This window comes from Benincasa hispida, chromosome 5, assembly GCF_027475165.1.
Source record: "Benincasa hispida cultivar pf3 chromosome 5, pf3_genome.v1.1, whole genome shotgun sequence".
Lineage (NCBI taxonomy): Eukaryota > Viridiplantae > Streptophyta > Magnoliopsida > Cucurbitales > Cucurbitaceae > Benincasa > Benincasa hispida.
The window spans coordinates 49,136,825-49,208,913 of NC_143482.1; the positions used below are offsets into that span (position 1 = coordinate 49,136,825).

Genomic DNA, 72,089 nt, shown 5'->3' on the forward strand with positions numbered 1-72,089 from the left:
GCCTATTCAATCCATAAATGGACTGATTAAGCTTGCAAATCATTTGCTCTTGACCTTGTTTAATGAATTCTTCTTATTGCTGCATGTAAATGGTCTTTTCAAGATTACCATTCAAAAAGGCAGTTTTGACGTCCATTTACCATATCTCATAGTCATAATATGTAGCAATGGACAATAGAATCCGGATAGACTTATGGCGACAGATGAGAAAGTTTCTACATAGTCCACTTTCTCAACCTAGGTATAATACTTTGCCACCAGTCTAGCCTGAAAAGTCTGATCCTTACCATCTACGCCCATTTTCCTCTTGTAGATCCATTTTCAACCTATAGGTTTTACCTCATCGGGTTAATTTATAAGATCCCAGACAGAATTGAAGTACATGGACTCCATTTCTAGATCCATGACTTTAACCCATTCATCTTTGTCCACATCATTCATTGCCTAATTATAGGTCAATGGATCCTCAACATTATCATATGGTATGATGGCTTGGGCTTGTGACCCACATAGCGCAGGTTGGTTCATAGCCCTCTCACTACATCGAGGCAATCTCAACTCTTAAGATGGATGCGCTTGACTAAATGAACTAACATCAACAATTCTTATTGATGTACTATCCTTTTCAACAACTCTTGTTGAAATTTCAATAGTTCCATTGGATAGCTCATTTAACACGACTTTACTGCACGGCTTATGCTCCCTTTTGTTGTCTTTTTTTTTAAAATGTAGCATTTTTCGATACAAATATTTTATTTTCTTTAGGATCAAAGAAGTAACTTCCTCTTGTTTCCTTAGGGTAGCCTACAAATAAGCATAATTTGAACATAATTCCAATTTCTTTGGATTTGCTCAAGCACATGTGTTGGACAATTCCAAATCCTGAAGTGTTGTAAACTATCGTTACGAACTCTACAAAATTCCAAAGGAGTTTCAGAACTACTTTTGGATGGAACATTGTTCAAAATATACAGTGCAGTCATTACTCATAACCCTAAAACGAGTCAGGTAACCAAGCATAACTCATCATAAACCGAAAGATGTTCAATAGAGTTCTATTTCTCCTTTCTGATATATCATTTTGCTGAGGTGTACCGAGTGATGAGAGTTGGGATGTGATTCCATGTGCTATCAAATAGTTATGGAATCTTAAATCCATATACTCTCCACCTCGATCTGATCGAAGTATTTTAATGGCTTTACCTAATGAATTCTCTATTGGGATTCGTGTCCTAATTCTCTCGGAGTCTCGTAGTTTGTAAACTTTGTACACATTGTTATTAATAAAATAAGAGTTATTTTATTTGCATTTACTCATATCCAATAACACAAAGATCTGTGGATATTGTATGTAAACTTAAGCATGTATATGAGATATACAAGTGGATCGTGCCTTACGTAATAACCTAAAAAGGTCTATAATATAAGGATAAAGGAGGGATACCTTATCTTGGTGACACTACGGATACAGCCCACTTTGTAGAGGTTTACAAGTGTTGTGAACTACTACAGATGGTCTGATCCTGACCATTCATGTGGAGACATGCGAGTGGAGGTGTCCTATACAAAGAGTTTGTATAAGACCGAACCACGAAATGATTAGTCTCTTTATATAATGTCGTTGATACTTGAGACTTATATCTCACTTAAATGACCATAGGTGGCATGACCTTAATCCTGAGTGTTTTGTGAACTCCTGCCTATGAGGGCGATCCTTTGATTAGTATGGGTGAGAGTGGCCAGATTGCCAACTCAACAAGCCTACCTTTTTAGGGATTGTCTGATTGGGGAGCTGGGAACTCAGTTACACAAGACGGAATTCACTCCTTCCCCAAAGCAATGGTAAGTAGATTGATTGCTCCCTTAAGGGTTGATTCAGGGTCGTGGACATAGTGACCACATCCTCCCTTTGGAAGAAAGGATACAGTCATAGTAGGACTATGACTTATTGTTCATTAGAGGAATTAGTGGTACTTAAGGAGTTAGATGTAACTACAGGGGCAAAATGGTAAATCGGCCTAGCTATACTTCTGAGCAATCTGTGAAAAGTTTATCGTACTGTAGGTTGGTTAATATGGACATAGAAATATATCTATATTGAGAAGAGTGTAGCTGTCGATCTTTAGTGGAGTGTCTGGCAATTAACAGATGGTGGATCCCGTGACTAAAGAGTTTAGTCAGTTATTCACATACCATTGAAGCTTCAAGCTACAGGTTCATAAGGTTCCCTTGGTAGCTCAATGGATTCAAGTTGAGAATCATTTCTTGGAGTTAGTTTGAAGTGTTCAAATTAACATGAGGAAATTCAATTATATATGATATAATTTGTGTGATATATGAGATACATCAAATGGAAGATTAATGTAAATATGATTTACATTAAGTACTATAAAATAGAAAAAGAAATATGGTTTGTATGTTTCATGAGATGAAATATTAAAACTATAGGTTATAAATATAATATGGTAAGTTGGTGTTATAAATATAATATGGTAAGTTGGTTATCATATTTATTTATAATATATTAATTATATGATAATTAATTTCTTTTTCTCTAATAACCGATTGAGTGGAAGGTTATTGGTGGTTTTATGGTAACCATGAGATAAAAAGGAAAATGGTTTTCCTAAATTTGGTAGTTGCCTCATTCGGAAAGTAATTCATAGATTAAACTATCAAGTGAAAGTGTTTCACTAAGCGATAGTGTTCAGAGACTAAACGATCGTGCAGCTTTCACTATACGATAGTCTTTCAACTGATCATAGCTAAATGATCGCATGGCTAAATCAATATGGTAGGCTGCCATTTATTAGACGATCGGGCACATCATCTATATAATAGACGCTTCTTATCTCCCACTTGCTCGATCGTCTACATGATCGTTGTCCTCTAGTCTCTTCCTCAAGCCAAGATCATACAGAGCCCACAACTCCTGGATTCTCACACCAAGAATACGAAGGTAACCATTGTGGTGTTGTCCCCACTCACTTCATGAATTGAGTGTGACTCAATTGGTTTTGTGGAGGCCATTTGTTGTGTTCATGCTAGTGATCGTGTTGTTCCGGTCGTTTCGAGAGTTGCTATTCTTGGATGCATTGAATATTGATCGAGGGAGTTTGAAGAATGTTTCTTCAAAGGTATGCATACTTTATCCCTTGATACTCTTGTTAGCATGCTGTAATTTCTTGTTGTGCATGACCTGTTAGTTTCTGTTCTTGTACTGTAATTGTTTATGTTCAATTCGAATGGAAATTGGAACGATCTTTCCGCTGCTCATAGAAATCCTCATGTTTTATTTCCTTCAATTGGTATCAGAGCCAGATTGATCTGATATTCCAAATCTCATTTCGTTTTTTAACTTCTTTTACAGTCGTGGTGGGTTTTAAGGTTTCTGCATTATGTTTAAGAGTTAAATGCATTTGTGGATGTGTTGATGAATGTTTATGGGAGAATTGCCTCTGTTTAAAGCTTTCTTAAAGATTACAAAGTGTTATTTGTCAGGGTCCCTGCATTTTTAGGCATAATTAACATGCAATCGAGTTTGTAATTCAAAGTGTTTGAGTTTGTTGAGTCGTTCATGATGAAGATTCGAAGCATGAAGATGCAGTTCTCAGGAAGGAAGAAGACCAAAGGTCGGTAGTATCGTGTAGCCTAAGGTAAACGATCATTGAGATTTGGCTAAACAATCGTGTAGAAAAGTTCTGCGCGATTGTGTAGTATTTATTAAACGATCGTTAATGCTAAACGATGGGGTAAAGTGTTTTCTCTATCGCGTAGCATTGTTTGCTCTATCGCGTAGCGTTGGTTGCTTGATCGCATGGATGCTGGAGGTAACGATCGCGTAGAGAATTTGATGCTCATCATTTAATAAAAGGCGCGCGCACTAATTAACATGCGTTTTTTGCCATAATTAACATGCAATCGAGTCTATAATTCAAAGTGTTTGAGTTTGTTGAGTCGTTCATGATGAAGTTTTGAAGCAAGAAGACGCGTTGCTTCACCCAGACGGTTCAAGACCTAGTTTGCCTGTTTGAACTGGAGAATCTTTGTGCTTTGTAATAGTTAGCTTTGTTTTTTGAGGATTTGAGGCTAATTATCCCGGTTCATCAACTTTTATTTAATATATATGAGATGTATGTTGTTTATATGCCATAGTGTATGACATATAGTTTTAAAACCCACCTTAGGTTATGCAATTATCCATGCATCATATATTATAAGTGTTATAATATAGTCTTTGGTATCATGAAATTACAAGAGAGCATGTGCATGCATCATGAAATATAAGAGTTATATTTATGCATGCAGTAAGCATTTTCATGCATCATCTTTCTATTATAAGAGTTAAAGTATAAGGGTGTATGAAAGCATGTTTGGTTGGTTCATTGCTTGGTTGTATAAGTGTTATATACAAGTAGCAATGAATGAACAATGCATGGAGCATGACACTTAGGCTAATTTATAAGTGTTATGAATGCCTTGTATTTGTAGCTTCGCATTGTGTTGGTTTTAGTTGTTTCCTGTTATAAGCATTATAATGGAAATAGAACTAAAATCGATAAGAAAAAGTTGCATGCGAGCTTAGGCAATCTCATGTTTTAAAAGGGTTTTAAAATTAGATCGAGATAGACCTAAGTTCAAGGTTTTAATGGGATTAGCGACCTAAGTTTAATCTTTTAAATCGGTTTAATAGGATTAAATTGATTAGCATAAAAGATTAAATTTGTATTAAATCTATCTGTAAGGGACCTTTTGTTTAAGGCGGGTTCTGTCTAGGTTGGGGTACTTAAGCTGATGGAAACGAAACACCCGTATCTGGGAACCTACCTAGAATGCAAGCATGCAATAGTTGATCAAAGACTTCATTAAAGAGTTTAATGAATGATGATCAAAAGTTGTTCAACTTTCCACGGTAAAAGTTACTCTTGGGAAAACCTAAAAAGTCACTTAGTTAAAATTCTTAGTCGTGTTTTTTCTAAGTAAACTAAACCCTAGGTTATAAAATACTCAGTGGGAGGAAAAGATATATATGATATGTCAATGATTCCACTCACGTTTCTCCCTGAATGTTCATGTCATGAGATTCATGCTTAGCCTCGTGGTGCCCTGGGAGCATCCCCCTTCGGATGGTGTTTGCATCAGTCAATATCAAGGTGGACGGAGAGAGTGTTTATAGTAAGTGAGTGAAGGGTGTGTGTCAACATGTCCTATGGTCTTCTTCAGTGGTTCGCACCATGAGATCATTTTTGCACTCCCTCGTGGCGCCCTGGGAGTGTCCCCCTCCGGATGGGTTTTGTGCAGTTGATCAATAACAAGGTGAACTCTAGAAATGGATAGGTTCACTTTATTTTTTTCCCCAATCGGATTTTTTCCCCTTCGGATTGGCTACTTGGAGCAGAACTCTAGGGCCTAAAATGATGGGTCACACTTACGGGAAATTATTAAGTAAGTTAATAATATCTTGACCAACTCAATGATGGCTAGTCATTATAGGAGCAAGAGTTGTTCTGGTATTAATGGCTGGTTGAGAATGTCTCAATGCAAAGGAAGGATAAATTGACCACCCTTCGATGACTTTTGTCCTAAACCTTTGAAGCGTCATTGTGAAACTAGATGTCACACGGGGTTCATTTCAGTTTTGCTAAACCATATTGGATGTTGTTTTTTCAAACGAGCATTTGCTAAAACCTAATGTAGGTTAATGTGTTTTTTTTTTTTTTTTAGCAACATAAATGATTTTCCATTAGTTGCCTCTAGTTTGACCGATTACATATAGTGAAAAAAGTCTGTTAAAATATATTTCGTGGTAAATGACCTCGAGTTTTTCATGGTTAAGGAATGTCCTCAAGTCTCGACCCTTGATGACCGCGAAGTGTTCGTAATGCATATGAGTTTTGGATGAAGGCTAATTCATTGGCCCGACTTCACATATTGGCTAGCATACCTGATGTTTTGGCCAAAAGGGTTGAGAACATGGTCATTGCACGTGAGATCATGGACTCGTTGCAAGAATTGTTTGAACATTAGTTCTCACTTTTCGAGCACAAAGGGATGAATGACAAAGAAACCAGTAGTGTTAGTTCCCAAGATAACCTCCAATTAGAGAAAGCAAGTGTTGCTAACTCTGGAAAAGTTCATCGACGAGAAGTGTTCTCTGAAATGAAACTTGGAGCTTATTTAGGTTCTGATACTGGTCCTACTACTCTTCAAAAGAGGAGGAAGTCTAAAGGCAATAAATGTGATTTATTTGTGTTGGAGACATGTTTGGTAGAAAATGATGATTCTGCCTAGATAATTGATTTGGGTGCTACTAACCATGCTAGTTCTTCCTACCAAGGATTTATTCCTGGTAAACATTGTCAGAGGGAGAGTTGACTCTTCAAGTCGGTACTAGTGAGGTTGTTTCAGTTGTTGCTGTAGGCAGACTAAAGTTATTTTTGGACAAGAAACGTTATCTTTACTGGATAATGTTTTTGTAGTTCCTCATATCAAGAGGAACTTAATCTCGGTTTCTTGTCTCATTGAACAAGATTATACTGTCTCATTTTCTGAGAATAAAGTGTTTATTTTCCAGAATGGTATGGAGATTGGTTTTGGTTTAGTGGAAAATAACTTATATGTGCTAAGGTCGTTAGTCATAAAAGCCTTGCTTAATACTGAAATGTTTAGTACAACGACAATAGCTAAAAGACCAAAAGTTTCTCCTAAAGAAAACGACCATCTTTGGCATCTAAGGTTAGGTCACGTCAACCTTAATAGAATTGAGCAGTTGGTGAAATGTGGACTTTTAAAAAGTTTAGAAGAAAACTCCTTGTCGGTGTGTGAATCATGCCTTGAAGGCAAGATGACCAAACAACCTTTTACTGGAAAAGATTATAAAGCCAAGGAAGCCTTGAAGCTTGTACATTCAAACCTCTATGGTCCGATCAGTGTTAGAGCTCAAGGTGGGTATAAATATTTCATCTCTTTCATAGATGATTATTCAAGGTACGGGTATCTATACCTAATGCAACGTAAGTCGGAAGCCCTTGACAAGTTCAAGAAGTATAAGACTGAAGTGGAAAACTTGTTAGGTAAAAATATAAAAAAAAAAAAAAAAAAAAAAAAAACACTACGATTTGATCGTGGTGGAGAGTATATGGACCTCGAATTCCATAACTATATGACAGAACATGGAATCACATCCCAACCCCCAACCCTAGGCACACCTCAGCAGAATGGTATATCAGAAAGGAGAAACAAAACCCTGTTGGACATGGTTCGATCTATGATGAGTTATGCTCATCTTCCAAACTCGTTTTGGGGTTTTGCAATGGAGACTGCATGTTACATTTTGAACAACGTACCCTCGAAAAGTGTTTTTGAAACACCTTTTAAGTTGTGGAGAGGCCGTAAAGGTAGTTTACACCACTTCAGGATTTGGGGATGTCCGGACCACATACCTGTGGCTAACCCAAAGAAGTTGGAACCGCGTTCAAAAGTTCGCCTCTTTGTAGGCTACCCTAGGGAAACGAGGGGTGGATACTTCTATGGTCTAAGTGAGAACAAAGTGTTTGTGTCGACAAATGCTATCTTCTTGGAAGAAAATGGTGACGTGAATTTAGCCATCAAAGACTTGATGACTAAAATTATGGTGAACGCAATATGCGATGCATGTCTTAAGGTATGTGTTTATTATCATGCATCGGTGGTCATGCGTTGGAATGAAAATATGTGCTACTCTTATATGCGATGACCATGCATTCCTATCACAAGTTTTCTTGCGCTCATGCCAAGTATAACACAAACACAAGTTTCTCGGGTGATCTGAGGTCGAACTTAGGGACTTATATCTAGATGTATACGGTGATGTGTTTGCGGCGGATGAATAAAAGAATGATGGAGGGTATAAGCTACAAACTACTCCTACTCCTAACTAATAGACAAAGCATTGGAAGTATGAATGAGAGGTAGAGACACGGCAACTGTTGATGCGTAGTAAAATGCATGGAAAATAGATAAAATGTGAAGATGTCTTCATCGCAACCCTAGGCTTGACCGCAAGGGCAACCACAGCCAATGCAAGCTATGCAATCATGCTACACACACTTGAGCCTATTTCTAGGACGCATGCGATGTATATGCGACGTGTCAAGAGGATTTATTTCTAAGTCTCTATTCCTGCTCATGTGCTTCCACACATAAACAAGATGACCGCATACCACCGTATCCTACTTCTGGATGCATGCAATATCCTCTCCGTAGGGTGCATACGCTGTGTAATAGCAAAAAGAGCTTATCTCTAAGTTCCCCATTCTTGCTTATGCGTTCCAATCCGCTCTCTTGAGTCTTAGATTTGGTTTTTAGACTACTCTCCCAAGAATGCCTAAATGATGAATGATTCGCTCATAAGACAAGGTAACCGCATAAACTTGGCTGACGTAAGATTATTCCTATATCTAGTGAACACTTGCTTACATTGCTTAATGCGACCAACCACCTACCCTCTCGGGCACTTAGTTGTTGCTGACTTTACTCATAGACAAGCATTGCGTCACCCTATAGATGGCGTTACTACAACTTCACACTAAGAAAATAAGGTTTTCTCACAACACTCACGCAACGCACACCTCCCGACGGTTTGCTACATGCTTCATATTCCTATGCCGCATGATTAAGTATGCGATATTCTAGCAATCTCACTAAATGATGCAATGAATGTTAAAAATGCTAAGTAAAGGAAGATGGAGATGGAATCGAAGGAAACATAGAAATGCATTTATCACAAAATGTATTAATTCCTTAAGCCAAAATGTAATACAATATAATATAAGAAAAGAAGAGAAATGGAAAGGCTAGCTGGAAGCTATGTCTTGCTTCCAGCAGATGTGTGTCAAGGCTACCGGTGGTGCCATGGAAGGGTGGTGGAGCTGACTCTCTCAAGCTCTAACTCCGACGAAGGCTTCGGTCGTCACTCAGAATGGATGAAGGAGATGAAGAACTCTCAAGCTTTCTTCTCACACTTTGGTCTGGATCATAAGGATCCGCCCTCAGACAGAAAACCTTGGATGAAATGAAATTAAGCTCATCGGCTTCTATTTATAGAGCTGGATCGCCAACAGCATTAATGGACCTGCTCTAATTCTGATATTCGCGACGTGATGGTCTTTTTTTGAATCTCTGCTACTAATGGTGTGGTAGGTGAAATGTCAACATCATCTTTTGTTCTCCCGAGATATGCGTTAATGTTTCCATTCCACCAACCTTGCGTTCATCCCGCTATTATGGTTATCATCATTAGCGCAATCTTGCGATGACTGCAACTTCTATGCAATGACCGCAATCGCTTGACGATCACAACTCCTATGCGATGGACGCATGCGGTCGATTACTGCAACACCCATGCATTGAACGTATGCGTTCGCCTTTGCGATGGAGAAATTCTCCGCATGCAGACGTCTTTGTGATAGCCCGGCTTCCACGTATGCGTCCGCTTTCTGCGTTAACTACAAAGATAAACAATTAAACGCATAATAACGCATAATAGTGGGTTAGGCGAGATTCTTAATGTTGATCGACAAAACTCATTTTTTCATGAATTCCTAACATATTCGCTGCATATTTTACTTAACAACTCTCATAATTTTAAATAAAAGGCCTAAGATGACGTGCATTTCTGCCCATCATCAGAAGACCAAATCAGGGATCATAAACCTCGAAGTAAGCTTGTTTTACATGAGATTTCTAGTGTGACTATTGAGAGTTCAACATGAGTTGTTGAACAGATTGATAGATCAATAAGAGTTGTTGATGTCGGTTCATCTAGTCAACCATCTCAGAAGTTGAGACTGCCTCAACGTAGTACGAGGGTTATGAACCCACCAGATCGCTACATGGGTTTGACTGAATCCCAAAACATCATTTTTGATGATGGGGTCGAGGATCCATTATCTTATAATCAAGCAATGGAGGATGTTGGTAAAGACGAGTGGATTAAAGCCATGAACCAGGAAAGGGAGTCTATGTACTTCAATAATGTCTGGGAACTTATGGATCAGTCTGATGGGGTAAAACCTATAAGGTGTAAGTGGATCTACAAACGAAACGAGGTGTAGATGGAAAGGCGCAGACCTTTAAGGCTAGACTCGTGGCAAAGGGTTATACCAAGGTTGAGGGAGTGGACTACGAGGAAACTTTTTCACCTATTGTCATATTGAAGTCTATCAGGATACTCCTGTCCATAGCCATATTTATGATTATGAGATATGGAAAATGGACGTCAAGACTGCCTTTCTTATTGGTAATCTTGAGGAGACCATCTATATGGCTCAACTAGAGGGGTTCCGTGTTCTAGATCAAGAGCAAAGAGTTTGCAAGCTTAATAGGTCCATTTATGGGCTGAAACAAGCATCTAGATCGTGGAACATTAGATTTGACACTGCGATAAAATCGTTTAGCTTTGATCAGAATGTTGATGAGCTTTGTGTTTACAATAAAACCATTAATAGCTCAGTAGATTTCTTGGTACTATATGTGGATGATATCCTACTCATTGGGAATGATGTAGGTTTTCTGACTGACATTAAAAAGTGGCTAGCCGTCCAATTCCAAATGAAAGATTTGGGAGAGGCACAGTATGTTCTAGGGATCCAGATCATTCGGGATCGTAAGAACAAAAGGTTAGCCTTGTCTCAGGCATCGTACATTGATTAAATGTTGATCAGGTACAGGATGCAAGATTTCAAGAGGGGTATTACCCTTCAGGCATGGAATTGTTTTGTCTAAGGATCAATGTCCTAAGACACCTCAAGAGGTTGAGGAAATGAGACGGATTCCCTATGCTTCAGCCGTTGGAAGTTTAATGTATGCAATGTTATGTACTAGACCTGACATTTGTTATGCAGTAGAGATTGTCAGTCATTATCAGTTCAATCCAGGAATAGATCATTGGTCGACGGTCAAAACGATCCTCAAGTATCTTCTGAGAATGAGGGACTACATGCTCGTGTATGGAGATAAGGATTTGATCCTTAAAGGATACACAAACTTTAACTTTCGACCTGATAGAGATTCTCGAAAATCGACATCAGGGTCAGTGTTCACTCTGAATGGAGGGGTTATAGTTTGACAAAGCATCAAGCAAGGATGCATTGCAGACTCCACTATGGAAGTCGAATACGTAGCCACTCATGAAGCTGTAAAGGAGGTTGTTTTTTTGAGGAAATTCCTTGCAGATTTTGAAGTTGTTCCAAATATGTCTTTGTCGATCACTCTCTATTGTGATAACAGTAGGGTTGTGGCAAATTCAAGGAACCTCAGAGTCATCGTAGAGACGAGTATATAGAACGGAAATATAATTTGATCAGGGAGATTGTGCATCGTGGTGATGTGATAGTCATGAACATCGTGGTGATGTGATAGTCATGAACATCGCACTGGAGCACAATGTTGTTGATCCATTTACAAAGGCTCTCACGGCTAAAGTGTTCGAAGGTCATCTAAAGAGTCTAGGTCTACAGGACATGCGGCATCTTGTCTAGGGCAAATGAAGGATGATACTGGGGTATAAAGTATGCCCTAGTTTATTGTATATTGTACTTGTTTTTTCATGTATTGTACAATAGTCTCCCGAGGCATTAGGACAAATGGAAGATTGTTGGGATTGGTGTCTTAATTCTCCCAGAGTCTCGTAGTTTGTAAACTTTGTACACATTGTTATTAATAAAATAAGAGTTATTTTATTTGCATTTACTCATATCCAATAAACAAAGATCCGTGGTTATTGTATGTAAACTTAAGCATGTATATGAGATATACAAATGGATCATGCTTTAAGTAATAACTTAAAAAGGTCTGTAATATAAGGATAAAGGAGGGATACCTTATCCTGGTGACACTACGGATACGGCCCGCTTTGTAGAGGTTTACAAGTGTTGTGAACTACTACAGATGGTCTGATCCTGACCATTCATGTAGAAACATGCAAGCGGGGGTGTCTTATACAAAGAGTTTGTATAAGACTGGACCACGAGATAATTAGTCTCTTTATATCACGCCGTTGATACTTGAGACTTACATCTCACTTAAACGACCATAGGTGACATGACCTTAATCCTGAGTGCTTTGAGAACTCCTGCCTATGAGGCCGATCCTTTGATTAGTATGGGTGAGAGTGGCCAGATTACCAACTCAACAAGTCTACCTTTTTGGGGATTTGTCTAATTGAGGAGCTAGGAACTCAGTTACATAAGACAAATTCACTCCTTCCCCGAAATAGGATAAGTAGATAGATTGCTCCCTTAAGGGCTGATTCCGAGTCTTGAACATAGTGGCTACATTCTCTCTTTGGAAGAGAAGACCCAGTCATAGTAGGACTATGACTTATTGTTCATTAAAGGAATCAGTAGTACTTAAGGAGTTAGATGTAACTACAAGGGCAAAACGATAAATCAGCCCAGCTGTACTTACGAGCGATCTGTGAAGGGTTTTTGCCCTGTTGATTGATTGATATGGATACATAAATATATCTATAGTGAGAAAAGTGCAACTGTTGGTCTTTAGTGGAGTGTTTGAAAGTTAACGGATGGTGGATTCCGTGACTAAAGAGTTTAGTCAGTTATTCACATATTGTTGGAGCTTCAGGCTATAGGTTCATAAGGTCCCCTTGGTAGCTCAATGGATTCAAGTTAAGAATCAGTTCTTAGAGTTAGTTTGAAGTGTTCAAATTAACATGAGGAAATTCGATTATATGATATAATTGGTGTGATGTATGAGATACATCAAGTGGAGGATTAATGTAAATATGATTTACGTTAAGTAGCATCAAATAGAAAAAAAACTATGATTTATATGTTTCATGAAATGAAATATTAAAATATAGGTTATAAATATAATATGGTAAGTTGGTTACATATTCATTTATAATATATTAATTATATGATAATTAATTTCTTTTTCTCTAATAACCGATTGAGTGGGAGGTTATTGGTGGTTTTATGGTAACCGTGAGACAAAAAGGAAAATGGTTTTCCTAAAATTGGTAGTTGCCTCATTCGGAAAGTAACTCACGAATTAAGCTATCAAGTGAAAGTGTTTCACTAAGCGATAGTGTTCAGTGACTAAACGATCGTGCAGCTTTGACTATACAATAGTCTTTCAGTTGATCATAGATAAACGATCGTGTGGCTAAGTCTATACGATAGGCTACCATTTACTACACGATCAGGCACATCGTTTATATGATAGACGCTTCTTATCTCCCACTTACACGATCATCTACATGATCATTGTCCTCTAGTCTCTTCCTCAAGTCAAGATCATACAAAGCCCACAACTCCTGGATTCTCACATCGAGAATACCAAGGTAACCATTTTGGTGGTGTCCTCACTCACTTCGTGAATCGAGTGTGACTCGATTGGTTTCGTGGAGGCCATTCGTTGTGTCGTGCTAGTGATCGTGTTGTTTCAGTCGTTGTGTTCAAGAGTTGCTATTCTTGGATGCATTGGAGATTGATCGAGGGAGTTTGAAGAATGTTTCTTCAAAGGTATGCATACTCTATCCCTTGATACTCTTGTTAGCATGTTGTAATTTCTTTTTATGCATGACCTGTTAGTTTCCGTTCTTGTACTATAATTGTTTATGTTCAATTCGAATGGAATTTGGAACGATCCTTTCGCTACTCATGGAAATCCTCATTTTTTGATTTCCTTCATTCTCAACTTTAGTCTTATACTTTATGAACTTTTCAAGAGCTTCAGACTTGTGTTGCATTAGGTAAAGATACCCATATCTTGAATAATTATCTATAATAGAGATAAAATATTCATACCGTCTTCTTGCCTTAACATTCATCGAATCACCAAGGTCTCATGAATGTACAATTTTTAAGGGCTCTTTGACTCTATAACTTTTTCCAGTAAAAGATCTTTTTGTCATCTTGTCTTCAAGGCATGACTCACATACAAGTAAAGAGTTATCTTCTAACTCGCTTACAAGTTCACTTTTAACCAACTTCTCAATCCTATTGAGATTTATGTGACCTAATCTTAGATGCTAAAAATGGGCATTTTTTAAAGGAGAAATCTATTGTCTCTTATGTTGAGGAGTTGTTGCAATTTTAAACATTTCAGTATTTAGAAGTGTTTTGGATGTTGACGATCTTATTACATACAAATTACTTTCTAAATTTGTAGAACAAACATTAACACCATCTTTAGAAATAAACACTTTATTTACAGTAAAGTTGATGGAATAATTTTGTTCAAGCAAAAATTTTACAGAAAGTTCCTTTTCAAACCAAGAACTACATAAACATTGTTCAATAACAAATATGATTTCTGTAAAAGTAATTTGATGCCTCTCACTGCAACTGTTGAGATGACATGCTCAGTCCCAACCCGCATGGTCATCTCAACAGTCCCAAGCTGCCATCAGGAACTAATTACCTGAAAAGAAAAACAAACGTGATTAGTGACCCCTAAATCAACTATTAAGGCCAAATCATCGTTCTCCACTAAATAAGTTTTCAAAACTAGTAAATCACATTTACCTTATTTGCCTTCTTCTTCTCTGCCAAATACTTAGGGCAATTCAGTTTTCAGTGCCTCTTCTGATTGGAATGGAAACAATTTCCTTTTGCAAGCTTGGTCTTTTTTCTTGCCCTTGTGGGTTGCAACTTGGTTAGGTTTATTCTTCTTATCATCCTTCTTTTTCTTCCATTTCTTAGTGCCAGAGAAAGAAGGCATGTTTGGTTCCAGAGGTCGAACCGCTATGAAAATGTTTAGAGGAAGTGGCAACATTTCTTACCCTTTTGCACTTTTTCTAGAATTCTTTCCTTATCTTTGATGCATCCATGCTATTCTTTAATCAAATCTTGATGGAGATGCAACATTAAGGTAAGTAATCTAGTTTAGTTTAGGTTGGATTCTTAATTTTCTTGGTACAAGGCCGATTTTTCTATAATCTTTCATGTAATTTCTTAAATTTATGTAATAAACTCTTGCTTAAATCAATTCTTGAATGTGAAATAATTTCTATGCATTGGATTTAAGAATTTTTGGCCAATTTTCTTTTATTCAATGAATGCTAGAAATTATAATAATATGTCTATGTGCTTAATTTCTTAGGGCAACCACAACTAAAAAGTGAAAATGTGTGAATTTAGGTTATTGGGATTAATCTTGTTCACAATTATGCATGATTAGTAATTCAAGAACAATTGGGCTAGTAACCTAGGCTTTCCGAATTACTAGTCCAATTTTAGTAAAAAAAAATTCTCTTTCTTAATGCAAATGAATAATTGATTAGGTTGCTATCGATTCTTATTAATTGAGTCATTTAGGTTTGATAAATTGTTTAATCAAGAAATTAGGTTATACATTCCTATGCTTTTAGGGTGTATAGACTAAGTGAATAACTAGCAAGAATCTTGATTTTGTTAAATGCCTATGATTACTAAGAAAAATTAAGAGGAAACCTAACTAAACTAGATCAATAAAGAAAATCGAGTTTTCCATTTTTCAACTACGCATTTATATTCCTACTTTTACATTCTTGCACAATTTTATTAATTTCTTTACAAAAACCCCATCCCAGTTACCACTCAAATTCAAAATGAAGCTAAACAATCATTAGATTCTCTAAGGATGATCCCTTTCTTGCCATCTATACTATGTGTTAGTGTAGGTTGTTATATTGAAGTTATAAATTTATTTGATCCTTGGAAATGTGGCAACTAGACGCATTTTCGAGCTCGATCATGGACCGCAAAATGATTAGTCTCTCTTTTTAATGTCGTTAATTGAAGAGATTAACATTTCATAGGATGAACATAGGTGACTTGACCTTAATCTTGAGTAAACTATGAACTCCTGTCTATGAGGGAAATCCTTTGATCTGTATGAGTGAGAGTGGCTAGATTCGCCAACTTAATAAGCCTACCATTTTGGAGATTTGTCCGAGTAGGGAGCTAGGAACATAGCTACAAAAGATGGAATTCACTCCTTCCCATCTTTAGGGTAAGTGCATGAATTGCTCCCTTAATAGATGATTTCGGGTCTTGAACAATGAGGTCTCCCCCTCTCACTGGCCTGAGGAGGACTTGTTTATAGTTGGACTATAAATTATTTATTCATTATAGGGATCTATGGTACTTAAGGAGTTAGATGTAACTAAAGGGTAAAACGATCATTTGACCTAGCTGTAGTTATCAGCGATTCGTGAATGGTCGATTTGTTGTTGATTGGTTATATCTATGGACACAGAAATATATCTACAGTATGAAGGGTGCAGCTATTGGTCTTTAGTGAAGTGACCTACCGTTAATGGATGTTGATTAATTTAATTAAAGAGTTTAATCAATTAATCTCCTATCATTAGAGCTTCTAATCTGTAGGTCCATTAGGTTTTTTTGCTAGCTCACTAAGGATAAAACAAAGAATAAATGATTTTGGAATAATTTGAATTGTTCAAATAATTTAAGGAAAATAAAGGTATAATTTATATTAATATGATTAAGTATAGTGTATGTTTATACATTATAATATATAGTTAATTATAAATATAATTTATAATTAATACTATATAATTAATGAGAGTAATATATTTGAATAAGATTCAAATATAAATCATATTAATAGAATTTATATAAATACTATAGATTAAAATTAATATGAATGAGATTTATATTAAAACTGTAAGTTAAAATTAATATGGATAAGATTCATGTTAAAACTATAAGTAAAGTGAGAGTTAAAGATTTGTATATGATTTAAATGTATGTTTAATTATATGTGGTATTTAATTGGATTTATAATTACTTAATGAGATTTCTCAATTATTATATTTATTTAATTTTATAATTAATTAATAAGATTGATTAATTTTATTTAGGGATCTTTTTAAATATAAAAAAATATTTAAAATTATTTACAGGTACTTCTGGAATTTTTTGCTATAAAGTGTAAATATTTTTTGAATTTTTCAATTTATAAGAATTTTTCTTTTATTTATTTAATTAAATTTGAATTTAGAATTTTATCTTAATTGAATTTAAATTAAATAATATTATATTTATTAAAATAATTCTACAAGGGAGCAATTGTTAGAGTGAAGGGAAGTTATCCCCTCTCATGATATTTTTTTTCCTCTTAGGGTTATTGAAGTGAGAAATACAAAATTCTCTCCAGAGCGTACTTTCTCTAAAAAATTCTTTGCTATTCTCTTCCTCTTTCAGAATACAAAATAGATCCCGTAATCTAATTCCTTGTCTGAGAATAGCAAGGTTTCCTGTTGGTGGTGTCCCATGTTCCTGTTGAACGTTGAGTTCGAGAGGAAAAAATTCATGCAGAGAAGTTCGAGGATGTTGTGACTTTGTAGAGAAGAATTACATAAAGAAAAGTCTACTTCTTTTCTTTCCTTTTTCTCCTCAAAAGGCATATTGTATAATTAATTGTTTATCCTGTTCTCGTTATTTTTGAGTTTTTGAAATTGATCAACACTGGCACTGCATGCTTTCGTTAAGGGATTGAATTCCTTCATCTTCAACAGCAACAACGTCTCGAAATCAGATACGTGAAAATATTGTTTTATCGACGATAACTTATTCTTCCAAATCTTCTCGTTTTGCTAATTATTTTTACCCTTCCTTAATTGGCATTCGTTCTTGTAACGTTTTGTTCTATTATTCATTTCATGCAACTCTTTCTTTTTTATTGTTCTCTCTTCCAACTTTTCTCATGTTCAAGTTTTCATAGAAGAAAATGTTATATGAAATTTACTCCCATCACACATTATTTGTCTCACAATATGTGGCTTCCCAAGCCATTTCGACCAAAACCTCTACTTCATAAATATGCTTTCCTCTTTAATCATGGACCTAAATGTAATTAAAACCCTTTTAACTTGTTTACAACTCGCCACCAAAGTTCGTCACACATGTTACCTTTATTTTTCAACTAATCACCACATACATTTTTCCATCCCCATTTTAATAGAGAAGTTATGGAGATTTTTGTACCGACCCTCTCTTAGGCGTCCTAACAATTAATGACCCACTTCTAAAAAACAAACGAAAACTAACTTTTTTCTTACATCAAAGCGCATTTATTATATTTTATATAATATCATGTTAGGAATGTCCTTTCCGTTGCAAATTGGTTGTAGTTCTATTCGATGACAATGTCTATAGTGATTTTCATTTTTCTCACCTTTTCACCAACCAGCTGAGCGGGTACCCTCCTAGTGTAATATTGAACCTAAATTTAACCATCGCGAGAACCACCTTATATTACCTTCATCAGAAGAAACATGAAACAACTAACTATGCCCATACAATCGTACATAAGATACTGAAAATGTCTGACAACAACCATTTTAGAGGACACACGATTTCGCACAACATTACATTGATGCATGTCTTATTAATGGAAAATCTAATTTTTATTGAAAAACGGATACAAACTAGACCAAAAAAATATATGTCGAATAGAAAAATGGAATCAAACAATTGGAAGTCGAAATACCCACCATAGTGAAAGAGATATTCAAAGACAATGATTGTTGGAGAAGATTGGGTGAAGACGATTATTAAATCCAGAGAGAATAAGAAGAAGAAATGCGTACAAGCACAACGGTCAAAATTACGAAAAAATGAGTCTTTCGAGATTATGTTTAATTTTAAAAAATGCAGTCTTTTTTAAAATCGCAATAGGGCTATACTTAATTATCATGGTGGGAGGACAGTCGTAAGGCAGACTAGCAAAAGAATGAGAAAAATGAAAATCACAATAGACATTACTATTGGGTTAGGGCTACGACTATGTCACAATAGGAAAAACGTCCTTAATGTGATACTATAAAAAAAATAGTAAGTGTGTTTTGACGTAAACAGAATGTTAGTTTTCATTTATTTTTTATAAGTGGGTCATTAACTTGTTTGCACCTATGCCACATGCATGACTATTTTAGAAGCTACTCTCATGTCCCGTCTCCATTTTAACAAAAAACTAGATTAAAGAGTTATTTTTAAGCAAATTCAAATTTTAAATGTTAACATAGAACTTTTAAAGTTTAGCTTAGGATATTATTGAGACCTAACATAAAGTTCAAGAATGTTTCATATAATTTAGTCCAAATTCTTTAAACATAATTGACTAACTAAAACATATATGAGCCTACTAATATGAGGATTACTCAATCAACAACCAAAGAATTCATTCAAATTTTTATTTCATAGTCCATCTCGATATGAATAATAGTAACCTTATTGGTTAGAAAATATTTTTAATTCCTTAATCTTCGTAAAAGTAACAATTTAGTCTTTTGTTCTAAGAAAAAAAACAACTTAATCTTTGAGTTTTAGTTCGTAATGATTTGGTCCTTAAACTTCCATTGTAACCCTATTATGAAAAATAAAAGGATTTTCGATCAACTTGACAATCTACATGTATAAGAAAATTTATTAAATATTTATAATATTTTCTCAATAAGGACTAAATTGTTACGAATGGTAAATTTTAAGGACTAAATTGTTACAAATTGTGAAGTATAAGAACCAAAATATTACAAACTAGAGTTAAATACGTAAATTGTATTAAAGTATCAAATATGTTTTTTAAGGAAAATTTTTACGGATGGAAAAAATATCAAACTATTTACCGAAATAGTAAAAAAAAAAAACTTCTACGAATGTTTAGGGATAGATTTCTATCAATTTCTATACACTCATAGAATTCTATCCATATGTATCAATTTCTATAAAAATTATTAAAATTTTGCTATTTGATGTAAATAGTTTCCTTATTTATTTTTTTTATGTTTGAAAATCCATGTTTTTTAACCTAATAATAATACTCAACCTCAAATGATGTTTGTAAAAAAAAAAAAAAAAAAAAAAAATAGGATTTTGATTTTCCCCTCCTTTTTGGAAGCAAAAATTGGAATGGTGAGTTCAATGCATCATGGAAGCAACAAAGTTGGGTCTGCCAATAACAATATAATCACCAACAATGGAGTTCTCAATAGCAAACACTATCATCTTCTTCTTCCACTGAATCCAGCAACCTCCAACCAAGTCCTCACATGGAGGAGAAGCGCCGCGATTCTGGAAATTTACCGGCCAATACTACCGATTCTCCTTCATCGGAGCCGCCTTCTTCTCGCCGTCGTGCTGGAGCTCATAAGCGAAAGGCCAGCGCTCTTAGTGGCTCTAACTCCTCATCCGGGCCCTCGAAACGCGTTACTCGCGACAAATCTGCGCTTTCGCATCCTCCAAATCATAGCGGCCCCTTCACCAGAGCTCGACTTGGCCCTAACAATGGCGCTGGAGCAGCATCCGCTAACGCGGCTGGAGGTTTTGCTGCCGGATCAGTTAAGGCGGAGGGCTCTTTATTTCATTCCGAAGTTCAGCGTGGAGATGCGTTGGTCGCTGCAGCGGAGGAATTGAACAAGGCGAGTAGATTGGCGAATTTGGAGGCGTCTTTCGAAACTGATTTCGAAGTTATTAAATCTCGAGGTGCAAATGTTCATGTTGTTCCGAATCATTGTGGTGAGTTTCGGTTTACTCGTTTGCGAGATCCTGATTGGTGCCAATTGTTGTCGGGGTTTGTGGAAATGACCTCCATGTTGAGATAAGGGAGTATTAGGGGAAATTTTGAAGCAAGAAAGTGGGACAAATTTAAGCTTTCTGAAATTTAATAGTTTTCGGGTGAATTGCGAAGAAGGATTGTTTAAGCAACTGGCAATTAGGCACCTTTCATAACTTCATTGCTCATTTGTGTTGGGTTTGTTGCATTCCTCATTTCGTAGAAAACCTATTAGTGTCAAAATTATATTATGGTTTCAGAAGCCACGCTACTTCTGATGAATGCATGAAAGTATATCATGTCGCTTGGAGTAGAGGAGAAAATTCAGGGTTGGGGGTCTGGTGTTTAAGTACCTTGACAGAAAAACTCTCGAATTATTATTAATATTTTGTTATGAATGCGTGATTTTATTTTGTAATTCAATGACACATTGTGTTTGCCTCAGTTTCATGGAAGTCCAATGCATTTTTGCATTAACCTCAAGATATGGCCATTAGTCATTTCTGAAACGGTGGCAGCCTAATTAGACCTGCTTTACAGTACTTCGATTCTTATTTAATGGTGCATTAGTTTTCATTAGTTTACTTGTGCGGGAGTTGAGAGTTTCAAATTGAGCAAATTACCTTGTGGATAACCCTCTGATATGTGAAATTATTTGAAAGATTTCTGCTGTCTTGGATTGGACAAGTACATAGACAGAATTTCTTGATGGGCCTGGAGAGGGAGTCTCAAGCAGTATTTTCCGTTTTCCTTTCTTTTGGCCTTCTATTTCTTGTGCATGGTTTGTCTCTTGCAGCTTCTTAATTATCTAGAACATGTAATGGGAGAACTTACCTGGTTGGTCAAGTGCTACCTTAGAATTACCAGCCATGCAATAAGTTTAATTCTTCCATGCTTGACAAAATTTCCTTTCTTCCTTTCTGGATCCTGAAACAAGCTTAATCTAAGGCTTTCTTTCTTTCACTAGTAAAGAGAGAATGAGAGATCCACAAGTTCGTTGATTATTGCTTGATCTTTGTTTTCAGGTTGGTTTTCATGGACAAAAGTCCACCCGATTGAGGAAAGCACAATGCCTACCTTTTTCAGTGGAAAGGCTGGGACTCGAAGTCCTAATATTTATATTGAGATACGCAATTGGATTATGAAAAAATTCCATGCAAATCCTAGTACGCAGATTGAATCAAAAGCTTTATCAGAGCTGGAAATTGGAGAACTAGATGCTAGACAGGAGGTGATGGAGTTTCTAGACCATTGGGGTTTGATTAATTTTCACCCTTTCCTAGCCGCAGATTCAATTTCAACAAATGATGCTGACAATGAAAATCAAAAGGACTCTTTGGTTGAGAAGTTGTTTCACTTTGAAACATTAGAATCCTGCCCATCTATTGTTCCAAAGATTAATGCTACCACTGCAGCTCCACCTAGATTGCTTCGAGAATCTGCAATTTCTGAAGAGATGGTGAGGCCTGAGGGTCCATCTGTTGAGTACCACTGCAACTCATGCTCTGCTGATTGCTCTCGGAAACGTTACCACTGCCAGAAGCAGGTTGGTTTACCTTTTGTTTTTATTTTATTTATTTATTTTTTGTTTGTTTTTTTTAAAAAAAATGAGAAACAAAGGAATTTTATTATCAAGCAAGGAACAGCCCGAGGGAAAGGGGATGAGAAGGCCCCTTCCCATAAAACACTAATGAGTATCAGCCTTTCGAATCTTGAATTACAAAAAGAATCTTTGTGTCTCAGACACCACACAGAACTCAGGAGCAGGTTGGTTTTCAATTCAAAATGCCTTCCTTAAACAATTCATTGTTAAAATATCAAACTCCAATTTCAGAATCACATGGATGCAATGTCATGACATTAAATTTCATGAGTTGTCTCGTAAGTAAAAGTTATATATATATGCAAATACGTATCAACTAATAATATTCATCTTTGACAGGCAGATTTTGATTTATGTTCGGAGTGCTTTAACAATGGGAAATTTGATTCTGATATGTCTTCATCAGATTTTATTCTCATGGAGTCTGCTGAGGTTCCTGGTGCTAGTGGAGGTAAGTGGACAGATCAGGAAACTCTCCTCCTCCTTGAGGCTTTAGAGCTTTATAAGGAAAACTGGAATGAGATTGCAGAACATGTGGCCACCAAAACAAAAGCCCAATGTATATTGCACTTCATTCAAATGCCAATTGAGGATACCTTTCTTGAATATGAAGGCAATGTTGAAGTCAGTGCAAAAGAAACTATTGTTCCACCTTTAATTGAAAATGATTCATCAGTTCCTTCTGATATCACTGAATCAATGGATAATAAGGCTACTGGAAAAGAGGCTTCAAATGTAGAAAGTGCGAGCAAGGAAGATACAGGTGAGGTAAAAGTTGGGCAGGATAACTCAAAATCAGAGGATGTTGAAGGAAAAGCTTCCTTAGATAACTCTAAATCAGAAGATGGTGACCAGAAGGTTTCTGAAGACATTGCCTTGAATGCTTTGAGGGAGGCATTTGAAGCCATTGGTTATATATTAACACCTGAGCATTCACTTTCATTTGCTGATGTAGGGAACCCTGTCATGGCACTGGTAAGTGGAAATTTAGAATATAAGAACCAATGAAATAGGTAGGTGTCCTAATCTTTTTTGGTTGATCTCGATTATTTTATTTTATTTTAATTTTTTGCTGGTACATCTCAAACCAACTATAGTAGATTTTTCATTTGTCCTTTGTAATTTTCTCAGATCGATATATGGTAATTTCATTGTTGCTCTGAATGAGGTTAGGATTAAGTTTCATGATTTTGAAGTTCCTTGCTTTCCATTAAAAGAAACATCTAAAAGAAAACCACTATTGAGATTTGTGCAGCAAACCAAAACTTAAGCGTCATCACTTAAATTGGTTCCTCCTTTCTATTGAACTTGGTTTCTGGAATTTTCTTCAATTTTTGTAAGTCAATGTTTTACGTGATGGATCTTTTGGATGATATGGCAGCCGGCAGGCATCTTAGTTTTTGTTAGCCTATAGGATGACCACGTGTGCACTGCAAAGGAAAAATTTGAGGTTCACTTTGTATGAACTTTACTATTTTGCTCGGAGGTGTATGTCAACTTTATTGATTCTAGATTCTTGCTATCTCTTCCCTTTTCTTCTTATATGTTCAATTCAAATTCTCTACACTAGAAAACGAAGGTTTATCTTGAACCTGCCTTAGCATTCTAGAATTTTGCTTTGTCATCTGTGTTTGTACATGAACCAAGTTTTGGCAGTTACAAGTTCTCATTCATCCGCTTCTGTCATTGCTGAGGATTACCTTTAGTTTAGTTATTATCGTGCTTATCGTATTCATAGGTGGAGCAGAAATTCTGAAGCCTGTACTCTGTCTCCTTCCCGGAATTAGCACTCCTTCAAGTCATAAATTCCATTCCTGATTGTTTAACTGTTTAAATATTTGCGTTTCAGGCTGCATTCCTTGCACGCTTAGTTGGACCAGATGTTGCCAGTGCATCAGCCCGTTTTTCTTTGAAAAGCATATCTCAAAAATCTCCGAGTTTAGAACTGGCTACAAGGCACTGCTTTATTTTAGAAGATCCACCGGATGACAAGAAGGCACAAGTTAATTCAGAGAGGTACTTGAGGTTGAGACTTGACATGTTTTTTTCAGTTTGTTTCTATTCTTTGATCCCACTGATTCTTTTGCAGCATTGACGACGTGGAAGCTCAGAAAAATGATAAAGAACAGTGTGCGAAACAGAGGGAAGACAATTCTACTTCGCTCTTAGATGACAGAGCCTTATCAACTAATAACAGTAATAACAAAAGTGGAGAATCTGTGATAAAGGAAACAACGGAGAATGGAAATTCTTCAGATGCTATTGGAGAACACAATCCAGTTATCAATCATGGTTCAGATACAAGTAATTTGAAAAAATTAGGAGAACCAGAATTGCCTAAGGATGAAAAAACAGGCATTGTGAAGGAATCTAAAAATTTAGAATCAAAATTGTCATCAAATCCAGTTGAAAAGGTGGGAGAAGGAACTCCTGTTGAAAAGCCATCTCAATCTACGTTGTCACCAAAGGATGTACATATGTCAGATTCGCAGCATGCTGAAAGTTCTGAGATTCAGAAACAAGTTCCATCTCGTTCTGCCAAAACTACAAAAGAATTAGATGATGAGACAAATCGTTTACCATCCGGGAACGAGCCTCAAGTAATAATTTCTGCTAATTCTGTGAAAGAAGCCTCTTACAATGTAGCTATGTTGTCTGATTCTCACGATAAGAATGAACCTGGACAAACTGAAACATCGAAATCTGTGGTTGACCATGGAGCAACCAAGGTCTCTGATTCTTTGTCCTCAGCAGTGATTGCGACACCACAACCAGTCGAACCAAATTCAGTTGTCGAAAGAGGAGCAGGTATGTCTCGTGTTATAATTTTGTATTTTTGGACCTCCCATCAGTTCAGGTTACGTTTTTCAATTTTGTGAAGAAATGGTTTAAGGCTTTTCTAAGCTTGCACGGTCTAGAGGATGGGGAATACTAGTTATTTCCTATTGAATAATGTTGATTTTGATTTGGTTTTAGGAACTTCCTCATATACTGTGAAGCGTGTTTCTGGAAAGGAAAAAACAAAAAAAAGGATCATCAAGAACTGCAAAAGGAATGTAGAACTTTTATTAAGTTTCCTATGAATTCTGAACTTGGGATGTCCAATGTCTTAATGCCAAATTCATTTGGTCTAATTTCAAGAGAAAATCTTGTTCATTACAGGTATGATAGATCTCTATCTACCTGATCTCCTGCCTCAGTAATCTGAGTTTCTCAATTGGTTGAGGCCTGGAGGTTCAAATCCATCATCTCCAAATGTTTGGTTGAATTAAAAATTAAAATATTTTAAATAATAAATATTCCCATACCCCTTAGACTTTTCTGTTTGACTTTTTGTGATTAATTCCATCCTTTATCGTTTCCTATAAAAAAAATTAAAAATTAAAATAAAAGTAGAAAGGATTTTTATCTGCCTGCCAATAGGAAGATTTGTTCCTTCAAATTAGACAAGTCATGAACGGAAGAGAACCGAGTTTGATCATTGTGCTATAGTTGTTAGTTCAAATCTAAAATGGGCTTTAGCTAGTTGTTAATTCGTACCCTTCTTTTAATACTCTACTCAGGAGTAAGGTTGGCAAGATTTTTGTGGTTTGATTGGACATTCCTTCAACTTGATGTGGTAATGAATTGTGGAACTGAATAAACAAGTGTACGGGTGACATAGAAGACAAACGTTGTACGGTGGGGGAAAAAATGTGTGTGAATTTAAGGGTCCAAGGTGTGAAGAGAAAAAGGCGCTTGAATTAAAAGCAGAGTTGGAAAGGTTGCATATCAGAGAAGAATTGTCCAAACAAAATGTTAAAGTGTTAATGGTTCAAACACAGGAAGTTAACTCAAATCTTTCCAAGTGGAAGGAAGAGTGAGAAATGGATTAATTAATTGATCAGAAACAATGGATCTTCTGTTGAATCTCAAGAAAAACTTATGCGCAAGTAGTTAGCCATTTTCATGAACTTTTCTCCACTAGTTATTTATTCCATCTCTTTTAAATTCGAGGTATTTGATTGCCGTTTTTTTTTTTTTTTTGAGTCATCAATTTTTTTTATTTTTTTTATTTTTTTTACAAATCTTTCTTCAAATTCATGTTTAGGGAGGAATGTTAACTTCAGACTTTTAGGGAAATTATCTCAAGATAAGCATGCCTTGTTTATCATTCAAGAAGCAAATCATTTGAGTGTTCATGGGAAACCATTCATAGCATTTAGAAAGATCGTTTTTCTGGAGGCATGTTCGTTGTATGCAACTTGCAACCTTCCTAGCTTGAGAGCCATGGATCATAGAATATATTAATTCACTTCCATAAATGTAATTATGGTCCTTCCAGGTATAGGGAGAGGGATTGTTTCTAGGAGGAGCTAGGAGGTCGGCTTGGTCTGTGCACTTAGTGCTGGTGTTTAGTCAGGGATTATGATTTGACATGGCTCCCCACTGAAGAGTCCGATGAAGGCAGATTCTCTAGATCTACCTAGGCAATACTTCCGTTGATGAGTCATGGGTGACTTATTGGATCCCTCGCTTATCAATAAGAATTTTTGCATGGCTCATCATGAATTGCATTACAGTTTGCTGCATCCGAATGGTGGGTAAGAATTTTTGTTTCATGGGTTTATGCAATCTATCCCAGGATCGCTTCTGATTACTTGACCTATTTCACTTTCTTCTTGGTGCACATCAGTTGGGAGTCTGGGACCGTTGTGTCCTAGATTTAAAATGTGATAGCAGTTTATTTCTCAGGGGTGGTTGAGTGACGTCGGAGGAAAGTGAGAGGTCCCTTTTTTTTACCTCAAAACAGAAACAAGAGTAACAATAGTTGCTAAAGAGATCTCCAAAACTGAAACAACAGAATTCTAGAAACCACCCTGAATACAAGTCTCACAAACCAACCAATACCCACAATTATAATCGCACAATCCCATATACATCCTACTGGAAATATTCCCAACTGAACGAGAAAGTTTTAAAGGCATAAAGGACTTAATTCTCTTGAAGAAAGTAATAGCCTAAGTTGACAGAGTAGGGAAGTATCTGAGTGTGTACGAGTAACTTGTGCAGAAGAGGAAACAAGTTGGAGTTAGAAATCAAGAGCTTCGTGGGATGGAAGGATCGTAACATTTCTTTCATAGAATTGCGAGATACAAAACAAAACTGTCTATTGTTAATAATGATGGATTAACTGAAAGTTTAGGAGGTGGTCCCTCTCACTTTTGAGTTGCAGGATGGATCATGGATGTGTTTGAATACGGAGGAAACCCTTAATCACCCGCTCGTCCATTGTGACTTTACCTCTAGATAATGGAATTACATGGCTGGTAACTTGGGAATTTCTTTTTTCCTCTGTTGATCGGCTTAATGGAAGATACTCGTGCGAAAGCCAAGAGTGTTGGAAGATGTGCCTTTAGAACTCTTTTGTGGCACATTTGGAAGGAAAGTAATATGTGCTCCTTTGAAGATAAGGTTTTTCTTTTTTCTTTTTTTTTTTTTTTTTTAAATCTTGTACATAATACAATGTCTGGGTGGATTTCTTTGATACGAAATTCTTTTGTAACTACAACCTGTGAATGATTGTTAGTGATTGGAAGGCTCTCACTGTGTTTTTTTTTTGGGTGCCCTCTACCCCGGCCCTTTTTGTTCTCCTCATTTGGAAATCAATCTTCTTGTTTCTTTTAAAAAAAATGGAGTAACTATTTAAGTGACAGGCAGTGGAAAGAGAGTTGGTCAGTTTTTTTCCCTCTTGTTGCACCACCCCAAGTTTTTAGGCTCTTTGTGGATCGGTATAATGGCGGCCTATAAGTAGTATAAAGAGTAGTTTGGAAAGGCCCTTTACTCTTTAGGAGATCAAGCAAATAGTGTTTAGGTTTTTATGGCTGTAAGGTGCCCGGTTCAGACTTGATGACCATGTTTAAGAGTACTGGGAGACTATCAAGATCGATCTTTTAAAGATATCAGGTGGAGACTTCAACAGGCGTCTATCTACTTCCCACGAAAGAGAGTTTTGGTAGAGTGAAAAATTTTTTAGGTGATCGGTCTTGGGAATTGTCTTTATAAGATTATATGGAGAACAAAGTATTTGGACATTGAAATCACGCTTGGTCTTTTGTGACCAAGATGGTATAAATTCTTGTGGTTTTCTTTCTTTTTCCTTTTTTTAGAGGATTTCTTGCCTCCGTTTTTTTTTAGAGGATTTCTTTTTCCTTTTTTTAGAGGATTTATGTGCCACACATTGCAAACCATGCTTGATCTGATGAGTGCTGAATCTTTAAATGTGTGGGAAACACTCTTTTACCATTTTGTGGCTTACAATCATGCTTGATTTTCTGAACTTTTAGGATTGTAGAACACAGCGCAATCACGAATCTTGTTTGATTTATTACGCTCGGCAAGTATACAAAAGTGCATTTTTTATCGTACCCCTCTTTGTTCTTATTAACAGATGATAATCAAAGCAAGGACAATAAAGAAGAAAACTCCAATAGTACAAGTAAAAAAGAGGAAAAAGTTGATAAGCTGAAGCGTGCTGCGGTTACAACACTGTCAGCAGCAGCAGTGAAGGCAAAAATTCTGGCTAACCAGGAAGAGGACCAAATCCGTCAACTCGCCATGATATTAATTGAAAAACAGGTACCTCGATTGAAGTCAGTTCCTTCCCAACCATTGTTCCCTATTCACTTCTGAAAAATATTTTAAACAAAACTTAAAACTGCCCTCTTTTTGTAGCTGCATAAATTGGAAAGCAAGTTAGCATTCTTCAATGAGATGGATAATGTGACAATGAGAGTGAGGGAGCAACTAGACAGATCAAAGCAAAGGCTTTTCCAGGAACGAGCGCAGATAATTGCCGCTCGACTCGGTCTACCAGCTTCATCATCACGAGGTGTGGCACCAACATTACCAGCAAACAGAATGGCCATGAACTTTGCAAACTCAGCCCCAAGGCCTCCAATGGGCATGATGCCCCAAAGGCCACCGACTTCGGGACCGTCGGGTATGGCTGCTACTAACCCTAACCCCCAATACGCAACCACCAGTACAACAATTTCTGGGAATTCATTTCGCCCTGCAAATCAGGACACACTTTCTTCTGTTGGGACCAAGTAAATCAATATTAGTTTGCAGGTTGAGATTGCAACCATTTTAATACAGTAGAATTCACACTTCAGTTTACTTTGTAACCTATTTGATTTTAATGTTGTATTATATTTTGAATCAACTAGGAACCTTTTAAAATTTGGAAGGAAAAAGAATCTAATTTAGCTTGCCTGACTTTATAACACTCCCTTTGTATTCTGACCAGCCTTCCGTCTCTTCAAATTCTTACCATCACTTAAGTGGTTTTCAATTGGACATTTCATTTTATATAGTAGAACGCTTTCGGGAGATATGTTTTTTTTTGGGTTCAATGATATGTGTGGTTCAATGACATTTCATTTGTTTGGTTTTTTTTTTCTATAACTTCTATCTCCAAATCGACATTAATTTAACATAGCTAAAATTAATACCCTGACATATCAAAGGATTTCTATGGTAAAGAAACTCCTTGGTTTTCTCGTTTCAAGACATTTAAAATGGTGTTCTCTATCCAAGGCTCTTGTAAATTACTCAATTCAAGATATGTTTCAATTGGTGAACCTTCATAACTCCGGACTTTTAAGTTGCTGCCCTCTACTTATACACTGTTCTTCTACCATGCAGATTCGTTTGGTTTAGAGTTGGTCTTTTTAAGTTTCTTATTCTCATTTGGATGTTTGAATTATATTCCTGATTATATCACTTTGTATTAGATGGACCCTTAGTGTTTAGACCATGTTTTGATTTTCAATTATATTTTTGTTTATATTGTTCTCGTGGAGAGTGATGAGGGTGCTATGAAAGTGTGTCAACCTAGTTGAAATAACCAGGTGTACTTTCCTGAACTTAAAGTTTTGTTTTGTTTATATCTTGTTGTATTTTAAACACTAGTCTCATATCATTACCTTAATGAAGAAGTTCGTTTCTTGTTTAAGAAAAAAAAATTGGGACCTTGGCATAAACAATTCTGGCTGCAGATTTAAAATATGAAGGAGCAAGATTCAAAGCATAAACAGAAGAACCAAAATCCTATGAAATAAACAAGAATCATTAAAAACTTCACTAAGGAGAAGAATTACATAAACTTATGCGACAAACTGATTGTCATCAACAAATGAGGCTCGCTCAGGCACAGAGTCAAAACACCAGACGGATAATGAATATAACCTAAGACAGTAAACACAACTTGCAAGACCAAACACAACTGAATTGATAACAGGACTCGTTCGAAGGCAAAGCCAAAATGTACAAATAGGAACGCGCGAAATGCCCGAGTCTGTACGACCTTTATAAAAGACTTTTGCTTTACTGGACAATGAAATAGAATAAGAGATGACTCAGTGTATTAAATTCAGCATTCACATCCAGATGATCTTGGCTGATTGTTGCTCCCAACGTCAATGGTGTCGGGTAAGTATCTGCAGTACCATGGCAATCATCAATCAGCAAAGTTTTTGTGAAAGAGAAAGTTAGGAGTAGAAAATCAATGAAGTATTGATAGAAAGAAGATTGAAATAAAGGAGGTTATAGAATTTTGAAAAATAGCAATTAGGAAATGCAACCATTTAGGAAGAACTAGATTCTACATATCCATAGCCTCAGGTTAAAAACCACTAACTACCATAGCTAGAGGTAAACTATAATTAGTTGTCTCATTTGCTATAAGGTAGAGGATGGATTCAGGATCCTGCACACATGCTGCACTTCTACGTTCAACACAGCACGCCAACCTTGGAAACAACAATAGGCGAAATATCCCCAACCGAACCCTGATCAAGTCGAGTTGGTACAGATAAGGTAGCTGAGAAGTAATTGCTTGGTGAACAGCATGATAATGTAGCTAACAGTTGCTTCATATTTTATGTACATAACAACAAATAATTGAGAAAAGAAAGGGTTCTAAGACTGAGTTAATTCCTTTTTTAGTTTTTAACAATAAGTGGGGTTGGGGGATTCAAGCCTTTGATCTCTTGATCAAGATTATATGCTTAAACCAATTGAGTTATGCTCAATAACAAACAATTAATTATATATTCTTAATAATATTTGGTTTGGCTTGTGAACTTACATTTCTTCCTCTTCCCCACTCTTGAGGGCATTTTTCGCAATGCATTGGAAGGCTTCTTCTACGTTAATGCCTTCTTTGGCAGAAGTTTCAAAGTATGGGATATTTCCTTTGGATGCACACCAAGCTCGTGCCTTTTTCTCTGAAACCTGAAGTATCCAGGAAAAAAAAAAATATATATATATATATATATATATATCAGTTTACTATCTTTTGAATGTAGAAAGAGAAAATTATACAATATTGAAATTTAGGCAATACTTACAACCCTACTGTTTCCACCATCAACATCAACTTTATTTCCTAAAACAACAAAGGGAAAATTCTCCGGATCGGAAGGGCTTGCCTGCAGATGGTTATGCCAAAGCAAAAGCATCAAAAGAAGTTCAGTATTTTTTTTTTTTCCTTTTTAACTTATTGGAATTCTTCTGCAAATGGCTTTATGGTAACAAGATTATAATCCATAAACATAGATAACAGAACCTGGATAAGGAATTCTTCCCGCCAGTTGTTAAGGTTGTCAAATGATTTCATTGAATTGACATCATACACCAGAACGCAGCAATCAGCACCTCGGTAAAAAGCAACACCAAGACTTTGGAATCGTTCCTGGCCTGCTGTATCCCATATCTGCAAGGCATAAAGTAACAGATTATATTTCTAGCCATTGAGTAATGGGATGTACTTGTTGGCTTCATGGGTTTATATTAAATCTCCAGGTAATAAGTCACGGGCTCAAAGGGATGTATGTCATTAAATAGGATCTCAGATTCACGGTTCAACTGAGTCCATTACATGTGAAGCAACCTCCATGGGCAAGGTCTTGCTAATCATAAATGATTAACACACAACTATCATTTTCAAAAGACCATCCAAGAAATATGTATTTTCCCAGATGGATTGATTAAGTTCATAACATTTTCCCTATAATAGACCAAGCATAAGGAAACTATATGGTTTGAGTTTCCAAATAATGCAAGTCAGAAACACAACAAAGTAGATTGAGGTGAACTGCTTGGGCATTTTTGTGCACTTTTTTTTTATCACATCCAATTTAACACGATTCGCCTAATTATATTAATAAAATAAACAGGTACATAACCAAATTGAAATCTCCCCATCACCAACCTGCAAAGTGAAAAGTCTATCTTCGAATTGCACCTCCTTAGTCAAAAAATCAGCTCCAATGGTGGCCTTGTATTGATTACTAAACTTCTTATTCACATATCTGTTTTTCAAAGTTAAAGTAAACCACACAGAGAATCAAGAAAACTGTTACTCTATAAAAATAGAAGAATTGGTACAAAAAGAGAAACTCTCGAATCAGTATCTTCAATGGCAAATGGTGCACTATAACATTGTTAATTCAACAATTAAGCAGGATACTGGTTCATCAAAGAGGTCTTCCCAACCCTGCAAAATTCAATGACAAACTTCAAATTACCATATAGCAAAGATACAAGTTACACAACAAACTGATCCAAACATGTCAGTTCCCCAGATTACAACCTTCAATAACAACCCAACGAACTCAAAAACAAACTCCTCCATCTCAAATTTTTTTCAAGTACTATCAACCAAACAAGACAAAAGTCACTTTCCAAAAAGTAAACCAATAGAGGCCAAAAATGGAATTTAAGACGCAAAGCAAGTGCTCCCAACAAAAGAATAAGAACCAATCACTAAAAAGAAGCAAGAAAAAAACCTCAAAGCATCAAACAATCTAAAATCCAAGCACACAAAATCTTCAATCTTAAAACCCCATTTGAATCCCCTCCAGATCAAAGGCCAGCAAATTTGAGAACCCACAAAAGAAAATTCCCTAAGTTCAAGAAGTAACGATCTGGGTCGATCCGTTGAGTATTAAAGAGAAAACCCAATAACTCCAGAAGCAAAATTGGAAAAGAAAAAAGAGAAGAACAGTGATTTCTCACCCGCTATCCCCTAGGATGATGACCTTCAAAAGGGTCCTTCTGCGGGAAGGCATCGTACGAGAATAAGGATCAATTCAATCGGTTGAAAATCGAAAGAGAACGAGAGAGAGAGACAGAGAATTGATGAAGGAGAGAGGTTTCTGGTCTCTCTCTCTCTGATCAGAAGACGAAGCCAAGCTGGAGTGATCTGTGAATGGGAAAACTATGAATATTTCCAATTCATTTGTCCATTTTTTTTATTTTACCCAAATTATATGTCTACTCCTTCCACCTTTTTTTTTCTTAATTATTATTATCATTATTATGTTTATCTGGTGTTTAAAATTTCAAAATATTTTATAAAGTGTTTAAATTTTAAATTTTAAGCCGAGGGTTCTAAATTTCCAATTTTATATTTAAATCGTTGACCTATCTGATATTTTTAAAAATCTACAAATATATTAGGAAAATTTATGGTTTTGTTAGGCATAAAAATTAAAATTTGTATCTACAAATTAATTAATTTATAAAAATTTTTAACATATTAGGAATCTATTAAGCACCACATTGAAAATTAAATATTTATTATAATTTGTTTATGTTAAAAAAATATATTCTAAAATGTATAGAGATTTATGAGATATTTTTAAATTTTTCTTTAAAAAATATTTTTTAAATTCGAGATATACTAGATAATTCAGAAACAAATAAACACAATCACAAATTAAGATTATATTTTGAGTTTTTTTTTTATCCTAAAGGGAGTTAATAATCAGATGCGAAGTGTTGTTGAGAGTGGAAAAGAAAAGACTCTAAAGATTTGTCAATAAAATTGAGCTTGTGTTTCTTGTCTAGAGTGTAACAATAATGTTTGTTTTAAATCCAAATTTGTTCAAAGAAGTTATAGATGAAGAAGATGACTGACCTCAATTGATGAAGCTCCATAGAGTTTTTGTCGATATATTCCCATCTTTAGCACAAAGTTGTACCTATAAAAAAAGTAAAGTTGCAAATTTTATTACATACGAGATGATTATTTTGATTGATATAAAACATATAAACAAATACATACTTATTTGCGAGCCGGGTGTCACAATTGCACTCTCATAAGAGTCTCGAGGCGATTGTGTGGTATTTGTTTTCACCCTCGAACAAGTCAACCGATCCAAATTTGAATAGTCGATAGCACAATGGGTGTTTCTCGTAATCTCTACTCTCGTTCTTGAGAAAATGTTTTAGAAAATGGATTTAGAGAAAAAGGTTTTCGCAAACATTTGAAAGCATGATTGAGCAATGAAGATTAGTTGTACAGCTAGAAAGCAATAAAAGGGTCAACAACGCTTTATAGCATACAACTCTTAGATGTGAAGATAAAACAACTAGTCATACCCTCACATAGTGCATTCTGAACATAAAGACATTTGTCACCCTTGCATGTGAAAACAGGCGAGTGGTCATACACTAAGAAAAGTACATAGAAAGTAAACTAACTAGCAAAATGAAATACTTAGGATGAAAGCATGGTAAAAAGAGGTGGAGACAGACATGCGGCCATAGGCAACATGCCCTAGACAAGCATGATCGTGACACTGGACAACCCACTGCCATTATGTCCAGTAGCGGAGCCAGAAACTTTATATAAGGGGGCACTATATATATAAATGTAATTGAAAATAGTTTATGAAGAAATGTAAAACAATATTAATCGAGTTATATGTTAACTGATTTGATACACGACAACTGTCCTTTACAAGTTTTCATGATTTGAAATCGAATTATGATAACTTTATTATCTAGTTTATCCAATAAATTTGCCTCAATATATACTATAAGACAATCATTTATCAATTGATTTTGCTTTCACTTATATTGAGGATTCAATCCCTTTAGAAAAGTCTATGGGATAAAATAATGAGTGACAAATAAGTTCTCTTGTAGTTTTAACTCTAAATATATTATATATATACAAGTAATTTGAATATAAAAACTATGTAGAAACCAAAAGTAAATGTTAGCGATTCAATAGAATATTGTTGAGACCACGTATTTTATATTTTTATTTATTTTATTTTATATTTAGAATTTAATTAGTGATTTATTTTGATCTTCAAGCAATAGGTACTCTCCACACTCTTTTATTTTATATTTAGAATTTAATAAATTTTTCACGCAGCTACATTCCTACTACAATTTAAATCACACAAAAAAGTACCAAAAATTACGTCATGGGGGTTCAAAAGAGAGGCGCATTTACCATTGTGCAAAGTTACCAACGATCCATGGGGGCCTTTGTTATCAAATGTGGGTATATTAATACATATTATTGTTGGGGTTGATGCCCTAAATCTCTTGGGTCCTCTAGTTTGTAATTGTAATGTACAAATAATTTATTTATTTAATAAAATATGAGATGTTTTATTATCATGTAGTAGCATAAACCTATAAAACCAAATACAAGGTAATCGTCTATAACTTAAACATGTATGTAGAGACATAGGTGAATCATGTTTAAGTGATAACCTAAATGGTCTGTAGTAGATGGATAAGATTGGATACCATATCCCGATGACACTACGAATATAAACCGTTATGTAGATGTTACAATTGTTGTAAACTGCTACAAATGATTTGGTTCAGATCATTCATGTAAAGACATGTGAGTGGGGGTGTTCTATACAAAGAATTTTGTATAAAACTGGACCACGAAATGACCAGTCTCATTATATAACACCGTTCATAATAGAGACTTACATTTCACTAGGATGATCATAGGTGACATGTCCTGAATCTTGATTGAGTTGTGAACTCTTGCCTATGAAGGTGGTCCTTTGATTTGTATGGGTGAGAGTGGCCACATTGTCGACTCAATAAGTCTACCACTTTAGGGATTCATCTGATTAGGGAGCTGGGAATGCAACTACACAAGACAGAATTCACTCCTTCCCTAATGTCAAAGTAAGTAGATAAATTGCTCCCTTAAGGGCTGATTCCAGGGCTTGACCAATGTGGCGCCACACCCTCTCTTGGTTCGAGAGGGGTTTGATCATAGTTGTACTATGACTCATCGCTCATTAGAGTGATCAGTGGTACTTAAGGAGTTAGATGTAACTATAGGGGCAAAATGGTAATTTTGGTCTAGCTGTACTTACGAGCAATTTGTGAAGGGTTATCGCACTGTTGACTGGTTCTATCCAATGGACACAGAAATATATCCATATAAAAAAACTAATCATTTCATGGTCTGGTCTTATATAAACTCTTTGTATAGGACACCCCCACTCGCATGTTTCCACATGAATGATCAGGACCAGATCATTTATAACACTTTACAATACTTGTAACACCTACAAAGTGAGTCATATCTGTAGTATCACCAGGATAAGGTACCCAACTTTATCCATCTACTACAGACCATTTAGGTCATCATTCAAACAAGATCTACTTGTATGTCTCTACATACTTGTTTAAATTACATGAAATAACCTCAGATCTTAGTTTATTGGATTGAGTATATACTTATAAAATAACACTTATTTATTAACAACAATATGTTTATACAGAATTTACAAACTACGAGATTACAAAGAGATTTAGGACATCATTCCCAACAATAGCCGATGCATAGGGAATCCATCTCATTTCCTCAACCTCTTGAGGAGTCTTAGGACATTATTCCTTAGACAATATAATTCCATGCCCGAAAGGTAATAAACCCTTCTTGGAATTGTGCATCGAATATCTGACAAGCATCTTGTCAATATACGATGTCTGAGACAAGGCCAACCTTTTGTTCTTACGATCCCTTATAATCTGGATACCTAAAACAAACTGCGCCTCTCCCAAATCTTTCATTTGGAATTGGGCGGCTAGCCATTTCTTAACATCAATTAGAAAACCTACATCATTCCCAATGAGTAGGATATCATCCACATACAGCACGAGGAAAGCTACTGAACTATTGATGATTTTTTTGTAAACATAAGGCTCATCAACATTCTAATCAAAGCCATAACATTTGATCACTGTATCAAATATTATATTCCAAGATCGAGATGTTTGTTTCAGTCCATAAATGGATCGATTAAGTTTGCAAACCTTTTGCTCTTGATCTTGTTCAATAAAACCTTCTGGTTGAATCATGTAGATGGTCTTTTCAAGATTACCATTCAAAAAGGCAGCCTTGATGTCCATTTACCATATCTCATAGTCATAATATGTGGATATGGACAAGAGAATCCTGATAGGCTTTAACATGACAATATGTGAGAAAGTTTCTTCATAGTTCACTCCCTTAACCTGGGTATAACCCTTTGCCACAAGTCTAGCTTTAATGGTTTGTACCTTTCCATCTACACCTCTTTTCCTCTTATAGATCCATTTACAATATATAGGTTTTACCCCATCAAGTTGATCTACAAGCTCCCAGACATAATTGAAGTACATGGACTCCATTTCTTGATTCATGACTTTAATCCATTCATCTTTGTCAACATCTTCTATTGCTTGCTTATAAGACAATGGATCCTCAACACCATCATCAGATAGATGTTTTGGGCTTCTATTAAACTCATGTAGCGTATAGGTGGGTTCAGAACCCTCCCACTACGTCGAGGCAATTTCAACTCTTGAGATGGATGACTAGATGAACTGATATCAACAACCCTTATTGATCTATCAGCCTGTTCAACAACTCTTGTTGAAGTCTTAACAGTCTCATTAGAAATCTCATTTAGATCAAGTTTACTTCTGTTGGGATTGGTGTCCTCAATCTCCTGGTAGTCTCGTAGTTTGTAAACATTTTGTAAACATATTGTTATTAATAAAATAAGTGTTATTTTATATGCTACTCAATCCAATAAACTAAGATCCATAGTTATTTTATGTAACTTAAGCATGTATGTGGAGACATACAAGTGCATCATGCCTTAAGTAATAACCTAAATGGTCTGTAGTAAATGGATAAAGGAGGGATACCTTATCTTGGTGACATTACGGATATAGCCCACTTTGTAGATGTTCCAAGTGTTGTAAAGTGCTACAAATGGTCTGATTCTGAACATTCATGTGGAGACATGCGAACGAGGGTATCTTATATAAAGAGTTTGTATAAGACCGAACCACGAAATGATTAGTATCTTTATATAACACCGTTCATAATTGAGACTTACATTTCACTAGAATGACCATAAGTGACATGACCTTAATTATGAGTGAATTGGGAACTCCTACTCATGAGGACGATCCTTTGATTTGTATGGGTGAGAATGACCAGATTGCCAACTCAACAAGCCTACCATTTTGGGGATTCGTCTGATTGGGGCATTGGGAAATCAGCTACACAAGACGAAATTCGCTCCTTCCCCGAAGCAGGGGTAAGTAGATAAATTACTCCCTTAATGACTGATTCCTGGCCTTGAACATAGTGGTCACACCCTCTCTTGGGAAGAGAGGACTTAGTCATAGTAGGACTATGACTTATTGTTCATTAGAGGAATCAGTGGTACTTAAGGAGTTAGGTATAACTATAGGGGCAAAACGGTAAATTGGCTCAGCTGTTCTTACGAGCGATTTGTGAAGGGTCATCGCACTATTGATTGGTTGTATGGACACAGAAATATATCTGTAGTGCGAAGAGTGCAACTGTCGGTCTTTAATGGAATGCTCGACAGTTAACAAATGGTGGATATCATAATTAAAGAGTTTAGTCGATTATTCACATACCGTTGGAGCTTTAAGCTACAGGTCCATAAGGTCCCTTTGGTAGCTCAATGGGTTCAAGTTGAGAATTAGATTTTGGGTTAGTTTGAATTGTTCAAATTAACAAAAGAAAATTTGATTATAATATGATATAATTCAATTAATTCAATTATATGTGATATAATTGGTATGATGTATTTGATACATTATTTGATTTGAGGCATTAATATAAATATGACTTATATTAAATGCCATAAAATAGAAAAAGAATTATAGTTTATGTGTTTCATATGATGAAATATTAAAACTATAGATTAGAAATATAATATGATAAGTTGGTTATTATATTTATTTATAATATATTAATTATGTGATAATTAATTATTCTTTTTCTCAATAACCAACTTGAGTGGGAGGTTATTGGTGGTTTATGGTAACTGTGAGATAAAAAGGAAAATGGTTTTCCAAATCTAATGATTGATTATTATATCGTTTCACAAAAAAAAAAAAATATTGAGTAAAAGAGTTTTACTAAATGATCAAGTATCGTTTACTATACAATAGTTACTCGTTACTACACGATCGAGTAGCAAGTCTATGCGATAGACTTCTTTTTCTACACAATCGAGTATCAAGTCTATACAATAGACTTCCTTCCTTTGTCGCATACTCGATCGTTTACCTCCTTCATTCCTCTATCCAAAGTCATACAGAGCCCACAACTCTTGGATTCTCACACCGAGAATATCAAGGTATCTCTTGTGGTGGTGTCCTTGTTCCATTCAAGGCTCGAGGATCGAGTTGCACTCGATAGTGATCGAAGATTCTTCAGTTCGTGTTGTTGGTTGTTCTGATCGTTGCCTTCGAGTTCTTCTTTGGATGCATTGCTAATTGATCGAGGGAATACTTTTTGGGGTTTAGATAAAGGTATTGTACACTCGATTCTTTGTGTTTAGATAAAGAAGCATGCTTGTAATTTATTGTTTATGCATAATATCTTCCGTTAGACTGTAATTGTTTGTGTTCTTTCTCAATGGACATTGGAATGATCCACTTCCGCTCACTGGTTCTCTATTTAGAGTTCCTTTAACTTCATGGTTTATGATCCCTCATGTGATCTTCTTCCAATAAGATATCATTTGTCGATACAAATACTTTATTCTCACTTGGATCATAGAAGTATCCACCTCTTGTTTCCTTGGGATAACCTACAAATAGGCACACTTTTAACGAGGTTCCAACTTTTTGGGGTTTGCCATAAGCACGTAGCTGGACATCCCCAAATCCTGAAATGACATAAAATATATTTACGACCTCTCCACAACTCAAAAGGTTTTCAGAAACACTCTTTAAGGGAACGTTGTTCAAAATATAAACTGTAGTCTCTACTGCATATCCTCAAAACGAGTCTAGAAGATGAGCATAACTCATCATAGACTAAACCATGTCCAACAGAGTTCTATTTCTCCTTTCTAATATACCATTTTGCTGAGGTGTACCTGGGGTTAAGAGTTGGGAGATGATTCCATGTTCTATCACCACGATCAGATCGTAGTGTTTTTATCTTCTTACCTAACAAGTTTTCAACTTCAGTCTTATACTCCTTGAACTTTTCAAGAGCTTCAGACTTATGTTGCATTAGGTATAGATACCCAAATCTAAAATAATCATCTATGAAAGAGATGAAATATTCATACTCACCTCGTTCTCTTACATTCATCGGACCACAGAGGTCAGAATGTATATGCTCCAAAGTTTTTTTGGCTTTATAACCTTTTCCAGTAAAAGGTCGTTGGTCATTTTGCCTTCAAGCCATGACTCACATACTGGTAAAGAGTTTTCTTCTAAACCATTTAGAAGTCCAATTTTCACCAACTTCTCAATCCTATTGAGATTAATCTGACCTAACCTTAGATGCCAAAGATGGGCATTTTCTTTAGGAGAAATACTCGGTCTTTTTACAGTTGTTGCTGTTTTGAATATTTCAGTATTGAGCATAGCTTTTATGACTACCAGTCTTAATACATACAAGTTATTTTCCATTGAACCAAAACCTAACTCCATTCTATTCTTAAAAATAAACACTTTATTCTCAGAAAATGAAATGGAATAATTTTGCTCAATCAGACAGAAAATAGAAATTAGGTTCCTCTTGATATGAGGAACTACATATACGTTATCTAATAAAAAATATCGTTTCTTGTCCAAAAATAACTTAAGCCTACCTACAGCGACAGCTGAAACGGCCTCACTAGTACCGACTCTAAGAGTCATCTCTCCAGCTTCCAATTGTTTCCAGGAACTAAATCCTTGATGGGAAGAACACACGTGGTTAGTAGCCCCTAAATCAATTATCCAGGCAGAATCATTATTCTCTACTAAGCACGTCTCCAAGACAAATAAATCATATTTATTATCTTTGGAGTTCTTCCTTTTCTAGAGAATAGTGGGATCAGTACCAGAACCCATATCATAAACTCAAGTTTCATTTCAGAAGACAATCCTCATTGATGAACTTCATCAAAGTTGGCAACAATTGCTTTCTCTGCCAGTCCCTTGACATTCAATATGGACTGGAAATTATCTTGGGAACTGACATTACTGGTTTTAGTGTCATCAATCCCATTTTTCTTGAATAGTGAAAACTTATGTTCAAACAATTCTTACATTGATTCCATGATCTCATGTACAATGACCATGTTCTCAAACCTTTTAGCCAACGCATCAAGTATGCTTGCCAAAATATGAACTCAAGCCCTTGAATTAGCCTTCATCCATACCTCACATGCATTACGAACATTTCTGGTGCATCAGGGGTTGAGACTTAAGGACAATCCTCATTCATGATAACTTTGAGGTCGTTTACCACGAAAAATGTTTTAATGGATTCTTTCCACGTCATGTAATTAAAATCGGTCAAACCTGAAAAGGTAACTAATGGAAAGTCACTATTTGACATTTTACTGGAAAAACAAACATATTGATCTACTTTAGATTTTAGCATAACTCTAAGAAAAAATCCAATCAGTTTTAGCAAAATCTAAATGAACCACATCAAACATCTAATTTTGCAATGACGCTTCAGTGATTTAGGATAAAAGCCACCAAAGGATAGTCAATTTCTCCTTTCACTAAATTGAGGCACTCTCAACTAATTAATACACCATAATAACTCTTATTCCTATAATTATCAATCATTATTTATTTGGTTAAGAAATCATTAACTTGTTTAATAATTTTTCATAAGTGTGACCCTTCATTTTAGATCCTAGAGTTCCGCCTCAATGAGCCAACCGAAGAGAAAAACCAATTGGGGTAAAAACTAAAGCAACGCTATCCATTTTTGGAGTTTGCCTTGATATTGACCAACTGCACAAACCATCTGAAGGGGGACACTCCTAGGACGCCTCGAGGCCGTGCAAGAAGGTCCCACGGTGCAAACCAATGAAAGAGATCGTAGGACATATTAACACACATCCTTCTCCCACTTACTATAAATACTCTCTCCATTCACCTTGATATTGACCCATGCAAACACCATCCAAAGGGTGACGCTCCCAGGGCGCCTCAAAGCCAAGCATGAGTCTCACTGTGTGAATATTAAAGGAGATACGTGAGTGGAAAAATGACATATCATATACATCTTTTCCTCCCACGGAGTGTTTTAACAACCTTGGGTTTAATTTACTTAGGAAAAATACGGCTAATTATTTTTACTAAGTGATTGTTTAAGTTTTCTCAGAAGTAACACTTACTTTGGAAAGATAAACAATTTTGATTAACATTCACTAAACACTTTAACAAATATTAATCAACAATTGCATGCTTGTAGAAAATGTATCTAATTCACCTTCCCAGGTAGGTTCCCAGGTGGGGTGTTCCGTTTCTGTCAGCTTAAATACCCCAGCCTAGCCAGAACTCGCCTTAGACAAAAAGTCCCTTATAGATATATTTGCAACAAAGTCGATCTTTTATTGAAATCAATTTAATCCTACTAAACCGATTTAAAAGATTAATCTAATTTCTAATCTCATTAGAAATTCGTGAACTTAGGTCTATCTCAATCATATTTTAAAACTATTTTTAAAAATAATTTTACCTAAGTTTTCATGCAACTCTTGAGTTATTGATTTTAATTTCTAATTTCATTTATTTATAACTCTCATAAAGTAAATGAAACAAATTAAAATCGACATTGCAAACATTGACATACTTTATAAAATTATTACGTTTATAAGATTACCTAAAGTAATGTTATGCATCATGCAATGTTCATTCATTACTAATATACAATATATATATAACTAAGTAATGAACCATGCCACAACATATATTCCATACAACCATTCAACTTTATATTATAATATTTATAATGTAAATGATGCATGGATATGCTATAATGCATGCATACATATACTATAACTCTTATAGTATATGATGCATGAGTATGCTTTATGTAATTTAAATCATGCATACTAATATATTATAACACTTATAATATATGATGATGCACGAAAAAAAATGCATAACCTATGGTGGGTTTTAAAGCTATATGACATACATTATTATGGCATATAAAATAAACATACATCACATGTATATTTAAACTAAAGTTGATGGACCAGGATAGAAATTCTCTAAAACGGAAATTAAACGACTAATTATTACAAAATTTGAGTCCATCGGTCCGAAACAAGTGAACTGGGTCTTGAACCGCTCTCCACGAACCACTCCACAAAGAACCCTTGTAGCTGATCCTATAGAAAACTCCTAATCGTCGAGCAGCGAGGCATCAAGTATAGACGATTGTTTATATGTGATCGCGTAGCTTTTGATTATGCAATGAGTATGAAAGTCAACGCCATCGTGTAGTAAACATCCATGTAGTATCATATACTGTGTGATCGTCCACCAAGCCAGCGCCTACGCGATCATGCAGCCAACACAACACGATCGTGTAGCAAACTCTACATGATCGCATAACAAAATCTAAACGATCATTTAGCTCTAGCTACACGATACGACAACCTCCGCTTCATCTTCTCCATCGAAACGCACTGCAACCCTTCTTCTGAAGTCTCATGAGTGACTCAAAAACTTAAACAAATACATACTTGATTGCAAATTAATGTCCAAAAACATAGTGGCCCTTACAAATTAACTTTGTAAATTTAAAATGAAAGCCATAAAACTAAGACTTCTATCCTATAAATATCCATAAACAATTCATCCACAAACATTTATCATATAAACGTAATGCAGATTATAAAACCCACCAGTACTGTAAATAAATTCAATACAAGAATGGAATTTGAAATCAGAAACCTCAACCTGGCTCTGATACCAATTGAAGGAATCTAGACATGAGAAGATCCTTGAGCGGAAGCGGATCGTCCAAATTCCATTAATTATCGAACATAAAATTTATAGTAAACATACAAGAGATATGCATTTAATATTAAATTACAGCATGCTTTTAAACAAGAAATAAGTTTAAGAGATATCACCTTTGAAGAACCTTTCTTAACGAATCCCTCGAACAATCATGAACAGAACTCCTTCTTCGTGGATCTTCTTCTTCTCGCATGGACACTACCAGTCAAGAACCCTCTGTATTCTCTTTTGGGATTAAAGGATTCAAGCAGGAGTTGTAGGCTTTACTTGAATCCTTGGTAGAGGGAAGGAGAAGGAGGGGATGAGATTTTTCTTAGATCAGAGAACTCTTCTCTTAGACTGAGAACACTAGAAGGAGATGATCTCCCCACTCCAATTTGAAAAACACGTTAGTTATCTTGAGAGAATATGGGAGGGAGTTATAACTCCTTCCATCTTATTAATTTCAAATAAATTAATAAAATAGAATACATAATAACTACTTTATTATATATACACTATATGTTATATCAAATATAACATATAGCCTATAGTGTTATATTGTATCAAATAAAACATAACTACAGATTTTATTCTCTCTTAACTATACTTGACATAATATAAATCATATTTATATTAAATCTATTTATATGAATCTCATTCATATAAATGATATTTGGATCATATCCAAACATTTTATTCCTCTCAATATAAATTATATTTATACTTAATTACATGAATCTCATTCATATAATTGGTATTTGAATCATATTCAAATTCCTCTCATAATGTATTAAATACATTATAATTAATTCTCCCAATTAATTTGAACACTTCAAATTAATCCATTAAATCCCCTATTGAGCTACAGTGGGGACCTTATGGACCTATAGATTGAAGCTCTAGCAGTACTCGGATAATTAATTAAACTCTTTAATAAAATTACCTAACATCTGTTAACTATTGGTCACTCCACTAAAGACCAACAGCTGTACTCTTCGCACTATGGATAAATTTATGTGTCCATTGGATATTACCAATCAACAGTGCGATGAACCTTCATAAATTGCTCGTAAGTACAGTTGAGCCAAAATATCGTTTTGTCCCTGTAGTTACATCTAACTCCTTAAGTATAACTGATTCATCTAATGAACAATAAGTCATAGTCCCAATATGAAAAAGTCCTCTCGGGCCAGGAGAGGGTGTAGCCACTATGTTCAAGACCCAAAATCAGCTCTTAACGGAGCAATTTATCTACTTGCCCTTGCATCGTGGAAGGAGTGAATTCCATCTTGTATAGCTGAGTTCCCACTCCATAGTCAGATGAATCCCCAAAATGGTAGGCTTGTTGAGTTGGCAATCTAGCCACTTTCACCCATACAAATCAAAGGATCGCCTTCATGAGCAGAAGTTCACAACTCACTCAGGATTTAGGTCATGTCACCTATGGTCTTCCTAATGAAATATAAGTCTCTATTATTAATGGTGTTATATAAAGAGACTAATCATTTCGTGGTTCGGTCTTATACAAACTATTTGTATAGGATGCCCCCGCTTGCATGTCTCCACATGAATGATCAGGATCAGATCATTTGTAGCACTTTACAACACTTATAACACCTACAAAGCGGGCCGTATCCGTAGTGTCACCAGGATAGGATACCCAACCTTATTCATCTACTACAGACCATTTAGGTTATCATTTAAACAAGAACCACTTGTATGTCTCTACATACTTGTTTAAATTACATGAAATAACCTCGGATCTTAGTTTATTGGATTGAGTATATGCTTATAAAATAACACTTATTTTATTAACAACAATATGTTTATACAGAGTTTACAAACTACGAGATTACAAGGAGATTTAGGACACCATTCCCAACATATCTGCCATCAGGGTGCATTACAACCTAGATAGAGATGAAGAAGAGCTTTCTGTATAAATTTTTTCCAGCATCTAGAGCCGCTAGAATAAGAAAAGAGTACAGCGCCCTATCGGGGCATAGAAAGCCATTATACGAGTGTCGGGAGAGGTTCAAGTGCCTCTGTGTTGGCTTCTCCAATCATCAGATCCCATATCACCTCTTAATTCACTACTTTTATGAGGGATTACTATAATAGAACAAAAGTAATATCGATGCAGCTGTTGGTGGAGCACTTGGGAACAAAACTCCTTCTCAAGCCATGGAGCTTACTTCAACCATAGCTGAAAATAACCAGAAGTTTAGAACCAGAGATCGCATCTCTCAGTCAACCACATCTTCACAAGAGGCAAGTGAATTTAGAGTTGAAATTGTTGAACTATCTACTCTTATGAAACATATTTGCTCTGCAAAGACGTAATCTCAGGAGCCTGCTGCTGAGATAAATTGTGCTGGAAATCAGCAAGGCGATCAGATGTACAATGTCAATCTTTGGGGCAACCAAGGGCAATAGGGCCAGAGTAGTACGAGTATGCCTTTGGAGGATATGGGGAAGAGCTTGGCAGAATCTATCATGCAAATTCAGCAGAATCAGGAGAAGTTCTAGCAGATTATTGCCTCCCACATGAGTAGTATGGCTACCTGATGCGTTATTTTATGATGTGCAATTATGGATGAAATGCGTTGATGGAGTTGCGTTGAGCACTCAAGTTTTCTCAGCGGAATCCAAGTGTAAACCCCACTGAGTTTCCTGGTAAGTTCAGGGTCGAACTCAGGGACTTGGGAAAATAGGTTACAGTGGTAATTTTTAGAAAAACTTTGCGGTAACCAAAGAAATCAATAGTTGTTGAGGTTGATGTTTGCAGTAATGAAAAATAAACAAATGCTGCAGAGTTTGAAATGAGTTGAATAAACGGAAGATGAGATGAGTATGCGGTGAATGGGTTGAGAAAAGTTTCGGCTAACACTTCTTAGGATGCGTTCATGCTATGCGATCATGCAACATGCATACAACAGTAAACCACCTCTCGTGCGAATGCCACGGCTTCTAAGGCTAGAATGCATGCGATAAGTCTATAGAACCTACACATAAGCCTCTACTTTTATTTATGCGATGACAAAATGACACACACACAAATAGGGCGACCACATAATATCATTCCTATCTCTAGGAAGCATGCGATGCAGGTTGGCAAACAGAGCTTATCTCTAAGTCCCTATCTCTTGTTTATGCAGTTCTAATCTCGCTCTCTTGAGTCTAGATTCTAACCTAGCTCTCTCGAGTCATTAGGTTCTTTCTTTAGACTCTCTCTCGAGTAACTCTAAAGGGATGTTTGGCACAGCATAACACAAGATAATCGCAAGCAATGAACTTCTTAGGTCATGTCTTAGTTCTTCTCAACCCATTCGACTAGTTTAGCTACTCATGCATACTAAGAGAGTGAATAGATGTAGAATAAGAACTTCCATTGTGTAAATATAAAATAAAGTACAAAATAACAATGCAAGGATAGAATAAAGAGCCTGGTAGTAATCTCTTGCTTCCCAGGATTTTACACTGTCTTTCTACTCATGTTCAAAAGATAATCTCGCGCTCACGAGAGTCGACTCGCTCTCTGCTTCTACGCCTCAAGGTTCTCTCTCGAGTTTCCTTGAGCGATCTCCGGTGTCTTTTCTCTTCTCTCACTCTGCCTTAAAATAAAAAGGAAAAACTATGGACAAAGTGCTGAGCTAACTAATCCGAACTTATGAATTTCTGAACTGGTGAACCCCTTTTCTAAATAATGCCTTTGGTATTTATAGAGCTTCGGGGTGAAGGCGGCTTCTCTCTTATGATTGCTCAGATAGGATGGCTTTAATTCCCTGACTAATGCGCTGAATATTTGTCACCGAAAAGCTGAATGTACTTGTTATCGTTGGCAGATTCGACCGTCATCAGTTTTCTGTCCCATCGCGATTAATTATGCCTTTCACCCAGATGTGCCCACCAAGTTGCGGCAATCCTTCTTGAGCAAATGTTTGCGAACACAATCACCGCAAAGCCTTGCGGTAATGCTACGCTCGACCAATGATTTCCATGATCGCAATTTCCGCTTTGCATCAATGCATATTCTGCATAAAAATACAAAAATCAACTGTTCCTATGCGATGAATGCATGTGACCACAATGTAATAAACTTAATGCTTTTTAGACGCAAACTAACACATTTTATCAACGCAAGCCAGCATTGTTTAAGAACTTAGCACCATGATAACGTGCATTTCTGCCTGTTATCACTACCCAGATCTCTTAGTTGGCCAACGCGGTCAGTAGGTTGAACACTTAGTATGGGAAGCTGAAGATTTGTGAAAACTGTCGGAAGCATGATCAGATCCCAAAATCATTCATTTTATAGAAACAACATAATTTAGAGGACATAAACTTCATGCATTAAAAAATAATTATAGCATGCTTTAAGAAAACTAAAAAGAATTAGAGTTTTGGAGTAAATTAACCCTTGAAGTCACAGATCTTAACAATTCCTCTCCTTCGAATTGCACAAAAACAACAAATACCCAAAGAAAGGACAACACCAAGTGGAAGCTTATGTATTTTCCTTTGGGGTGAGAATCCACAAGAGTTTGTGGGCTTTGTCATTAATTTTGGAAGAGAGATAGTGAGTTTTTTAGAGAAAGTTTTTTGTAGGGAGACCAATTGAAAATGTGCACTGTGTATCTTCTCTAAGTTGAATGGAAGGGAGGAGATGAAAAAACCTCAACCTCCCACTTCTACATATTGAAGAGAAATAAGAGGAAAGAGTTATCAAAAAATAACTCCCTCTAATAAAAATTTTAAAATTAAAACAAATTTTCAATTTAATATATATATATATATATATATAATAACTATCTTATTGTATATATATACTATATATTAAACTATATGTTATATCTAATATAACATATAACCTATAGTTTATATTATATCACATATAATATAAACCTATAGTTTAATATTCTCTCACTTAACCTATAATATTTAATATAAATTAAATTCATATTAAATATAACCTATAGTTTTTATATGAATCAAATTCATATAATTAATATTTGACTCATTCAAATATTTTTTCCTCTAAAAATAAACTTTATATTATAATGCATCAAATACATTATATTAATTATATCGCATATAATTAATTTATATTAATTATATCATATATTATTAATTCTCTCAATTAATTTGAAAAATTCAAATTAACCCAAAATGAATTTGATTCTCAATAATTCTAGTTGAGCTACCGAAGAGACCTTATGGACCTATAGATTGAAGCTCCAATGGTACTTGAATAATTAATTAAACTTTTCAATTGAATTATCTGACTTCCATTAACTGTTGGTCACTCCATTAAAGACCGACAGCTGCACTCTTCGCATTACAGATATATTTTTGTGTCCATTGGATATAACCAATCAACGGTGTGTTGACCCTTCATAAATTGCTTGTAAGTACAATTGGGCCAAAATTACCGTTTTGCCTCTATAGTTACATCCAACTTCTTAAGTACCACTGATCCCTCTAATGAATAATAAGGCATACCAACTATGACCAAATCCCTCTTAGGTCAGGAGAGGGTGTGGCGTCACATTGTTCAAGCTCCGAAATCAGTTCTTAAGGAAACAATTTCCTTACTTACTCTAACTATAGAGATGAGTGAATTACTTCTTGTGTAGCTACGTTCTCAGCTCCCCAATCAGACGAATCCCCAAAATGGTAGGCATATTGAGTCGGTGACGTTGGTCACTCTCACTCATGCAGATCAAAGGACCACCTTCTTAGGCAGGAGTTCACAACTCCCTCAAGATTCAGGTCAAGTCACTTATGGTCATCTTGGTGAAATATAACTCTCTTCTATCAACGGTGTTATATAGTGAGACTAATCATTTCGTGATCTGGTCTTATACAAACTCTTTGTAGAGAACATCTCCATTCACATGTCTCCACATGAGTGATCAAGATCATGTCATTTGTAGCACTGTTCAACAATTGTAACATTTAAAAAGCAGGTCATTTTTGTAGTGTCACCAAGATAAGGTACCCAATCTTATCCATCTATTACAAATTGTTTAGGTTGTCTCTTAAACATGACCCACCGGTATGTCTCTACATACATGTTTAAGTTACAAAATACAACCTTGGATCTTAGTTTATTGGTTTTATGTTTAAAGCTACTAAATGTCAAATAAAAACACTACTTATTTTATTAAATAAATAAATTATTTGTACATTACAATTATAAACTATAGAATCTATGAGATTTAGGGCATCAACCCCAACAGAAGCTTCCTTCCTAACTAGTGACCAATGTGCATAATGTTAGTGACATCTCTGTTGTGAATTGTATGGAGAGCTCGAAGGTGCCTATTGACGATCCAATAGTGGTTGTAAGTTATGAGAAGGCTGATGATTTTGAGGAGTAGATTACTAGCCCACCCAGAAAACGAGGTATAAGAATTTATGCATCTTTGAATTTAAAAGCTAATATCCCTTTTGCTCCTTTTTCTACCAAGTTGACTGCTGCTCAGAAAGGATTACTCAAGGAGAAGGTTAGTTCAGTGCAGTCTTTTAGTTCCAAGAGCCCTATTGCAAATAACAAGAAGGTTTGGGTTGAGATTCCAAAGGAAAATAAAGTTGAAGTTCTTGAGAAGAAGGAAAAGAAACAAGAGGAAGATGTCAAACAGTAGGTAATACTGTCAAGTAATCTTCTTGTTAAGCAGGATGACCTAGGTGCATTTTATATGCCTTATCTAATAGCCATTAAAAAATTTGAACATGCTATGTTAGATTTATGGTCTATAATTAATATCATGCTTGCTTCTGTGTATGTTGATTTTCAATCCCATATCATGTACCCTGTTGATATTTTGGTGCAGTTAGTTGACCATTCCTTTATTAGACCACTTGGTTTAGTCAAAGATATGATTGTTAGAATCAATGGCCTAACTTTTCCTTCTGCATTTTTATATAATTAATATGAATGTTGATTCTGCTTCTTCTTTAGAATTATCTATGCTACTAGGTCGGCCCTTCTTAAAGACTGCTAAGGTTGTTATTGATGTTGATCAAAGGTCCCTATCTCTTAGGCCCAAAGTGAAAATTGAAAAGATTTTTCTAATTGATTCTTCTTCCCCCACTAATCCTATATGTTCTAGTACTCATATTTTACAGGATAGTGGCCAACCTTCTAAGTTGGGGGTGGGAGATGGAGACTTGGTTGTTTATGATCGTTACGATTGATGAAGTCAAGTCGTGTCGAGCATACCAATCTTAAACAATTATGCTACCTGGAGGTAGCTAGAATTTATCTTTTTATTACTTTCTTAGTTTAGGTTTCTTTTCTGTTTATTTTTATTTTTGTTGAGCTTAATTATTCCTATGTTTCTTGATTTTTAGGTTTTAGTTGTCCTTGAGAAGACGAAGAGAATTATATTTTTTATGAGAAAGATATCACATCATCAAGTGTGCCAAATTTTAGGGAAGTTTTCTGTTTTCCTTTTCATTTTGTCCCTTGTTTCCTATCCTTTATCACATTGGGGACAATGTTAGATTTCAAGTTGGGGGTGGGGTATGTCTGTGTTCTGGCTAGAGCCCTTGAGCATCTGAGCTCGAGCCATTTTGTTTGTATGCTTTATATGTTGTTTGCTCATGTTAAGGTTCATTATATGACTAGTTTATGATGCACTCCCTTGTGATTTTAATTCATATGACATGATGTTTGATATGAATAATCATGTTTTTTAGCCCCTTTAAAAAAAATTCTTACTTCACATGCACGCATAAGTTCTTTGTTTGCCTAAATTAGGCCTTGCATGCTTAGAATCGCATTACTTAGCATGTATTTTTTTTTGTCACTCCGACAGGCCCCATTGATTAGAGAGCGTCTTGCATGATGGGTTGTTATGCATTACTGAGGGAGAAAAAATGAATTATATGTCTGCTTTAAAAAATCAATTGTTATATGTTTGCACTGAAAAAGAAAATATCATGAAAAAAAAAAACTTGTAATGTTATGCATGACCAGTGGTAGAAAGAGCTACTTTGTTGTGATTAGTTAAAACTAAAGGAACTCGTTTTACAGAGAACCTATGAGCGGAAGAAAATCGTCCAAATCTCATTACGATTGAACGCATACATTTACAGTGAAACAGACAAATCATGCACAAAACATAAATTATAACATGCTATTGAATAAATGAACAAGAGTTTAGAGATTATACCTTTGAAGAACCGTTCTTCAAGTTAATCCCTCGAGTGTTCACGAACGTGTCAAACAACATGAACTCCCTTGAACAACAGTAAGCAACAATGCAAACTCGAATAAAAAAGGACACTACACTTAGTGACCTTGGTATTCTCGGTGCTAGAATCCAAGAGTGGTGCGCTTTGATTAATTTTGGTTAGAGGGGAGTTTGGAGTTGGAGGAGGAAGACGATCGAGGAAGACGAAAGCTATCGCATAGCAATAATCTCTTGATCGTTTAGAGAAGCTAGTCTATCCAATAGGCTCTCCAAGCAATCGTGTAGTACCTCTCTTAATCGTGAATGCTCGTCTCTTTAATAACTAAAATCAAATTTTATCTTTATTCCATTTTGCCATAAACTAAATAACTCCCCATTATGATGGTTAGAGAGAAAAGGGGATAATTATCAAATAATTAATAAATTATAAATAAATATGATAACCAACTTATCATATTATATTTATAACCTATAGTTTTAATATTGCATCATATACAATATATAAACCATAGTTCTTTTTCTCTATTTTATGGCATTTAATATAAATCATATTTATATTAAATTTAAAAACTATGAATCACATTCATAGAAAACATATTTAAATCATATTCAAATATTTGTTCCTCCAATTAAACAATAATGTATCAAATACATTATGTCAATTATATCATATATAATTGTTAATTTGAACATTTCAAAATAACCCAAAAACTGATTCTCAACTAAATCCATTGAGCTACTAAAGGGACTTTATGGACCTGTAGCTTGAAGCTCCAACGGTACGTGAATAACTAATTAAACTCTTTAATCACATTATCCACCATCCGTTAACTGTCGGGCACTCCACTAAAGACCGATAGTTGCACTCTTTGCACTACATATATATTTATGTGTCTATTGGATATAACCAATCAACAATACAATGATCCTTCACAAATTGCTCGTAAGTACAACTGGGCAAAATTACTGTTTTTCCCCTGTAGTTACATCTAACTCCTTAAATACCATTGATCTTTCTAATGAATAATAGATCATAGTCCCACTATGATTAAACCCCTCTGGGGCCAAGAAAGGGTGTGGTGTCACATTGTTCAAGACCTGAAATCAGCCTTTAAGGGAGCAATTTATCTACTTACCCCTGCTTTTGGGAAGGAGTGAATTCTATCTTGTGTAGCTGAGTTCCCAGCTCCCTAATCAGACGAATCCCCAAAATGGTAGGCTAGTTGAGTCGGTGGTCTGGCCACTATCACCCATGCAAATCAAAGGATCGCCCTCATAGGTAAGAGTTCACATTTCACTCAGGATTAAGGTCATGTTACCTATGGTCATCCTAGTGAAATGAAAGTCTCAATTATGAACGACGTTATATAACGAGACTAAACGTTTTATGATCCGATCTTATACAAACTCCTTTGTATGGAATATCCTCGCTCGCATGTCTAATACATGAATGATCAGGATCAGATTATTTGTAGTACTTTACAACATTTATAATACCTACAAAGCAGACCATAATCGTAGTGTCACCAAGATAAGGTACCCAGCCTTATACATATACTAGACCATCTAGGTTATCACTTAAACATGATCCATCTGTATGTCTCCATATATATGTTTAAATTACAATGATAACCTTGGATGTTAGTTTATTGATTTATGGTTAATGCAACAAAAATATCATATATTTCATAAACAAAAGTGAATAAATATCAAATATTATTAATCACAGAAATGTTTGTTCATACATGGTTTACAAACTATAGGACCCTACAAGATTTAGGACATCAACCCCCAAAAACATTCGCGAGTATAGTTCCCTGCAGTCCTGTGTGAAAGCTAATACCCCTAGGTAAAATAAATGCAAGTTTAGGGATCCCTAGAGTTAAATTTCGGGCACTTTAGTTGAAATATTACCATCTTGATTGTTTTGGTGCTTGATGGCTGGTGCATAAGCCAGTGTAGGGGAAAAACAAATTGATGGTCATTTAAAACCATTCCAAGCTACTAGGGCTTAGGGTTTTGAACTTAGCTTTGCATGAATAAGTCTAGAATTAATTTTAAATGTGCTTTATTGATTTATTATAATTTGATTTCATTGTTAAGTGCAAATTAAATTCTAGGAGACTGTTGAGGCTTGAGTAACGAACCATGCAATTTGAGTAAGGATATCATTTGTATAACTATGTATTTATTTCTATCTTACTCGAGGACGATCAAGAATTAAGTCGGTGGTGTTTGATAGCACCGAAAATGTGTTGTCTAACTCCTCTTAATTCGAGATTCTTCTAGGATTTTATGTGTTTATCATGCTATTTTTTAGGTTTCGAGCACTTGAGAGGTAGAGTCGACCATTTAGAGTCATTCGGGATTAATATGAAGCAATTTAGAGTTAATTTGAGCATTCAAACTTCAAAAGAGAAAAATTACCAAAATGCCAAAATGCCTCTGAGCCGAGCATTGCAACTCTCCACCAAGCATAGAGTTATGCTCAAGGATAGAAGCAACACATCGCAAGTAGTGTAATTACCCTAGCCTCTACATCATTATGCTCAAGGGCGAAATGCAACATATCAGGGTAGTGTAACAATGTTGCCATCAGCGTAATTACACTACAAATTTTGACGGAGAAAACACGCGTGGCTCATTATAAGAGCATAACCCATAGAGTAATTATGTTGCGCTTATCAGCTTTGTTACGCTACGACTTTAATATAAATTGAATTCTTGCCAAATTAGGTTAGAATTCAGCCAACCAGCTGACTCCCACACGATTCCTCTCATCTTTTATCCTCTTTTTGGTTAGTAGGATGAATCAAAACAATTCCTTGGTGATTATTATGAATATTATGGGATAATGTAATTGTTTCTAGCTTGGGTTTTAGGATTTTCTACCTATTTGATGTTTTATGAGTTTTCGAACTAGCTATTTGTAATTGTCAGATTCGATTATGTCCTTGAGTGATTATGATTATATTATTGGATGCTTGGGAATTTTATAATTACCGCTTTTGATTGACATTTGATATGTGATATTTAATCTTGTGTTAATCAACTAGAAGTAATAGGTTAGGTGGTTAGCTTGCAAATCATTTAGATGAGTATTGTTCTAACCAACCTAGAATCGAATCAACCAAATATCTAATTAAGGTTGTTTCTATTAGATACTCAACCTAACTTTGCCCTAGATTTTAATGCAATTAGACCAAGTTGAATTTGCATGTTTTTCATCAATTTAAATTGGACTAATTAGTTGATTAGGTCGAATTAACTGGTTGTTCTATTAATATTGTTAGATATAAACAATTGCGTGACTCTAGTAATGAGAATTCTATGTTCAAATGCATCGAATAGGAGAATTCCATAACAACCCAAGCTAGGCATTTTTCTCATTGTCACAACTATTATACTTTTATTTTATGCTTTTAAATTTCTTTAAAACAATTTTCGACCCCCCCCCCTCCCGGTTACCCTCGGGCTGAAAACACTTTAATAAAGAAATTCTAGATCTCCTTGTGTTCGACCCGATCTTGCCACTAAGATTATAGTAGTTTGTTGTGGTGGATACTGTTAAATTATTTGGTTCAAATTTAGGTGACAAAATCCACTCCGACCACATTGACATTCAATTTTGAAAACTTCAAAATACAGATAAATAATACAAAAAAGATAGGATAAACATTCATAATATTGAGCATGTTATTACTGAAGAGAAAGAGGAAGAGAAAATACCCTTGTAGATCACTTCTCTTCACGTTAATCCTCTTGTTGGGATCACAAATTCTTCTCTGCAAAACACAAAAACTTCTCCCCGAACTCAAGAACACTGCAAACAACAAACTCGAAAGACACTACCACTCAATGACCTTGCTATTCTCCGACAATGAATGAAATTATGAGGTTTCTTTAGAATTTTTGGTAAAGGGAAGGCTATTACAGAGAGGTTGTGAGAGTTCTTCCTTGAGAGAGATTTTTCAAATTAATTTCACGTCTCTTCCATCTTCATTATGTGAAGATCAAAATCATCGAGGTAAAGAGGAGGAAGAGGAGTTATCATTAAAATCATCGAGGTAAAGAGGAGGAAGAGGAGTTATCATTACTCACCACTCACATAAAATCAATAATTTTCCTGTAATAGGAAGTTAATAATAATATTATATTATATATAATATAATTAAATGATTAATTAACTAACGCTTAATTAATCAATCATATAATATGCGTTTTAATTAGAGATGTCCATGGAGCGGGGCGGGGCCGGGGATGCCATTCTCCATCCCCATCCCCACTTCCCATTTCATTCCCCATCCTTGTGAAATTTTTCACGGATCAGGGCGGGGATTCCTCGCACGGGTTCCTCACGGGAAATTTTTTCCCGTTAATTTTTTTTCTTTTTGAAAAAAAAATCAATTAATTTAAATCATTAATGTGGGAAAATTTAATTAAATAATTAATTGTATCACTAAACTATTTCATAGTTGAATCAATTAATTTAAATCATTAATGTGGGCAAATTTTAATTAAATAATTAATTATATCACTAAACTATTTATCATGGTTGGTTTTACATCACAATTTGAATTTAAAGATAAATTATTTAAATTTTTGCTTAAAAAATAATCAACTTTTTAGTAGAAAAAAATAAATATAAATCAAATTATTCACATATATAATCTAAATGTAAATATTTAATTTAAACATATTCATTATCTTGACCAATAAACAATCAAACCTCAAATTTAAATGTAATGTTTATACAATAATAATATAAAATTAAATAATTATACTAAATAAATAAATAGAGGCTAACCGCGGCGAGGACGGAGAACGGAGCAGGGGCGGGGAATGCATTCCCCGTCCCCGTCCCGTTTAACTCACAGAGAATTTTTTTCCCCCACTCCCTCCCTCATTTCCCGCCTAATCAGGAAATCCCCATATTGAATGGGTCTCATCCCCATGTGGAGATTGGACATCTCTAATTTTAATCATATTAAAATGCTAATCTCTCTTATAACCTATAGTTTTTAATATGAATCTTATTCATATTAAATTTTAACCTATAATATTTATATGAATATTATTCATATAAATAATATTTGAATCTTATTTAAATATTTATTTCTCACATATTATATAGTTTTAATTATAAATCATATTTATAAATAACTATACACTATAATGTATTAGTATACATTCTATTTTATATTAATCACATTAATATAATTAATACCTTTAATTCCCTTAAATAATTTGAACAATTCAAATTATTCCAAAAAAAAAAAAAATTCCTTGCTTCATCCTTAGTGAGTTAGTAATGAGACCTTATGAACCTATAGATCAAAAGCTCCAATGATAAAGATTAATTAATTAAACTCTTGAATCAAATTAATCAACAATCATTAATTGCAGGTCACTTCACTAAAGACCCACAACTACATTATTCACATAGTAGATATATTTTTATGGCCAAGGATATAACCAATCAACATTAAGTCGACCCTTCACAAATTACTCGTAACGATGGTTAATTCAAATTACCATTTTACCCCTATAGTTACATCTAACTCCTTAAGTTCCACTGATCCCTTTAATGAACAAACAGTTTATAGTCCAAGATGGGAAGCAATATAAACTAATCCCTCTCGAGCCAGTGAGAGGATGGGGCCTTATTGTTCAAGACCCAGAATCAACTATAAAGGGAGCAATTCAACTACTTCTTTCAAGATGAGGAGTGAATTTCATCTTGTGTAGTTGTGTTCCCAACTCCCCACTTGAACAAATCCCCAAAATGGTAGGCTTATTGAGTCGGTGAATTTGATCACTCTCACCCATAGAGATCAAAGAATTGCCCTCATAGGCAAGAGTTCACAACCCACTCAGAATTAAGATTGAGTCACCTGTGGTCATCCTATTGAATGTTAATCTCTTCAAGTAGCAGCGTTATAAAGAGAGATTAATCATTTCGCAGTCCGATCTTATATAAACTCTTTGTATAGGATACCCCTATTCACATGTCTCCACATGAACGATTAGGATCACATCGTTTATAAGACTTTATAACTATTGTAGCAATTACAAAATGAGTTACCAGGATAAGGTATCCCACTTTATCCATATACTACAGATCATTTAGGTTATTACTTAAACATCATCTACTTGCATGTCAACCACATATATGTTTAAGTTGCATAAAATAGTCTTGGATCTTAGTTTATTGGATTGGGTTAATGAAACTAAATGTCGAATAAAATAACATCTTATTTTATTAAATAAATAATCCGTGTAAAAAAAATTTACAAACAACGAGATCCACAAGATTTAGGGCACCAATCCCAATAAGAACATCAATCAAAACAACTTTTAAAACTCACTATTATCTTTAAGAAGTGTGATTTATAGTATAAAGATGGGGCTAGAGAAGAAATTTTTTTATTTCTTTAGTCTAATTTTTTTTATTTCTTTAGTCTATCTTAGAGGATAAATGGAAAACCACTTAAATAACTTAAGAGATAAGGCTTTTAGAAAGTGATCAAGTTCTTGTTCTCTCTCCTCCATGCATGCACGACCATGTAGTCTTCCAATAGGATTTTTGACTCCTCAATTCACCTACCTAAACTCTTATTTACCCGAGGGTGGAAGCTCAAAAGGTTGGGTTAAGAAAATTATACTATGGTTGATGTTAACTTGAGTTTTTTGTTAAGATTCTTCCTATTTCCTATGTACTATCCTTAACCAAGCACCAATGAATAAATTTACTCTTATATTTTTAAATCCCTAATTATCTTGTTTTACATTCTTAATAATTCACTTAAAAGCTTATGACAAAAATTACAAACTACAAAAATTGTAAATAATAAGACCATACAACCACTTAACTAATATCACATTCTTACCAAGTTAACTAATCTTCTTCTTATACCCATTCTCCCCTTCTATATTTATATAACTAAGTTATTAATATTTAGTGTAAATTTTTATAATTGTAATAATGACGTACAAAAAAAATATTTATATTGAATTTGAACAAGAATTGTATAAAGTAAGCTTAGTAGCTCTCAATTATCTAAAGTAAGTTGCCAATTGGTCATAAACTAAATTTAAATAACTTATTAAACTAGTTATCTAAATTAGAAAAAGATAACTATATTATAAAATCACGAAAATACCCATAACGATTGTTCAGGTCATTACAATTTTGTGTGCTTTTAGTGGCTTTTTTGGACATTTTCTATGGGCTGAAAGTAAATTTTGTTATATTTGCAATTATTTTTAAGTTTTGTTATTTTTGCAATATTCTAGCCTCACTTTGCTATATATTTAATGAGCCTTTTAGTTTAAAAACTAAGGGGTTGTTTGGGACTCAGAGTTGGTTATAATAGTCTATGGTTATTATAATCCATGAAGTTACAATAGTCTGTAGACTTGAATAGTCTATGTTTGGAGTGCAAAATATTTTAGTCTTAGTTCAAATAGTATGTGTGTGAGATGCAGACTATTTTATGATGGGTTCAGAAAGTCTATATATAGAGTGTAAATTATTTTAGTTCAAGTTTAAGGTTTATGTGTTTGATTGTTGATTTTTTAACATGGAGTTCTTTATAGGTTTAGAGTTGTTTTCAACTTCTTCTTCTTCTTTTTCTTCTTTTTTTATTATTGAATTTTGTATTATATTGATACAAGTACTAGTATCTTAAATATCATATTTTGTAAATAGAAAAAAAAAAAGATTTGTTCCACCAAATTTTAAAAATGTGTTGGTTTTAAGTTACGATATTCTCATTCTATATGGTCATTTTAGGATGTACAAATACGATTGAACATACACAAAATATGTGAGATTAAACTAATAATTCATAAAATTGGTTAAGTAATAAAAAGTTATATTTGGAAGTGTACAAAAGAAACCAAAATCTTTTACTCCATAATATTGCACGAATACGTATATTTAGGATGACAGTCAAGTATAGACCACTACCGCATGATACAAAAAAATACCAAAAAATGATGGATGGTTACATTCAAAAACAATTTAAGAAGAATGGTCAATCAAACATATTTTTCGAGGAAGAGCTCACAATACTAAAATAAGTTATTATATTATATCAATAGAATTAAAATATATAAATCATTGTGAAAGATTCATTGATGATTTTTTAAATTTATTCTTTAGTTTAATTTTATGAATGACTTTTTCCTTCCATATATACACAGTTTTCTTGCTTTAAACTTTGATAAGACCCATAAAACAAGTTATATGTTAGGGGATGTTTGGGTTGACTGACAATATATGTTTTTCAAAAGGGGGATTTTCAAAAATAGAAAAATAAAAAAAACTATTTTCACAAAATAGCAAACTTATGATCTTCTTTGATAGAGGCTGATAAAAGTCTATCACTATCAAATCTATCAGCGTCTATCGATTATTATTATTATTTATTTTTTTTTTTTGCTATTTCTATAAATAGTTTGACATTTTTCTATCTATGAAAATTTCTCTTTTCAAAAGGTCATTTTTATTTAAACACTTTTTATAAAAACTATTTAAAATAAAAACACTCATGCATTTGGTTACATTATTTATCAAAAGTGTTTTTATATACAAGTTTGTTTCGATTTATTATACTCAAAATGTTTCCATTAATATCAAATTACTATAAAAGAAGACTATCAAACACCATGAACTAGCCGCTGGAGTGATCACTAGAGTCAGCCACATAGGTAGTTATCGAAATTGGCCACTAAAGGGAGTCGTCATTGAAATGGAGGGTTTTGCTAGAGTTAGCCGCTATAGAGGTGGTTTTGCTAGAGTTAGTCGCTAGAATTTTGATGCCAAATTTGTCGCATAGGTGGTCACCAAAGGTGATTGTCGAAGCTAGTTGTTGAAATTGGGCATTGAAATTGGTCTTCATAGGAGTTGCTAAAGTTATTAAAAATAGTGGATAGAAGGAGAATTGATTATTTTAACTACTGAATTGTAAATAGGCTATCACACTCAACCCACTTCAAGGTGGCCCCAAACACCTCTACCTGTAAACCCTGAACCTTAATTTTTCTACTTGTGTATGTTTACTACTGAGACCAGTATGGTGAGTAGGTTAATGTGAGAACTAATGTTTAATTGTAGGGAAGTAGGTGAAGAGTTAGAAGAAATGTTTAAGTTTGGAATTTGACTCTTGGGTGAAGCTAGAAATTGGCTAAGTGTTGTTAGTGTGTAGCCATGGGTTGGCTTTGTGTTAGGCATTGGAGGTGAGCCATGGGTGTTAGGCTTACTTGCTTTTGAAGTTAGTTGGGCTCTTAAGGAAGCCAAGTATGGCCAAGTGAGGAGAAGCCATGCATTGGGATGTCCACGCCAAGATGAGCAATGTTGAGCACAAGCAACACTATGCGTAGACAAGGCATGCGGCAACCAAGTCTTGTGAGGTTAGTATGCTTGCGGTGATAACGGGCAGAAATGCACGTTATCATGGTGCTAAGTTCTTAAACAATGTTGGCTTGCGTTGATAAAATGTGTTAGATTGCGTCCAAAAAGCATTAAGTTTATTACATTGTGGTCGCATGCGTTCATCGCATAGGAACAGTTGATTTTTGTATTTTTATGCAAAATATGTGTTGATGCAAGGAGAAAATTGTGATCATAGGAAATCATTGGTCAAGCGCAGCATTACCACAAGGCTTTGCGGTGATTGTGTTCGCAAACATTTGCTCAAAAAAGATTGTCGCAACTTGGTCGGGGCATCTGGGTGAAAGACATAATTAATCACGATGGGACAAAAAGCTGATGACGGTCGAATCTAAACTAAGTTTACAGCCGCTAACAATAACAAGTACATTCAGCTTTTTCGTGATAAATATTCGACACAACAGTTAGGGAATTAAAGTTGTAACGACCCGACCCCCTAGGATTTAAGTTAGGCCGTTACTAAAATACATGCATGCATGGAACGTAAAACGACACTCCTTTATGATGAAATAAATACTAAATAGATAAGGGGAGTTCAAAAGTTCTTTATTAAATGCAAATGTTAAAAACAATAATAAGGTACCCATAAATCATAAAGGTTAATAAATACATATGAAAAACAATTCTTAATAATAAGTTTCAAACATCCAAAGTTAAACATTAGAAGAAGCATGAAAAGAACTCTAACTCTTATGATGCGGAAGCGTAAAAACTAGTCCCAGTGGCTCGATCACGAATTCCGTTTGTCCATCGCCGGTGCATTTCTATCCTTATCTGAAACAATAACATGAGAAAGAATGAGTATAAAATACTCAGTAAGTAACCCCACTATTAGGGTCAGACTGGGTATCTATGTCCTCTAGATACCCAACTCTGGCACATATACACATGAAACAAGAAGGAGACTGAGTCCTATCCTATTGTAGTTAAGTATGCCCACTATCTCTGATGAATCCCGAAGGAGACACAAACTGGTGAATCCCGAAGGAAACACAAACTGGTGAATCCCGAAGGAAAAACAAATTGGTGAATCCTGAAGGAAACACAAAATATAATGGGCATCTAACTAATCAGTAAGGACATTCGCACAGTCTCAACATCAAAATCATCACTGTACGAATCTATGACATACATGTATACCTCAACATCATAGTTCTATAACATACATGTATACCTCAACATCATCAGATCAAATACAATCATATGGAAGCACATACCATCTCATATTAGCATTCAAGTGTGTATGTGCATATTTAAATAATTCAGATCTCGTACCAGAACATACTTTGATTCAGATCATACTATCAATTTATCATACTAACATTCTGCCATAACATACATTCATCATGCTAGCATACATTTAAAGCTTGGCCCGTGGGAAGTTCTAGTAGTAAGATTACTTACCTTAATCGAAATTCCACAGATAAAATCAGACAACCAACGATGATAGCGGTTTGAAGTAACGACCCTAACATACGAATACAACCATTAAATTTCAGTCCAAAAATAATTGCGAAATCTCATATTCAAATCCAAAATACCCAAAAGCTTACCCAAAGAAACTTGATCAACAACCACTCCCAGATTTTTATTCTAAAAATCTCCTCCTAACCGATTTTAAGTCCCAATGGGTGACGACTTGGATCCTTAAAGATACAAAGGTTAAGTCAACATTTAATCCAGTAACCAAAGCGTGCCCACAAATCAACAACAAGGACCATAACTCTTACCAAAACTCTTGTCGAACAATCTCGAATCCGCTGGACAGCCACTTCTGTAATTTCCCAAGGTCAAATCTAAAATAAAAAAAATGTGACTAATTTAATCTTTATTCCAACTTAGTGGGCATCCAAAAATCCTTCAAGAAACCCAACCACAAAATAGATCTGACCAAATTCTAGATTTCGGCGAAAATCCACATGGCAGTGGCCAACTGGCGAAAACCGATGGACACCAGTAGATCTAAGAAACGGACAACGGCTAGACTGGCGGCGTGGCGAATGGTCAGCGGCGAAACTAGACAGATCGAGTGGCGCGAGGGTCTGCAAGGCTGGACGGATAAGTGGCACGCGAGTCAAGGGTTGGCCGGCATGCGGTTGCAAACGCAAACGAGGCTGGGCGGCACGAACTGAAGAGCAGCAACTCCTCCGGTTCGAGCTCAAAGAAGGCGGCGGCGAGATTTCTCATGCGGGGGGGGGGGGGGTCATGCGTGGAGAAGAAGAAGGAAAGGGTTCTTTTTTATATATATAATAATAATAATAATAATAAAAAGAAATAAATTTAATTACATTTAATTCCTTTCCATTTTATATTATTAAATTCCTTTCCGTTTTATAAGAAAATTAATTCCTGCCATTAATTTTCAAATTGAATTTCAAAATGAAAAAATTTACGCCAATAATTAAATTCCCACACTTACACTTGAAGTCCAAAATTCCAAAATTGCCCTCCAACTAATAACAATTACTGAAATTCCAAATAATAAAGTTACTGAAATTACATAATTACTAAAAAAAATGTGTGGGGTGTTACATTCTTCCCTCCTCAAAGAACTTTCGTCCTCAAAAGTTTATTCTTGAAGAAAAAACACTCCAGGGGTGTTAGATTCTTCCCTCCTCAAAGAACTTTCGTTCTCGAAAGTTCATTCTTGAAAAAAAGCTCTGGGTACTGGGCCTTCATCTCATCCTCTCGCTCCCAGGTAGCCTCCTTAACTGGTGATTCTGCCACAGGACTTTCAAAAAGCAATTTTCCGGTGACGCAATGTCTTTACTTCTCTGGCGAGGATCTTTATAGGTTTCTCTTTGTAGCTCAAATTGTCATTCACTGCAAGGGCTCGAAGTCAACTACATGGGATGGGTCTGTCACATACTTCCTTAGCATCGAAACATGGAAGACATTATAAACTGAAGACAGTGCTGGGGGCAATGCCAAACGGTAAGCTACGAGGCCAACTCATTTCAGAACCTCGAAAGGTCCAATGAATCTCAGACTCAACTTCCCCTTCCTACCAAACCTCAGAATACCTTTCATGGATGCCACTTTTAAGAACACTTTCACACCAGTCTCAAATTCCAGGTCCTTGCGTCTTACATCGGCATAGCTCGTCTGTCTGCTCTGAGCTGTTTGCATACGAGCCCTAATCTTTTGTATTGCCTCATTCGTGATCTACATCAATTTAGGTTCTAATAATTTCCTCTCTTCTACCTCATCTCAACACATAGGGGACCTGCAACTCTTCCCATATAGGGCCTTAAAGGGTGACATCCCAATAGTGGATGGTAGTTGTTATTATAAGCGAACTCCATTAAGTGCAAGTGAGCATCCCAACTTCCTAAAAACTCTATGGCACAGGCACGCAACATGTCTTCCAGTATTTGATTCAATCTCTCTGTTTGCCCATCAGTCTGAGAGTGGAAAGCTGTACTGAAGTCTAACCAGGTCCCCAAAGCTGCCTGGAGACTTTTCCAGAAGTTAGACGTGAAATGAGGGTCTCTGTCCGACACAATGGACACGGGCACTCCATGCAATCTTACCACCTCCTTCATGTATATCTGTGCCCACTTATTCACTGAAAAGGTGGGCTTCCCAGGTATGAAATATGCTAACTTTGTAAATCTGTCTACCACGACCCATATCACAGTGAAACCTTTGACGGTCCGAGGTAACCCCACGATAAAGTCCATAGACACATGCTCCCACTTCCATTCCGGTATACTTAATGGCTGTAACAAACCTGTTGGCTTCTGCCTCGGGGCTTTCACCTGCTGGCACACCAAGCACTTACTGACGAACTCTGCAACCTCTCTTTTCATATCATTCCACCAATAGTAACGTTTTAGGTCCCGATACATCTTAGTGCTGCAAAGGTGAATAAAAAATAAGGAACTATGAGCCTCTGACAACAACTCATCTTTAATATCGCTAACTGTTGGCACGCACAAACATCCTTGATAAAGGAAGCCACCTTCCACTAAAACTGAGAATTCGCCATCTTGGCCTGACTCCACCCTACGAACTCTCTCTTCCAGATAAGGGTCTCTCGCTGTGCATCAATAATCTTCTGCCTTAGACTCGGTCGCACCAACAACTGTGCTAACTGTGTCGTAACCTTTCCTACAGCCACTACAATCTCTGCCCTCTCCAGTTCCCTACACAAGTGAGTCTGTCTGGTCATGAGGGCTGCTAAATGGGCCACCTTTCTGCTTAGAGTATCTTCCACTACATTTGCTTTTCCCGGGTGGCACAAAATTTCACAGTCATAATCCTTCACCAGCTCCAACCACCTTCTTTGCCTCATGTTTAATTCTTTCGGAGTGAAAAAGTACTTCAAACTCTTGTGGTCATGAAGATCTGTATCTTCTCTCCATATAAGTAATGTCTCCAGATCTTGAGAGCAAAAACCACTGCTGCTAACTCTAAGTCATGCGTGGAATAATTCTATTCATGCTTCTTCAGTTGACGTGAAGCGTAAGCAAATACTCTACCCTGCTGCATCAATACGCATCCCAACCCCTTTTTGGACGCATCACTATAAATGACAAAATCACCTAATCCAACCGGTACTGTAAGAACTGGGGCTGAAACCAGCCTCTATTGAGGTCCTGGAAACTGTTTTCACAAGCCTCATTCCAAACAAATGTTGCTCCCTTCCGGGTCAACTGAGTTAATGGGGCAGCTATGCGAGAGAAGTCCTTTACAAATCGTCTATAGTAGCCTATTAACCCCAGGAAACTGTGCACTTCACTAACTATGGTTGGACGAGCCCAACTCGTAACTGCCTCAACCTTTGTAGGATCCACAGAGACACCTTCCTTCGATACTACATGCCCTAGGAAGGACACCTGCTTCAACCAAAATTCACATTTAGAAAACTTAGCATATAGCTTATTGGCCCTCAACTTCTCTAAAACTTTCTGCAAATGTTCCTCATGCTCGGCCTCTGTGTTGGAATAAATCAGGATGTCATCAATAAAAACAATCTCAAAGGTGTCGAGGAATTTCCACCCTATTCATCAGATCCATGAACACTACTGGTGCATTCGTTAGACCGAAGACATCACTATGAACTCATAATGTCCATACCTCAAACGAAAAGTTGTCTTGGGTATGTCACTGTCCTTTATTCTCAGCTGATGGTATCCTGACTGGAGATCAATCTTAGAGAATACCGTAGCTCCCTGCAACTGGTCAAACAAATCATCGATCCTGGGAAGGGGATACTTGTTCCTGACAGTCACCTTATTTAGCTCTCTGTAATCAATGCACAGACGTAACGATCCATTCTTCTTTTTCACAAACAAAACAGGTGCACCCCATGGTGACACGCTAGGGCGTATGAAACCCCTGTCCAACAACTCCGAAAATTGGACCTTCACTTCCTTCAACTTTGTTGGGGCCATCCTGTATGGAACCTTCAAAATAGGGGTTGTGCTTGACTCCAATTCAATGGCAAAATCTATCTCCCGTTGCGGGGGCAGTCCGAGAAGATCTTCTGGAAAAACGTCTGGAAAATCCCTCATTACTGGCTCCGAAGTCAAGGTGACTTCATTCTCTCTAGTGTCCACCACACTGACCATAAAGCCCCAGGCTCCTCGGCCGAATAGTCTACTGGTCTTCAATGCGGAAATCACTTTGGGTAGGACTACGGTCCCAACCCCTTTAAACTTAAAACTAGCCCCTGTAGGAGGTTTAAAGATGACCTCTTTATGGGAGCAATCTATGCTGGCATGATTAGCAGCTAACCAATCCATGCCCAATATAACATCAAAATCGCGCATATCTAAAATTATCAGGGTTATATCTAATGCACGATTGGCTACCTCTATCTGACATGCTTTTATCTTTTCTGTAGCTAACATGATCTCTCCTGATGGAATGGAAATGGACAATGCAAATGACAAAGGTTCTAAGTCTAACATGGCATGCCTCACAAATACAGCAGATATAAATGAGTGCGAAGAGCCAGAGTCAAATAAAACAAAAGCATGGTGTCCCAAAATGGGAAGTGTACCTGTCACCACGGTGCCTGACTTTTCGGCCTCATGTTGAGTGGTAAAAAACACCCTACCCTGCTGTTGTTGACGGCTTGGACCTCCCTGGAATGAACTTACGGGTTGGCCCCTATGTTCAGGCGCATTCCTCCTCGGGCATGCTGTCCCCACTAATGTGGAGCATTCACTGTGTTCTGGCTCTTTTACTGATGCTCAAGAGCCCTGTGCTCAACCTTCCTTTTCTGACCTACGAAGGTCCCAATCTCGAGCGACCTCCTGTATTCCTCTCCCACCTAGGAGTCAGCATCAATCCTCACGGCAGCTCATAGTGCCGCAGCATACGTCTTGAGATCCAAGGCATGCACCATCCCTCGCAGTCTGCTCCTCAGGCCCTGGATAAATCTCTCGGTCCTCGTTTCCTCAGTGACTACTAGTTCAGGAGCAAAGTGAGACAACTTATCGAATTCTTGCTCGTATTTCTCCACCGACATAACCCCCTGCCTCAAGTTCAAGAATTCTGCCTGTTTATTGTATCGGGTGTTGGCCGAGAAGTACTTCTCATAAAAGCATTCCTTGAACTGCTTTCAGGTTGCAAGTTCACCACCAGTATCAATCATCTTTTCTGCTGAACGCCACTAGATTTTTGCGTTACCAGTCAACATGAAGACTGCGCATTAAAGTTTGTGCTCTTCCGGGCACCTTATAGACGACAGCCACATCTCTGCGTTGATGGGATCCCCCAACGATCCATCAAAGGGGCGAGGGTCATACTTCCGGAATTCCCTCAGATGTTTAGCCTCAAGAAACAGGCCCTGCATATCTCTGTCCTGCGGTCGAGTCTGTCGTAACGGCTTGGGTGGCACTGGTTCCTCCTGGGCCTGGGTCTGGGTAGGTTGTCCTGCCATCGTGCTATGGATCAATTTCTGTAGCTTTCCCATTAGAGCGGATGCAACAACTTCACTAATTGTGGCTTCCATCACCTTTTCATCAACTTGGGTCACAGGCGGGATTGGAGCTGCCGAAACAGTCTGGCTACTCTCAGCTCTCTCTGCTTGCATTTCTTCTCTAGCTGTCTTTCTTGTTCTAGGTTTAAGTGCCATGTCCTGTCATAAATTCGTACGTTAACTAACTATTTCTAGGTCTTTCTCAGACGTCATGCATTTAAAACACCACATCACTGTTCTCATATATGCATTGAAACTTTCATTAGTAGAAGTACCTGGCGATGACGAGGGATCCGTTATTGGGCCACAGGGACTATCTAGACTTACGTAGTAAGTCAGTCTACAGAACCCAAAACATGGGCTCTAATATCAACTGTAATGACCCGACCCCCTAGGACTTAAGTTAGGTCGTTACTAAAATACATGCATGCATGGAACGTAAAACGACACTCTTTTATAATGAAATAAATGCTAAACAGATAAGGGGAGTTCAAAAGTTCTTTATTAAATGCAAATGTTAAAAACAATAATAGGGTACCCATAAATCATAAAGGTTAATAAATACATATGAAAAAAAATTCTTAATAATAAGTTTCAAACATCCAAAACTAAATATTAGAAGAAGCATGAAAAGAACTCTAAATCTCATGATGCGGAAGCGTAAAAACTAGTCCCAGTGGCTCGATCACGAATTCTGCTTGTCCATCGCTGTGCATCTCTACCCTTACCTGAAACAACAATATGAGAAAGAATGACTATAAAATACTCAGTAAGTAACCCCACTACTGGGGTCAGGCTAGGCATCTATGTCCTCTAGATACCCACTTCTGGCACATATACACATGAAACAAGAAGGAGACTGAGTCCTATCCTATTGTAGTTAAGTATGCCCACTACCTCTGGTGAATCCCAAAGGAGACACAAACTGGTGAATCCCGAAGGAAACACAAACTAATGAATCCCGAAGGAAACACAAACTGGTGAATCCCGAAGGAAAAGCAAATTGGTGAATTTCGAAGGAAACACAAAATCTAATGGGCATCTAACTAATCAGTAAGGACATTCGCACAGTCTCAACATCAAAATCATCACTGTACGAATCTATGACATACATATAATCCTCAACACCATGGCTTTACCACATACACATATACCTCAACATCATGGTTCTACAACATACATGTATACCTCAACATTATAGTTCTACAACATACATGTATACCTCAACATCATCAAATCAAATACAATCATATGGAAGCACATACCATCTCATACTAGCATTCAAGTGTCTATGTGCATATTTAAATAATTCAGATCTCGTACCAGAACATACTTTGATTCAGATCATACTATCAATTTATCATGCTAACATTCTGCCATAACACACATTCATCATGCTAGCATACATTTAAAGTCTGGCCCGTGAGAAGTTCCAGTAGTAAGATTACTTACCTTAATCGAAATTCCGCAGATAAAATCAGACAACCAACGATGACAGCGGTTTGAAGTAACGGCCCTAACATACGAATACAACCATTAAATTTCAGTCCAACAATAATTGCGAAATCTCATATTCAAATCTAAAATACCCAAAGAAACTTGATCAACAACCACTCCCAGATTTCGACTCCAAAAATCTCCTCCTAACCGATTTTAAGTACCAATGGACGACGACTTGGATCCTTAAGATACAAAGGTTAAGTCAACATTTAATCTAGTAATTAAAGTGTGCCCACAAACCAACAACAAGAACCATAACTCTTACCAAAACTCTTGCCGAACAATCTTGAATCCGCTGGACAGCCGCTTCTGTAATTTCCCAAGGTCAAATCTAAAATCAAACTAATGCGACTAATTTAATTTTTATTCCAACTTAGTGGGCATCCAAAAATCCTTCAAGAAACCAAACAACAAAATAGATCTTACCAAATTCCAGATTCTGGCGAAAACCCACATGGCAGTGGCCGACTCACGAAAACCAATGGACACCAGCAGATCTAAGAAGCGAACGATGGCTGGACTGACGGCGTGGCGAACGATCAGCGGTAGAACTAGACAGATCGAGCGGCGCGAGGATCTGTAGGGCTGGACGGACAAGTGGCGCGCGAGTCAAGGGTTGGGCGGCGCGTGGCTGCGAACACGAACGAGGCTGGGTGGCGCGAATTGAAGAGCGGCGGCGAGATTTCTCACAGGCGAGGGGGGGTCATGCGTGGACAAAAATAAGGAAAGTGTTCTCTTTTTTTTTATAATAATAATAATAATAAAACAAAAAAGGAAATAAATTTAATTTCTTTCCGTTTTATAAGAAAATTAATTCCTACCATTAATTTTCAAATTGGATTTCAAAATGAATAAATTCACGCCAACAATTAAATTCCTGCACTTGCACTTGAAGTCCAAAATTTCAAAAATGTCCTCCAACTAATAACAATTATTGAAATTCCAAATAATAAAGTTACTGAAATTACATAATTACTAAAAAAAAATGTGTGGAGTGTTACATACTTCCCTCCTCAAAGAACTTTCCTCCTCGAAAGTTTATTCTTGAAGAAAAAACACTCCAGGGGTGTTACAAATGCCATCCCATCTGAGCAATCATAAGAGAGAAGCCATTTTCACCCCAAAGCTCTATAAATACCAAAGACATCCTTCAGAAAAGGGGTTTACGAGTTCAGAAATTCATAAGTTCGGATCGCACGTCTTTATCCATAGTTTTTCCTTTTGATTTTAAGGCGAAGCATGAGAAGAGTAAAGACGCTGAAGATTGCTCAGGGCAACTCGAGAGAGAACCTTGAGGCATAGAAGCAGAGAGCGGGCCGACTCTCGCGAGAGCGAGATTATCTTTTGAATACGAGTAGAAAGACAGTGTAAAAGTCTGGAAAGCAAGAGATTGCTACCAGGCTCTTTATTCTATCCTTGCATTGTTATTTTATACTTCATCGTTATATTTATAAAATGGAAGTTCTTATTCTACATATGTTCACTCTCACAGTACGCATGAGTAGCTAAACTAGTCGAATGGGTTGAGAAGAACTAAGCTAACATGACCTAGGATCTTCAACGCATGTGATTGTCTTGTTTTATGTTGTGCCCAACACCCCTTTAGAGCTACTCGAGAGAGAGTCTAAAGAAAAAACCTAATGATTCGAGAGAGCTGGGTTAAAATCTAGACTCGAGAGAGCGAGATTAGAACTGCATAAACAAGAGATAGGGACT

At 35.9% G+C, this 72,089-nt stretch overlaps 2 protein-coding genes across 2 annotated transcripts; one reads left to right on the forward strand and one right to left on the reverse strand.

The window, feature by feature from the left end:
• The first annotated feature begins 19,820 nt into the window (after positions 1-19,820).
• CHB3 (DNA-binding family protein) lies at positions 19,821-29,435 on the forward strand. Its single transcript, XM_039031910.2, has 7 exons — positions 19,821-20,525; positions 21,588-22,108; positions 22,505-23,140; positions 24,015-24,181; positions 24,255-24,973; positions 28,596-28,783; positions 28,880-29,435. Exons 1-7 carry the CDS (start codon positions 20,060-20,062, stop codon positions 29,258-29,260), a joined length of 3,078 nt encoding a protein of 1,025 aa, XP_038887838.1. The 5' UTR covers positions 19,821-20,059; the 3' UTR covers positions 29,261-29,435.
• Positions 29,436-30,262: 827 nt separating this feature from the next.
• On the reverse strand, positions 30,263-33,538 carry LOC120078702 (ras-related protein Rab7). Its single transcript, XM_039032998.2, has 7 exons — positions 33,230-33,538; positions 32,682-32,708; positions 32,424-32,523; positions 31,779-31,925; positions 31,561-31,641; positions 31,299-31,444; positions 30,263-30,648 (listed from the first exon to the last, which is right to left on the reverse strand). The coding sequence occupies exons 1-7, from the start codon at positions 33,280-33,282 to the stop codon at positions 30,582-30,584; spliced, it is 621 nt and encodes a 206-aa protein (XP_038888926.1). The 5' UTR covers positions 33,283-33,538; the 3' UTR covers positions 30,263-30,581.
• Between the last annotated feature and the right edge of the window lie 38,551 nt (positions 33,539-72,089).

Bases quoted from the DNA above. Each gene is read 5' to 3' on its own strand.
- CHB3 (XM_039031910.2), top strand. From the start codon at position 20,060: ATGGAGGAGAAGCGCCGCGATTCTGGAAATTTACCGGCCAATACTACC. The intron at 22,109-22,504 runs GTTGGTTTACCT...CATCTTTGACAG, and splicing joins GTTACCACTGCCAGAAGCAG to GCAGATTTTGATTTATGTTC. The intron at 24,974-28,595 runs GTATGTCTCGTG...TCTTATTAACAG, and splicing joins AGTTGTCGAAAGAGGAGCAG to ATGATAATCAAAGCAAGGAC.
- LOC120078702 (XM_039032998.2), bottom strand. From the start codon at position 33,282: ATGCCTTCCCGCAGAAGGACCCTTTTGAAGGTCATCATCCTAGGGGAT. The intron at 31,926-32,423 runs GTTGGTGATGGG...TATGCCTTGCAG, and splicing joins ATAGACTTTTCACTTTGCAG to ATATGGGATACAGCAGGCCA. The intron at 30,649-31,298 runs GTAAGTTCACAA...ATGGTACTGCAG, and splicing joins AGTGGGGAAGAGGAAGAAAT to ATACTTACCCGACACCATTG.